Here is a 72089-nt window from a genome sequence, read left to right as displayed (position 1 = left end):
ATTCAAAACACAAATAGCAGGGAATTTATCATCTGTTGTTATTGTTCATTCAGGCGAAATGATGCTTAAAGTGATTGAAGTGCTAAATTTTTGATAATCTGCTTCTATAACTAACTTATTACATATATCATTGATTATATCATATACAGCTCTTCAAATTCTTTTTATATACAGTTGTTACATTTTAGCTACCTGTCCTGTTAAACTTATCTTTCTCTATTATTTTTTTTTACTACCTGATGTTTTTTACTACCTTACTACCTAAAATTTTTCCTTTTACTCTTCGTGGTTGCGGAGTCATGAAGAATGTTATTGTTTTAGGTGCGTTGATTTGGAGTACAATGGCTTTCAGTGACATTTTTGAACTGGAATAATAAAGTATGTAATAAGTGTGATTGTGAAATAAATTCAGTGGTTTTTATTACATGTATGGTATATGGTATATAGAACTTAGGTTTAGAAAAGGAAAGAAAGTGTGTGATGGTTGGCCTAACCGATCATTTTGACCCGAAACCTATTTGACCATAATTGACCTACACATTTACAGTACCCAACAAGTGGAAACATGTATCTTTACACTTTGGCTTTAAAAGTAAACAACCTCAATGGGGCACAAGTCATCCAAGTTTTTGACTCATGGGCATTTGTGCTTAGTCCAACTGATTTTGAAGAATTTTTCTCCCTTTTTTTTGTAGCAAATTGTGGAAACTGTAAATCAAACTCACCCGAATCTTCCTTTTCTACTTGATGCAAGCTAGTCGGATGAGTTCGTTTTAAGAGACTAGATTGGTAATGAACGTTGCTCAAACAACCGAACCTAAAAATACATAACGGTTAGCTAATTGTGTCAATACGTTGCATCTAAAAATGTCGTCTATCCCTGAATTGGGTAGTGAGTAGTGACAGGTATTTGCTTTTGTTAGATTGTAAGGCTGTGTTCTAGAGATTTTGTAGAGAAGAAATGAAATGAGAGGGAGGTGAATGAAGGGGAAGGATTGTGAATCATTCCAATTTGGAAGGATTGGATTGAAGGAAAATTACACTGTTCCTCCCTTCCCTTTCCTTCATATCCAAACTCAGGAACACATTCAATCTTTCCACTTCTCTCTAAACCCTTTCCTTTCCCTTAAATATCCAACTCGGGAACAGACCCTTAATAGTATATGATAGTTTATTAAAGCTGATATTGTTCAATTTGTGGTGCATTATTTGTGAACAATTTGTCACATACACGTTATTGTTGGTTATTTTAATGTTCATTTAAGTATCGTTTCGTTCGATAAACTTGATTTCTTCATCCATTGCCACTCTCCATTTTGTATCCTTAACAGTCTCTTCGAAACTTAAGGTATCAGAAGATACTAGCAACATCATATTTGCTTCTTTTTCTCCTTCGTTGTCTAGCTCTTGTCCCATAACATAGTGATGTGAAGCGAGGTGTATACAAAATAGCTTATATTTTACTAGGAAAAACTATTAAATACGATACAATTTTACACAAGATATTTATTTATTTATAGAATGGATATACTTAAACCTTGCTACAACACTTATAGGCAGTGTACCTAATCGTACAGTAGTGTAGTTTTTAGTAAGTCCGGTTCGTTCCACAGGGAAATCTTTAAACAAAGCTCAACGCTATATTAGTTTACTTTTATTAAAAATACAAATATATATAAGTAATATTATTATAAAGGGGGGTTTTTACCGTTTAATGACCGGTTTGTCGATTTTAAGACTTTAGTCGCAGTTAAAACCTAATGTAAAATATAAAATAAATACAAGACTTAAATTAAAGCGTAAAGTAAATAACGATAATGAAATTGCGAATAATAAAAATGCGATGAAATAAAATTGCGATAATTAAAAAGTACGATAATTAAAAGTGCGATTAAATAACAATAAATAAAAGTGCGATAATTAGAAGTGCAATTAAATATAAAATAAAGGAAATTAAATATGAAATAAAAGAATTATGCTTATTTAAACTTCCGTAATCATGATGTTTGACGTGTTGATTTTAGTTTTATGCCCATGGGTTAATTGTCCTTTGTCCTGGATTATTCAATATGTCCGTCTGGTTTTTGTCCATAACAGTCCATCAGTCATAAATATAAATTGCAAGTGTCCTTGTCAAATTATTATTATACCCGAAGTTAAATATTCCAACTAATTGGGGATTCGAATTGTAACAAGGTTTTAATACTTTGTTTAATGGATACACCAGGTTATCGACTGCGTGTAAACCAAGGTTTTACTACTTTGTTAACAATTACACCAATTACCCTTGAATGTAATTTCACCCCTGTTTTAATTATTCTAGTGGCTATTAATCCATTCCCGTGTCCGGTTAAATGAACGATTATTCGTACATATAAATACCCCGCCCATCGTGTCCGATCGAGTGTATATGGTAATTTATAGGGACGCCCAATTGTAAATCTTTATATTAACATTAACAAACTTTCATTTAGTTAAACAAATATAAAGCCCATTAATAGCCCATAGTCTAATTTCCACAAGTGTCGTTCTTTTGTCCAAACCCCAATTATGGTACAAAGCCCAATTACCCAATTTTAGTAATTAGCCCAACATCATGATTACTTCGTTTTAAATAAGCATAATAATAACTTAGCTACGAGACATTAATGTAAAAAGGTTGAACATAACTTACAATGATTAAAAATAGCGTAGCGTTACACGGACAGAATTTTGACTTACACCCTTACAACATTCGCTAACATACCCTTATTATTAGAATTATAATTAAAATTAAAATTAAAATATAAATTATATATATATATATATATATCGTATAGATAGAGAAGAGAGAAAATAGAATATGAAATTTGATCAGAATTCGGTTTGCTTTATAGCCAGAAGTGAAATTTGGGGCTCCGCGACTCGCGGCAAAAACCCCTTCAAACTCCGCGAGTCGCGGAGATAGTATTTACAGCTCACACCCTTGGAGTTTTCTCTGCCGACGGTTTTTATTATATATATATAATATATATATAATTAATATAATTAATTATATATTATATTATATTTATATACATAGTTAACTTGTAATTTTTAGTCCGTTGCGTCGAGCGTTAAGAGTTGACTCTGGTCCCGGTTCCGGATTTTCGAACGTCCTCGCGTATAATTTAATATCTTGTACTTTGCGTTTTGAATCTTGTACTCTTGTGATTTCGAGACGTTTCTTATCAATAATTGGAACCTCTTTGATTGTCTTTTGTACTTTTGAGCTTTTTGGTCGTTTGCGTCTTCAATTCGTCGAATCTGTCTTTTGTCTTCACCTTTTATTATTTAAACGAATATCACTTGTAAATAGAACAATTGCAACTAAAAGCTTGTCTTTCTTGAGGAATAATGCTATGAAATATATGTTCGTTTTTAGCATTATCAAATATTCTCACACTTGAGCGTTGCTTGTCCTCAAGCAATATTGTCTTGAAATACTAGAATCACTTCTTTATTCTTCACACTTTGTACATCAGTGATTTCTATACGGCGGTATAAACAATGGTAGTAACGATATGGTTTACAGTCCCACATGACTATAAAAATTTAGATCCATTAAGGAAATTGGATCTTTATGAAAACATTTGATCTTTTGAAATCTAGTTTTTACTCTAGATAAGTTTTCCGGAATAACCCTTTACCGGTGTTTGCAAAATATTTTTGTGGGTTTGGTGGGTTTCAGATTTGAAAATTTTAGCTCAAAACTTGTGGTTTTGTGTTACCCACTTGCTAACCTTGTATTTGGAAAGCAACACGTCCAGTTTACTTGTCCCGTATATTACCTTTCGGCAAACTACCGTCCGGTTGAAAGGAAAGCGTTGAACAAGCAACTGTTAAGGCAATGTCCCGTGACATGCTTTTGATTACGGTCTATAACGTGTCGGACGCAATTACTATCCTTGGTAGGAGCAATAGTAAAGCTCACCCTTATAATTTGTCGGTTTGACACAAGGTCCTGTCTTTGACCATGCTATGCAACCACCGTTCTTACGGTTGACGCCCGATTTAGTTCAGGTGACCTAATGAATTCCAGGTGAATTCCTAGGATTTAACGTTCAATGGTAATGAACGCATTGAAAATAGGGTTTTCAGAAAACAAATCGGTTTATAATTTTGATCAAAATATTTTCTCGTTTAAGCTCGAGTTTAGATATCATTGAATTCCATGAGTTTGAATTCTCAATCTTTAAGGTCAATCTCTAGGATTGAGTAATATCAGTCTTAAAAGCTGATTTTTAATCTTTAAGGAGATTATCCTTTCTGGGGATCTGATTCATTAGTCTTATCCAGCTAATTTGCATGGTGCCCCCCATTGTACGAGATAAATCCTTCTCATGGTTAGGATAAATCTGACCACTTGGCGACCCTGTTTAATGCTGAGGTCCGTGGATTTCCTGCTGATTTTAGTGATGACTTTTCTAGATTTTTCGTCAACCTACAGCTGGTCTGGACGACAACTTCATGACCTAAATCAAGAAGCGCGTGTCTTTTTCGGAAGACTTTACTTCCTTTTAATGATGGAATTGATTCATCGTGTAGATCCATCTCTTCTTTTCTTTCATCGGGTAAAACAGTTTAGTTTAGTCCAAAGCAAAAGTATTTTCAGTTATTTGTTACAGATATATGTGACATATGTTTAAAATAACTTGGTAAATTTTCCCACACTTGGCTTTTTATTTTTCTTTTTATCGTCCTCTATTCCATTTTAAATGAATTTTAACATTTTAATTTGTTTCTCAATTTATGTCCTTTCCGAGGTAACAATAATTTCGGTGTTAAAACCTAGTTTTATCGTTCATAAATACGTATAAACATGATTTTGAGTTCATTTAATTGAAAATTTTGAAAAATTTTACTAGAATTGGGTAGTCAGTATATAAGACTAGGGCTGTTCTTTATTATCAGAGAGCACTAGATTCTAATACAACTACTGCTTTACTAGTATTTTTTAATGGTAACCAAGTGTTTAATATAAAAATTTTAAAATCCGAAAGAATTTAACCCCTTCCCACACTTAAGATCTTGCAATGCCCTCATTTGCAAGAAATCAGTAACAATTTAAATTATTGAGGGTGATTTGTGTGAAAATGATTAAATTTTTACCAAAGTTTCCAAATATATTGGCGTTTGTTTGCTGAATGATAAATGGTGCACATCATTTGTTCATTCCGTCTTGTTGTTATTTCACATATATTTTGCATCTTGTCGTCAAAATTAGTTGCTTTTGCTGAACTTAATGCCAGTCTTTGAAAATGCGTTGTTTTACCCTGTTGTGTACATAAGATAAACTGCAAACATATATACATATTTTTGAAGTTTGGTATATTACCCCACATTCAAAAATTATTAAAATCTAAGAATAAAAGTTAGATAATTATAGAAATGATTACAATATTAACAAAAATATTAAATGTATCAATAATTACAAATTACAAAATAAAAAAAATAAGTATACTAAGGATGATATTGGTACCAATAGGGGTTCCAGGCATAACCATAAGTGCTATAGAATGCTTCGGCAGGGTCATACGTAGGATATGGTGGCTGCATCTCTATCGACCAAGGAGGGAAGACGGGTTTCGGTGTAGGAATATAGTTTCTACCTATATGTTGGCAATGCGCTATGATCTGGTTCTGATGAACTTGCCAATCTTCAAATGCTCTCTGTCTAGCATTTTCGTATTCCTGAGAAGCTATAAACCTATGCATTTCTTGCATCTCATTCCCCCCTCCTACATTACCTTGTTCCTGGTTTCTCTCCACCTGTGGATGTCTACCATGGTATCGTACTGCGGCGTTATTTCGCCGCTTCAAAACTTTCGCACCATGGTATACATTTAAACCTATAGTGTCGCGGGGTTCCGGCTCTTCTAGTAATAATCCCCCCCGACTTATATCCACACCGAGATATTCACCAATCAAAGTAATAAAAATACCACCTCCTATTATGCTATGTGGTCGCATCCCCCAAACCATAGCTGATAAATAATAACCCACACAATATGGTATACTTACAGCGCTCTGTGGGTCTCGAATACACATATGGTAAAACAAATCTTGTTCATTTACCTTTTCTTTGTTTTTACCCCTTTGTGTAATCGAATTAGCTAAAAACCTATGTATCACTCTTAATTCGGCTCTATCTATATCCAAATAAGAGTAGTTTCCCCCTTTGAAACGGTGATGGCTTGTCATTTGACTCCACACACCGTGTGTATCAAAATTCTCATCTATCTTTCTACCGTTTAGTATCAATCCTCTACAATCGGCAGACGCTAATTCCTCAGGCGTATATATACGTAAAGCCTGAGCCATGTCCAGTAAAGACATGTGGCGCATCGAACCGCCTAACAAAAATCTAATAAAAGAACGATCGGTTAAACTAGCTACCCGATCATTCAACTCTATACTACATAACAACTCTTCACACCATACTTTATATACAGGTCTGCGTATGGTGAATAAACATATCCAGTCATTAAAAGAAGAATTACCATACCTCTGTACAAGTAATTCCCTAATTGGCCCGGCCAATTCTACAGCTTCTAAGGGTCCCCATTCTATGACCCTCGGTACCTCAACAACCTTAGAGTGAAGAGTATGCAAACCCCGTTGATATTTTGGATAATCTATCCAAAGTCTGTCAAATCTCAGGTTCGGGTGCAACTCTTCCAAATGCATATCGGAAAAGGTCATGACTGGATGAGGTACATCCTGCTTGTAGTAGTTATCTACCTCCTGTTGTTCCAAATTCTCAGCAGGAGCATGGCGGGCTTGGGATGAAGATTCACCCCTTTCATTCATTTTTCTTGAGAAATTCTTAGATAGCATCCTTCTTAACATGATTTTAGCAAAAAATTTGGTGATTAACGGTTAAAAATTGGGATTTTTGGGGGTGATTTTCGGGTTTTTCGGGGTGTTTTTCGCTGTGAAATTCGCAGTGTTTTTGTTTGTGGGAGTGAACTGATCGTGCAGCTCTTTATATTTTTTTTCTGATTTTTGATCCCTCCGCGAGTCGCGGAGGTTTTGTACTTCAAACTCCGCGAGTCGCGGAGTTTACTCTTTTTTTTTTTTTTTTTTTTTTTTTTTTTTTATAATCTTTAACTTATAAAACAATTAAGAAATTAATTTTAAAATTTTGTTTCCCTTGTTATTTAGGACGAGGTTGTTTCGGATCGATGTCCTAGTCCGTCCTTCGACAAAATTTTAAAATTTGTCTTTTTGTAGCGATTGTTTTAAAAGCTAAGATTTTTGGGTTTTTTAATGTTTTTGGCATACTTTAAATTAATAAGATTAAAAATAATGATAATAAAAGTTCTCGTCCCTCCCTCGGGTAAAGCAATTTCGGTTCAAAGACCTAGTCTTCAACTTACGACGAATTTTAAAAATCATATTTTTAACTTAATGAGATAAAGTAAATTTTTGTTTTTAAATTCACACAACTTAAATATAAAATTCAAAATTAAAAATTAATAATTAAAAATTCACACCAAACTTAAAATTTGAAATGCATAAAATTAAAATTTCATATTTTTTTAAAAATTAAAAATTCACACCAAACTTAATTTTAAAAATTCATATTATAAATTCATACCAAACTTATATTAATTTTTCAAATATTTACAATTTTAAATATATTGTTTTACAAAGTTTACAATTTTAATTTAAGATTTAAATATTAATTTTAAAAACATGGTAAAAATAAAATTAAAAATCTTTTTGTCTTTTTATCCTACTTTAATCAATCAAATATTATCAAAAATATGCGCCCCTCTTTTCGGTAAAGTAATTTCGGTTCCAAGACCTAATTTAACTCATGACGAATTTTTGAAATATTTTGGGTTGATTGTTTAAAGATATTTATACCTTAAGAATAAACGTTAAATTTCGCAGTGATGTAATAAATTTTTGAATGATATCAATAATTTCGGTCGCCAAACCTAATTTTATTTAATACCAATTTAATACTTTTTAGCGAACAAATTAGCGTTTATTATCAAAAGGTTAAAAATAAAAAAAAATAAAAATAAAAACTGTACAGACATACCTGTGAAATAGATTTCTTAGTTATATGATCTATTCCATTCATAAGATAGTCGGTTTAATTGGTTTTCCATGGCTACATAGGCGTAACCTCGAGCATTCAGTGTCTTTTCTTCTAAACATATGAACGGTCCGTCTCTGCATAAAGCAACAAATTCGGTATTTGAATAGGTTTGATTATTTGAACATTTACCTCCATGTGACCATTTTCCGCATTTGTGACATCTTTCTAGGTGTCGTGCTCTTCTTTTCGCTGCGGATTTTGATTTTCCTTTACCAAATTGTAACTTATTATCTTCGCATCTGGATCCTTTTCTAACTCCGTCCATTCTTTCTCTGATTACTGATACTAATTCGCTCGGTAGTATGTCATTATTTCTTTTAGTGATCAAAGCGTGTAGCATTAGACCATGGTTTAGTTCACAGGCAGTCTTCATTTCGTAAAAACCTAAAAAAATAAAAATTCAGAATGGGGGGAGAAGACTAGTTCTTTAGGGTCTGCTAGGGAAAGACCATACGTGTTCCATTTTCGAGAACTACACGAAAACAGACAATCTAACTCTAACAGAAATACATATTATCCTTTAAAGACTTGATTCTCCCCACACTTAGTTAGCTGTGGTGTCGAAATTGTGATTAACTTCGTTGTCGACTTCCATCGGACCATGTATGTAATGTTTAACTCTGTGACCATTAACTTTAAATTCAATCCCATTTGAATTTATCAATTCTATCATTCCGCATGGGAAAACTCTTTTGACTATGAATGGTCCAGACCATCTTGATTTCAATTTTCCAGGAAATAGCTTGAATCGTGAATTGAAAAGAAGAACTCTGTCTCCTTCTTTAAATTCTTTTGAACTTCTGATTCTTTTATCATGCCATTTCTTCGTTCTTTCCTTATAGATTAACGAATTTTCGTATGCTTCATGTCTTAATTCTTCTAATTCGTTTAGTTGACTTAATCGTAGACGTCCGGCTTCATGTAAATCAAGATTACATGTCTTCAAAGCCCAAAATGCTTTGTGTTCAATTTCTACTGGAAGATGACATGCTTTTCCATAAACAAGTCTAAAAGGTGTGGTTCCAATCGGAGTTTTGTAGGCTGTTCTAAAAGCCCAGAGTGCATCCTCCAATTTAATGGACCATTCCTTCGGATTTGATCCTACGGTTTTCTCTAGAATACGTTTTAAAGCTCGGTTGGTATTTTCAACTTGTCCACTTGTTTGTGGATGATATGCGGTGGAGATTTTATGAGTTACTCCATATCTTTTAAGAACTTTCTCAAGTTGATTATTACAGAAATGAGTACCCCGATCACTTATTAAAGCTTTCGGTGTTCCAAACCTTGCAAAAAGACGTTTTAAAAAGTTGACTACAACTCGTGCATCGTTAGTTGGGAGAGCTTGTGCTTCCGCCCATTTAGATACATAATCAATGGCTACGAGTATATATAAATTATTATGAGATTTTGGAAATGGACCCATAAAGTCAATACCCCAAATGTCAAATACTTCACATACTTGGATGACATTTTGTGGCATTTCATCACGTTGACTTATTTTTCCGGCCCTTTGACATGCATCACAGGATTTGCAAAGAAGGTGTGCGTCTGTGTAAATTGTAGGCCAATAGAATCCAGCTTCATAAACTTTTCTTGCTGTTAGTTGAGGCCCATAATGCCCTGTTGGTCCTGTGTGACAATGGTTTAATATTTTACTAGCTTCATTTCCAAATACACATCGGCGTATTATTCCATCGGGACAACTTTTAAACAGATGTGGATCTTCCCAGAAATAGTGTTTTATATCACTGAAGAATTTCTTTCGTCTTTGGTACGATAATCCTTTTTCAAGGAATCCACAAACTAAGTAGTTTGCATAGTCTGCAAACCATGGGATTTCTTTATAATCTACCTTCAATAGATATTCATCAGGAAAGTTGTCTTGTATGGCTGATTCATTTAGAACTTCTAATCCGGGATTTTCAAGACGAGAAAGATGATCAGCGGCGAGATTTTCTGCTCCTCTTTTATCTCGGATTTCAATATCAAACTCTTGTAAGAGTAAGATCCAACGGATTAATCTTGGTTTAGCATCTTGTTTTGAAAATAGGTATCTAAGAGCAGAATGGTCGGTATAGACCACCGTTTTTGCTAGAACGAGATATGATCGAAATTTGTCAAAAGCAAAGACAATAGCAAGGAGTTCTTTTTCAGTAGTTGTATAGTTCGTTTGTGCTCCTTGTAACGTCTTACTAGCATAATATATAGGTTGAAATCGTTTTTCAATCCTTTGTCCTAAAACGGCTCCCATTGCAAAATCACTTGCATCGCACATTAGTTCAAATGGTAGATTCCAATTTGGTGTTATCATGATCGGCGCATTAGTGAGTTTCTCTTTAAGAATATTAAAAGATTTGATACATTCATCTGAAAAGATGAATGGCGCATCCTTTTCTAGGAGTTTATTCATAGGAGTGGCAATTTTAGAAAAATCTTTTATGAAACGTCGGTAAAAACCGGCATGCCCTAGAAAACTCCTAACTCCTCTAACATTGGTGGGATGTGGAAGTTTAGTAATTACATCTACTTTAGCTCTATCCACTTCAATTCCTTCTTTTGAAATTTTATGTCCAAGAAAGATGCCTTCTTTAACCATGAAATGGCATTTCTCCCAATTAAGTACTAGATTTGATTTTTCGCATCTAATTAGCATTCGTTCCAGATTAACTAGACATGATTTAAATGTATCACCGAAGACTGAAAAGTCATCCATGAATACTTCCATGCATTCTTCTATCATGTCATGAAAAATCGCCATCATACACCTTTGAAAGGTTGCAGGGGCGTTGCAAAGTCCAAATGGCATTCTTTTGTAAGCAAAAGTACCATAAGGGCACGTGAATGTGGTTTTCTCTTGATCTTCGGGTGCTATTGGAATTTGAAAATATCCGGAAAATCCATCTAGAAAACAATAGTAACTATTTCCGGCTAATCTTTCCAACATTTGATCTATGAAAGGTAAGGGAAAGTGATCTTTTCTGGTGGCGTCATTTAATTTTCTATAATCAATACATACACGCCATCCTGTTACAGTCCTATTAGGAATAAGCTCATTTTTCTCATTTGTAATGACAGTCATGCCACCCTTCTTAGGTACGCATTGAACTGGGCTTACCCATGGACTATCAGAGATTGGATATATCAAACCTGCATCTAGCAATTTAATAATCTCTTTCTTAACAACATCTTGCATATTAGGATTTAGTCTTCGTTGGCGTTGCACATACGTTTTATGACCTTCTTCCATAAGGATTTTATGTGTGCAATACGAAGGACTTATTCCTTTAATATCATGAATCTTCCATGCAATGGCTGGTTTATGAGCTTTCAACACAGAAATGAGTTGTGATTTTTCATTTTCAGTAAGAGAAGACGATATTATTACAGGTAATTCAGATTCACCATGTAAATAAGCGTATTCCAAATGGTTTGGAAGTGGCTTTAACTCTAATTTCGGAGGTTCTTCTATCGATGATTTATATCGATATCTGTCTTCCTCTTTTAGCATTTAAATTTCTTCTGTTGTTGGTTCATATCCATTAGCTATAAGTGTAGCTAACATTTCAGCTTCATCAATTGGTTCATTACCTTCTCCTAAAGAACATTCTCCTGTTCCTTGTAATTCTGGAAATTCTTCTAATAATTCTGCATGTGCATCTATAGTTTGAATATAATAACATGCATCATCTGCAGATTGCGGTTGTTGCATTGCTCTATCAACTGAAAAGGTAACACTCTCATCCTCTATACTTAGGGTTAGTTTCTTACCGAACACGTCTATCATTGCTTTAGCCGTGTTTAAGAATGGTCTTCCTAATATGAGAGGAACTTGAGAATCTTCTTCCATGTCCAAAACAACAAAATCTACTGGAAATACTAAAGTACCAACTTTAACTAGCATATTTTCCATTATCCCTCTAGGATATTTTACTGATCTATCGGCTAGTTGTATGCTTATTCTGGTTGGTTTCAATTCTCCAAGGTCTAGTTTAGCGTATAGTGAATGCGGCATTAGATTTATACTAGCACCTAAGTCTGCCAATGCTTCTATTGAACTAAGACTACCCAGAAAACATGGAATTGTGAAACTTCCTGGATCAGATAGTTTTTCTGGTATCTTATTCAACAGCACTGCTGAACAATTAGCATTCATAGTAACAGCCGAGAGTTCTTCCATTTTCTTTCTATTTGAGATTAGATCTTTCAAGAATTTAGCATATCTAGGCATTCCTGAAATCACATCAATGAAAGGAAGATTTACATTTATCTGTTTAAACATATCCAAGAATTTGGATTGCTCGGCTTCAAGTTTTTCTTTCTTCATTTTACTCGGGTAAGGAAGTGGTGGTTGGTATGGTTTAACATAAGGTTTATCCTTAACTGTGTTATCTTCATTAACCTTTTCAACTACCGGTTCTTTTTCCTTATCTTGATCGGGTTGTGGTTCTTGTGGAGTAGGAATGGTTTCATCAGAAGTTACAGGTATTTCAGGTGGTTTAAGTGTTGTACCACTTCTTGTGGTAATAGCTTTAGCTGTTTCATTCCGGGGGTTAGCATTAGTATCACTAGGTAGACTTCCCGGTTTTCTTTCACCTATTAACCTTGCTAGGTTACTTACTTCTTGTTCCAGATTTTGAATAGAAGCTTGTTGATTTCTAAATGCTTGAGCATTTTGTTCATTGGTTTGTTTTTGAGATGTGAAAAACTGCGTTTGAGTTTCAACTAGCTTCGTCATCATATCTTCTAAATTCGGCTTTTTATCATCGGTTTGTTGTGGTGGTTTGTTTTGAAAATTCGGTCTTTGCTGATTGTAAGTATTATTGGATACTTGTTGATTGCTAGGACCTTGTTGGTTGTTGTATGGAATATTTCGGTTATAATTCTGGTTTTGATTGTAAATCGGTCTTGGCGGTTGATAATTATTCTGATAATTATTTCCAGGCCTTTGGTTTATGTATGAAATATTCTCTCTTTGTTCCATTGTTAATTCAATACTGAGACAATCTTTTGTCAAATGTGGTCCTCCACACTGCTCACAACTAATTCGTATAGCATGAATATCTTTAGTCATCTTTTCCATTCGTCTCTCGAAAGCATCTATCTTTGCGGAAATGGAATCTAAGTCATGGCTAGAATCGGCTCTAGCTGCTTTAGATGATCTAATGATATCTTTTTCTTGGTGCCACTCATGTGAGTGGGAAGCAGTATTATCAATAATTTTGTAAGCATCAGTTTCGGTTTTCTTCATAATAGAACCACCAGCTGCTATATCTATGTCTTTTCTTGTAGTGATGTCGCATCCTTGGTAGAATATTTGTACTATTTGACAGGTGTCTAAACCATGTTGCGGACATCCTCTTAATAACTTTCCATATCTAGTCCACGCCTCATATAGAGTTTCATTTGGCTTCTGTGTGAACGTAACAATTTCTGCTTGAAGTCTTACGGCTTTAGATGCAGGAAAGAATTGTTTAAGAAATTTGTCAATTAAAACATCCCATGTATCGATCGCCCCTTCAGGTAACGATTCCAACCAATCTTTGGCTTCTCCCTTTAAAGTCCAGGGAAATAACATGAGATATATCTGTTCATCCTCCACTTCTCGTATTTTAAATAGTGTGCAGATCCTATTAAAGGTACGTAGATGTTCATTTGGATCTTCCATCGGCGCACCACTAAATTGGCATTGATTAGTCACCATGTGTAGAATTTGTCCTTTGATTTCATAATCTGGCGCATTAATGTCTGGATGAGTAATTGCGTGACCTTGGCCAGTGCGTTTAGCTCTCATTCGGTCTTCCATACTTAAAGGTTCCAGATTCTCCATAATTGAATTTGTTGAATCGGTATCACTAGATGATTCTGATTTAATGGTTCGTTCCTCAACAATCTCTGTTTGAATGATTGGTGGTTCCGGAGGAAAGTTTAGTGGTTCAGGATCTATGAACCGTTCCTGAATATTTTCTGGATTCTCAATTGTGAGGTTGGGTTCAAAAAATGGATTATCGGAAATTTGAACTGAAGTACTTGGTTGACTGGATGACGATTCTAAAGAAAAATTAACGGCGGTTATATTTGTTAAACGATGTCTTGATCGAGTTACAGGTGGTGAACGTACAAAAGGTGGTGATCGTCTTGCTCGGTGCATTCACTGAATATCCTATTAGTTTTAAAAAGGAAAGAAAAATTATAATAAGTTATCCAATCAATAGACTTTTCTGATTTTGCCCACGTTTCGAATAGCCAAAAGATGCAGCAGAGGGGCAGGATTCGTTTGGTCTCAATATAATTGAGGACTGTTTGGCTCCAATAACCCGGTCCACGTACAAATCCAACTATTACTACGAACCAGAAAATTTTGATGTCTATTAATTTAACCACTTAAAATAAATTTTCGTAATTTTAAGAAATTTAGATTAGAAGTAGAATAAAAATCTATGTCCTAAAACTAGAATAGCGAGAAATAAGAGAGAAAAAGAGTTCGTCGCAAAAGGTCGAAAAATAAAAAATGGTTTAAAAAATAAAAGGTGACGGAAAAATAAAAGAAACTTATAAAAACTTAAAAATACTTAACTAACCTAACCTTATTACTACAACTAACTTAAAATTATAATCGCAAATTGAAATTACTAATTGGAATGATAATTGGTACATAGTAAAAGGTGTCTAAAAATATTAAAGCTTACAAGGAAAAACTAAATCCCAAATGGAAATAACTTAAAAAAAAAAACTTAAAAAGGCGTCGCAAAATTCTAAAGCACCTAAATCTTAGTCTAAAGAAAAAGCACTTAAGGAATTCTACGGCAAAGCCTAAAAATCTAGGAGTAAAAATGACTATGGCAAAAACTAAGTTTAAAATTAAAAATGAGCTAAAAATACAAATATTACGTTACAATGATTAAAAAGGGACAAAATATAAAAATATACAAAAAGTTGTAAAAAGTACAATTTTTATAAAAATATTATTTTTATATTATTTATTTAATAAAACTACTAATTTTATAATTTAATTAAACTTATTTAAACTAAATACATAAATTAAATAAAAAGTAAAAATAAAACTAAAACTAATAATAATAATAATAATTAAGGTTAAATAATAATAATAATAAATTAAAACCCGTAATTAATGCAGTTTTAGGGTTTCTGTTCGCGTGTCAGAGTATCTCCGCGAGTCGCGGCAATTAAAGAAGAAAACCCCGCGAGTCGCGGGGTTCAGAAATTCTGTTGACAGCTTTCAATTTTTACGCGTTTTTCTTTATTTTTTTTTTTTTATTTTATGTTTTCTGTTTTTTAAATAAATAAAAGATTTTAAAATAAAACTTATATTTTTATAAACTAAAATACTTGATGTGAAGCGAGGTGTATACAAAATAGCTTATATTTTACTAGGAAAAACTATTAAATACGATACAATTTTACACAAGATATTTATTTATTTATAGAATGGATATACTTAAACCTTGCTACAACACTTATAGGCAGTGTACCTAATCGTACAGTAGTGTAGTTTTTAGTAAGTCCGGTTCGTTCCACAGGGAAATCTTTAAACAAAGCTCAACGCTATATTAGTTTACTTTTATTAAAAATACAAATATATATAAGTAATATTATTATAAAGGAGGGTTTTTACCGTTTAATGACCGGTTTGTCGATTTTAAGACTTTAGTCGCAGTTAAAACCTAATGTAAAATATAAAATAAATACAAGACTTAAATTAAAGCGTAAAGTAAATAACGATAATGAAATTGCGAATAATAAAAATGCGATGAAATAAAATTGCGATAATTAAAAAGTACGATAATTAAAAGTGCGATTAAATAACAATAAATAAAAGTGCGATAATTAGAAGTGCAATTAAATATAAAATAAAGGAAATTAAATATGAAATAAAAGAATTATGCTTATTTAAACTTCCGTAATCATGATGTTTGACGTGTTGATTTTAGTTTTATGCTCATGGGTTAATTGTCCTTTGTCCTGGATTATTCAATATGTCCGTCTGGTTTTTGTCCATAACAGTCCATCAGTCATAAATATAAATTGCAAGTGTCCTTGTCAAATTATTATTATACCCGAAGTTAAATATTCCAACTAATTGTGGATTCGAATTGTAACAAGGTTTTAATACTTTGTTTAATGGATACACCAGGTTATCGACTACGTGTAAACCAAGGTTTTACTACTTTGTTAACAATTACACCAATTACCCTTGAATGTAATTTCACCCCTGTTTTAATTATTCTAGTGGCTATTAATCCATTCCCGTGTCCGGTTAAATGAACGATTATTCGTACATATAAATACCCCGCCCATCGTGTCCGATCGAGTGTATATGGTAATTTATAGGGACGCCCAATTGTAAATCTTTATATTAACATTAACAAACTTTCATTTAGTTAAACAAATATAAAGCCCATTAATAGCCCATAGTCTAATTTCCACAAGTGTCGTTCTTTTGTCCAAACCCCAATTATGGTACAAAGCCCAATTACCCAATTTTAGTAATTAGCCCAACATCATGATTACTTCGTTTTAAATAAGCATAATAATAACTTAGCTACGAGACATTAATGTAAAAAGGTTGAACATAACTTACAATGATTAAAAATAGCGTAGCGTTACACGGACAGAATTTCGACTTACACCCTTACAACATTCGCTAACATACCCTTATTATTAGAATTATAATTAAAATTAAAATTAAAATATAAATTATATATATATATATATATCGTATAGATAGAGAAGAGAGAAAATAGAATATGAAATTTGATCAGAATTCGGTTTGCTTTATAGCCAGAAGTGAAATTTGGGGCTCCGCGACTCGCGGCAAAAACCCCTTCAAACTCCGCGAGTCGCGGAGATAGTATTTACAGCTCACACCCTTGGAGTTTTCTCTGCCGACGGTTTTTATTATATATTATATTATATTTATATACATAGTTAACTTGTAATTTTTAGTCCGTTGCGTCGAGCGTTAAGAGTTGACTCTGGTCCCGGTTCCGGATTTTCGAACGTCCTCGCGTATAATTTAATATCTTGTACTTTGCGTTTTGAATCTTGTACTCTTGTGATTTCGAGACGTTTCTTATCAATAATTGGAACCTCTTTGATTGTCTTTTGTACTTTTGAGCTTTTTGGTCGTTTGCGTCTTCAATTCGTCGAATCTGTCTTTTGTCTTCACCTTTTATTATTTAAACGAATATCACTTGTAAATAGAACAATTGCAACTAAAAGCTTGTCTTTCTTGAGGAATAATGCTATGAAATATATGTTCGTTTTTAGCATTATCACATAGTCTCTGGCCCATACAAGATCTCGTCTTGTTCTGCCCTCCCTTACTGTAACGTTCTCTTGGGTTTAATTGTTTTGGTCACCTTCATTCATGTATTCTGAATCACTGCTAATTTGGCCCTCATGATTTTCATCTCCCTTTGTTTCTTCTTCACAATCACCCCCTTCCAATTCTACCTTTTGATCACCTTCATAACTTTGATCCCATTCCCACACTTGAGTTTCATCAAAAACTACATCTTGACTAATAATAATTTTCTTCATAACTGGATCATACAACCCTTCGACTAGTCACTTAGACCCGATAAAACACATTTTTTTGCTTTTATTGTCAAGCTTTGTTCTTTTCTAATCAGGGATATGCACAATCCAATATACCCAAACACCCTAAAATATTCTACTCAAGGTTTCTTTCCACTCCTTGCTTTCTGTAGGCGTCATATATTTAACCACCAATGTTGGTGATCGATTTAGAACATACACTGTCCACCTTACAACTTCGGGCCAAAACGTGTTTGGCACATTCTTTTCTACAAAAATTGCTCGAACCAAGTTCATGACTGTGCGATTCTTTCACTCAGCCACTCCATTTTGTTGTGGAGTATACGTCATTGTGAGTAGTCGTTTTACTCCATTTACTTTTGCAAAAGTGAGTAAACTCAATTGAATTAAACTCTCCACCTCGGTTTGTTCTTAAACACTTTATCAACATACCAATTTCATTTTCTACATGAAATTTGAATTACCTAAAATAAATAAATGCATCAGACTGTTCTTAAAGGAAATATACCATGTTTTTCCTTTTCTACTTGATGCAAGCAAGTCGGATGGGTTCGTTTTAAGAGACTAGATTGGTAGTGAACGTTGCTCAAACAACCGAACCTGAAAAACATAACGGTTAGCTAAATGCGTCAATACGTTGCATCTAAAAATGTCGTCTATCCCTGAATTGGGTAGTGGGTAGTGACAGGTATTTGCTTTTGTTAGACTGTAATAGTATATGATAGTTTATTAAAGCTGATATTGTTCAATTTGTGGTGCATTATTTGTGAACAATTTGTCACATACACGTTAAATGTTAAAGTGAGTCGTGATACTCTTTGAAATTATGTACCAACTCATTTGCGAGTTATGTTTTTACCTTTGACGGTCTTTCTGAGTACATAGCCACATTTTAGAAGAACAGTGTAGCAATTGTCATTTACCATTAGATCTAAATCTAAATGGGCAAACTCCATTCTGTTAAAGTAATTACTCTATTTTATTTAATTCTTATTTTAGAATGAAAGCAAATTATGAAGACCTTACATAATTCTTAATAAGTATCAGAACGTGAGCTTAAAGCGTGCGAGGTAGGTAGCAGTTACTCAATTAATTTGATTGTTGTTTGAATGTTTGTTTGTATTTTCGTTTTGAACTTAATAATAAAAATATTGTTCTTACAATTTGGATAATTATTATTATAATTATTATAATAATAATTATTATAATTATTATAATAATAATAATAATTATTATTATTATTAATTATTATTATTATTATTATTATTATTATTATTATAATTATTATAATAATAATAATAATAATTATTATTATTATTATTATTTTATTATTATATCCAAATTCCCATACATTCACAGTTGACTCGTTTTTAATATATGCAAATAAATATCCAACACCCAACATATATTCTTTTTATTTAAAACAGTAAATAAAAACCATTACAGCATTTTATTTTAAACATTCAACCATCGAGCTCAACACAAACTCACGCTCAGATTCCAAAATCACTCTTCCTCCTCCCTCAGTCATTCCTCACCAGGAACTCCTTTTGCAACACATCCAAAATTTTCCTCAGAACATCATCCCTCCATTTCTTTTCTGCTTTCAACAGAGTAATTTGAGCAGTCAGGTCTTCAGCTTTTGAGGTGCTCTGCATCATTGCAGATCTAGAGTACGATTCCTTCAACTTCAAATCAATTTGTTCAGCTTGCTTTGTTATTTTTTCTTTCTCAAGCTGAGACTCAAGCTGAGCCTTATCATCTTTCAATGATTCGCGTTCCTTAGTTAAGTTGTTGCAGATTTCATTCAATCCTCGGACCAACTCGTTCATGTCATCAATGTGCTTTTTCAGGGATGAAACGGTAGTAGCATCAGCCATTCTTTTGTTTCTACAAAATTTTAAAACAAAAAATCAAATCAGTAACCTGATGAAATACTTAAGTAAATAAGTATTTAAAAAAAAAAAAAAAAATAGGAATTGATTAAATCTATCTCATCATCATCATCATCATCATCATCATCATCATCATCTAATCTACTGATATTTGAATAAATAGATATATGAACAAAAAAAAGGTTGGATTCTGATTAATGACAAACCATAATGGTGAATTAAACCAATTGAAAAATCAATCTCATCTAAGCTACTAATGCTTAAGTAAAAAAATAAAAATAAAAAATAGGAAAGATGAAAATCCATTACTTCCCAGAATTATGAATAGACTCAATTACTAGTATGTAGATAAAATATGGACAGAATCAATAACTTTCAAGTAAAATACGAAATAAAAACAAAATACGAAAAATGAAAACCCATAACTTTAGTAAAAACCAAACGGATGAATTAACTCTATTACTAGAATGTAATTAAAACAAATCTACAGAATCAATAACTTAAGTAGAAAACGAAATATAAAATCAATTTATGATGAACACGATCAGTAATTGAGTAAATCCATCAAACACGATCAGTTACTGGAATGGAAATAATCCAGCAAACAATGAAAATCCATCTTTATCCTTTAAAACACAAAATCGGCAATTAAAAAATAATTACGGAGTAATAAATAAATGAGTAAATTTCAAGACAAAAACAAACAAAATAACTAGATTCTTCTAAGCTACTGATACTTAAGTAAAAAAACAAAATAAAAATGAAATACGAAAGATGAAAATCCATATCTTAAGTAAAAAACCAGAATAATGAATAAACTCTATTACTTGAATGTAAATAAAAAAAATCAACAGAATCAATAACGTAAGTAAATAACGAAATATATAACCGATTCTTTACACACAAAGAATCAACAATCGGAAATGTAAAAATCAGAGATGATGAACAGAATCAGTTACTGGAATGGAAATAATCCAGCAAAAATTGAAAATTCATCTCATTCTTTAAAACAGTAAGCAATAAATAAATATTAAAAAATGAAAAACAATTACGGAGTAATAAATAAATGAGTAAATTTCATAACGAAAACAAACAAAATAACTAGATTCTTCCAGACATAATGATTGAATAACGGACAAAATTTATAATTATTAATAATTAATAAATTAATTAATTAAATGTAAACCTTAAAAAAGTGACTGTTGAATCGGATTTACTGTAATGAATAATGAAAGACGTTCAGCCTTCTATTTATAAGGCAAAATTGAAAAAACCCTAATCCATTATGATAGATGGGCTGGGCCTTTGGCGATACATATAGCCCATATCACAAAATATCTATAGTATTCTACAACAAACATCGGTTTGGATATTTTTATTATTTATTTATATATCTAGAATCTAGATATCTATTATCTATAGATAGATTATTATTATTATAGCTCAATATCTATTATTGAGTAGTTTTTTTTAACTCACGGTAATATTCCTTTTATTTCAGTAGTTACACCGCCCGATCATATTATTTATTATCCATGTTAAAAATATGATTTTATATATAATTTAATGTCCATTTGATTTATGCAAAATATAAAAAAATTACAACATGTACTCGGTTGTTAAAAGGAGTATACCTAAAAATTTGCACATCATTTGATTAAATAGTCCATATTTATTATTACTACCCAACTAAATAATTATTTGGTAAATAATTGAATGATCTCTCTAGCAAAACATTTGTATCAAGATTTGTATTATTATTATGTAAATATAACTCAATTAGTATGTTCATTTAACTTATATGATGCAAATTAGTTTTGATTAAAGTGATTGATTTCTAAAAAAAAAAAAAAACCCTCGAGAAAGCAAAAATCAAACATCATCATGTTTTGCTAAATTTGTTGTTTTATGACTTTTATATATATCATGTTATACTTATCAATATCATTATTCTCAACTAACCTAATACGTCTTCTTCAATAAATCTAAATCAATCACAAGTATATATAACAAATCCTCAAATTACGGGCTCATAAAATGATTGTTTCTTATAATTGATAAATTTTTTAGTTTTTACGTTTTCTTGCAACACACGAGCACATAAAACTATAGATCAATCGCATATAACATATCCTCAAATCATGGGCTCGTAAAACGATTGTTTCATATAATTGATAATATCTTTAATTTTTATGTTTCCTTACAACGCACGGGCTCATAAAACTAGTATACATATATAATAAGAAAAATTAACAAAAATATAGTAAAATACAGCGCTTTATATCAAATTATATTAACAGTCCTTATCTATTGGAAGATTATATTGATCATCCCTTAACTATAAGAAAACAAGAATTTTATTATACTCTGTATTTATCTTTTCTAAACTCATAAATTACATATTATTGACAAACATAAAAAATAACAAGCATTTTAATACAATTGTCCCTTACGATTTTATTTCGTTAAAAATGATTCATAACTACTTAATCGGTAACACTAATAAGTGTTTTTCTTTCTATTCTATCTATGACATCAAGAAAATAACCATTCAAAGATTCATCATTTATTCTATAGGAGGCTTAAAAGGATTATGAAAAAACATTTATATAGGAGTATGAAAGAAGAAAAAAAAATAAGCAAAATACAAATTACACATGATATAGTATGAGTATGAACATACCTTAGTAGATTGTAATATAGTGTTTGTGTAGTCTGTTACACAAATGATTATAAAATTTTAAAATTTGACACTATTTGTTTTAGTTAAGGACTTCATTTTACTATACATCTTTTTTTTTTTTTTTTTTTTTTTTTAAAAGTAACAAAAGTTATTGTTAATAATGGTATGTGTAGTTACATGGACTTATATAATCTATACATTGGATAATCGAAGTAACATGGACACTAATAATAAGGAGGCTAGCCAAATAGAACTATTCATTTGAATGAGAAAAAGTCGAACTTGAAAATCAAGCCGGAGGAAAGAGAATAATAGTGACGATCGAGCGCCAACAAAATTACCCAACTGACACTCCGTTTAATCGCCCCTCATAAGAAATAAATAGAACTATTGAGCATCAATTAACCAATACCCACACGATGATGGTGATCCACAACATATGATGATGGATTGATTAACTATTGGTGTCATTCGATTGGTTTCTTTTTTCTCGAGCGTTCAGATATCCAACTATAACTTTGGGATTGGATGTTGGATAGTATTGTTGCGGGGTTCCAATCTTTTTTTGAGAATACTTTTAGATTTCTATGTTTTCAAAGTGAGTAGCACACGGTCCATTTGGTTGCTTGTCACAAAAAAACGCCAATATTGTTACAAGTTAAAGATTGTTGGTTGATTATGGCGTCTTCGATATTAGAGATCATGGAGCTAGATTGGTTCCACCATTTTATTACAAGTGACCATATTTGTGTTGTTTTTGGACAAAGTACCATGGCATGATTAGTTGTTTCGGGGTCCATGTTGCAAAGTGGACAAAGAATGATGTCGAGATCGATGCTCGTTTTGTATAATTCAACTCTTACCGGTATTTTCTTTTGGACAACTCTTCAAGCGAATATGTTAACCTTTTGTGGAATGAATATGTTGCGTGTGACCGCGATAACGTTTCAAGTCAGATGCAGTTATAAGTTACTCAAATTCACATAATCACATGTGATTTAACTCAATCTAGACTATCCATCTTCTAATTGAACAGCCAAGATTGGTTCTCTCATCTTCAAATGAACCCAATAACATAATTCATAAAATCCATCATGCATAAGCATTCACCACAATAGAGGTCAATGGGATAAAAACAAATAAATTTAGTTAATCGGGATATTAGTCACATTACAATTTAGTCATATTACGATAAGAACTAAAAGGATTTTTGAAGATAAGTAGTTGGACCGACCTTGTGGAGCAAAGAGAGTAGCGGTCCAGTGATAAAGGCTATCGCCTTTGGGACCAGTTGAGTAGTCAGCATGTGGGTCAATGCCGAGTTCGGCCATCTCCTTCTGTATCCTTTTCCCTGACGACGTTAAAGAGGTTCGTGACAGGTGTTAGGTGGGTCAATAACATTTGTGGACGAAACTGCCCTCACGAGCTTGGCATGTGAGCGTACTTAACGTCCAAAACTAATGGGTGTTAGTGGTTGGGTCATCCATGTTGAAAAGTGATAGTTCATGGTCATCTAAGTCGAAAAAGAAGATAAAAGTTAACGATGCATTTTGATACATACATGATGGATCATCCGTACAATTTTGTCTTATTTTAATTTATCTTCTTTCAAAAAGTTGGTACTCAAGTATTTATTTTTTGAGAAATGCTAATGACAACTTTTAATTTTTTAAAGAGTTGTACATTTGTAAGTGAGAGAGTAGTTTTTTTCATAAAATAGGTAGTTATTGAAAATTTACAATTAAAACATACATGTCTAAATTTGTTAATTGACAACCCTTAAGGTTGTCATTAGCATTTCCCTTTTTTTTTAGATTTATATATCCGGTTACTTTTTGATAATATAACATACTCGTACTATTTTCATAAATTACTTCATGTATCTCTTTTTATATACGGAGTTTTAATTTTAGATATAAATAGTATAGTATGTGTAGTTCTGTTTCACAATTATTGACAACCTATAATTAATTAATCGTTAATATACAAGTAAATAAAACAAATAACACATTACTACTATTAACTACTAAATTAGACCATTATTATAATCATTCATGCAATATCAATCTAAGCTACAGTAGTATTCTAAAATAAAACAACTAGATAGTTTATGGCTATATATATTACACATTTACACACTGTATTTTGTACAACAGCTTCAATTATAATAAATTAATGGAAATAGTCATCGTATGCTATTTTCTTGGTTTCATCCAAAAAAGAAGGAAACATCATAGGCAAAGCTAATCTCTTGGTCGAGTCTAACAATGTGAATGTAATACAAGAACAATTACAGGGTCTGGAAATGTAATTTTCTTTATAGTTTACTTTTGTGTTAATCTTAACCTATATATATATATATATATATATATATATATATATATATATATATATATATATATATATATATATATATATATATATATATATGATATGACTGGAAATGTACTTTTACGAGACAACCATCATATGTATACCATGGCTATGGCTACTGATTCTTATTCTTTCTCGTCTGTTGACAAAGTTACTTCTTGCGACGATCTTCTGACTGAAATCCTATTACGTCTACCGGTAAAATCATTATTTCGGTTTATGTCTATATCCAAACACTGGAACTCTGTAATTACAAACCCTACGTTGAAACGTCGTCTATACCCTCACCCAGATCATCCTTCCGGTTTGTTTATCCCAACACTCGGCCGACAATTTATATTTGTCCCATTCAACGTGGATAATCCTATAAAAGCCCCTTTCATAACCATCGATATTGATCCAAGTTTCAAAAGTACTATTGTTATCAAGCAATCTTGTAATGGTTTATTGTTGTGTTGTAATGAATTGGCTTGTCATACAAGGAAATGTGTAATTACTAACAAGCATTACGTATACAATCCCACCATCAACGAAGTAACTACGTTTAATGGCCCCGGAATACCTAATTATGGCTTTAGTCATAGAGGTATCAACATAGCTTTTGATCCTTCAAAATCACCTCATTACAGAATTATATATATTTATTATCACCGTGGAAAGCATATGTATCAGATAAATATGTATTCTTCACAAACTGGCGTTTGCAAGCTTTCATTAAAAGTTGAAATGCTTAGATACTCAGATATTGAGTTTAATAGTGGTGTTTATTGGAACAACGCCGTTCATTGGATTGATTTTAGTGGATATATAGTGTATTTTAATTTGGATCAACAAATGATTTATCAAAAGCTAACCCCTTCTGCCCATCTTGATTCTGTTTTTAAAAACTTTATATTCGAGTCCCGAGATCACTTTCTACTTGTTGAAATCGGGTGTCCTCTCGTTCCCAAAATCAAAATATATGAATTGAAAAGAGATTATTCAGATTGGTTTGTGAAATACAATGTTGATCTTGAGCAATTTGGTGGACCGTTGGGTGAAATTGTTAATGTTAGATATGATGTTACAGTTGAGTTTGATGTATTGGCTCTTGTGTTGGGAGAAAAAGAAGATGATTCATTTTTGGTAGTTGAAATACCTGAAAAAATAGTGAGGTTAAATTTGGAATTGAAGACTTATTACAAGCTCCATGATATTACTTTTTCACGCATTGATGAACGAGTATGTCGTCGATTTTTTCAATGGCCCTATATGTATCAGTTTATGAGTCTATCTACAGCTAGATTTTGATGGTTAGCTACTTCTCTGTTTTTCTTTCCTTTTTTTTTTTTTTTTTTTATAATTCAGTTCATCGCTATTGTTTATTTTTGTTTCCTCGTAATGTGTGTTTGAAGTTCATATGATTAATTGCTGTTGATTTGTTTTTGTTATATGGTTACTTAATACCTCATTATGGATGGATATGAGTATTTTCGTCTCCTTATAGGTAGATATACTTGTTGTTTGCCACAACAGAGTACCAAAATTATTTGAAATTAGTGTTTGGGAAATTAGTATATAAAAACATCATGATTTTGTCACAAATTAGTGTTGTAATTGTTGCACACATTTTAAGTATTCGTTTATGTAATATACCAACATGAGCTTTCAATCCTGATCTTTCAAAGACAAGATGATCATAAATAGGATCTTGATCTTGACAACCACCGTGAATGTTACATTGTTAACGTTACAGGAGACTGCATATACTTAACATGTTGCTAGATGCTTGTTAGAGTTTTGGTTAGAAGAAATGGATATGGTTGCTTTGTATTTGTGAATAATGTTATCTCACATAGGTGGGAGGAGAAAGTTGGAGGTATGTGACTTGGTTATAAAAGGAGGGCTAAGTTTCATTCCAATTTGCACCAATCAATACACTTTAAGTATTTGATTCTTTCTTTCTTTCTTACCCTTGTTTGAGAGTTGTATTAGTTAAATATTTTGGAGAGTGTAGTTGGCTTAAGAGAGTCGTCTATATCATTGTAACAATTTGTGATATAGTGTATTTCTCTCTTTGTGGGCCGGTGGTTTTTCTCCTGTTTTGGAGTTTCCACGTTAAATCTTGTGTTGTGTATTGTTCTTATTTCTTTACTGTTATTGTTGGTCTGGGTGGTGGGAATTAGTGAGACCGTAATTTTCCAACACTAGCTATTATCAAATGTTTTATAATTTTTGACACTTTTATAAACATTAGTGATTTATGATTTATTATTAATTCACATGATTTTCTTGAATGTTGTTAGTGAAACTTTATCAAGCAAGTTGATCTATCTATCTATCGTTATACAAGAATATATATGGTTCTTTATCAAGTCACAACCTTATTTTCAACATGTCAAAAATTGTTACATAGTAGCTATGCTTAAAAGATCCCCAATTTGATACTCCTATATCATAAGAAAAATATATTGCCGTTAAACTCATTAACTCAACTTACAATTATTGTACGGAAGCAAAGAATATATGATTTTATTAATGGAATAATACAGATATAACAACTAAGATACATACATTTACTATCTAAAGACTCCTACTTAGCGATGACAATGGATCGGATATGTATCGAATGACATCATATCCATATCCTTATCCATTTAAATTTTCAATTCCATATCTTTATCCATATCCATTTAATTTCAATTCATCCATCCATATCCATATCCGTCGAGTTAAGCGGGCTAATGGATAATCATCCATATCCATATCAATTATTATATTTTGTACAATCGTGAGTGGTGTTTACTTTATCCGATCTAAAATAATAGTCATTAACAGTTTATACAATCGAAAGACACATTTGCTACTATTTGTAGCACCAAAAGACAATATATGACGTATTGACATTTCTAAAGTATCGATTGTATATTCATTTATCACTTTGTTGGTTACATGAAATTACACTAAAACCTATAAAATAACACTAATGTACTTAATTTAATGAACCAAACAAACTACTCCATACAAACTACTCCAGATGAAGGTAAGACATCGGGTTTGACTAATAGTTTTTTTGAGGAGGTGGCGAAAGATCTTGAAGGATGTATTAGGGTGGAAGGTAAACTGCTTAATTCGAAGGCGCTTCCGAAACGTATAGTGAGGAAGGGGTTCAAGGTTAAGAAAAAAGGTTCTATAAAAGGTTAACGTGTAGGTTTATAAAGTTTTTTGGTTTCTTAGTTCTTTAATGTTAGCATGTTAGGTTCTTGTAGTGGTTGTTTAGTCTTGTGCGGGCCTCGGTGCCTCGTTTTGTATCTTTGTTGCGGGTTTTCATCTTTTTGATGAAGCTCGAGTTTTATAAAGTTATAGTTTTTTGCCAAAAAAAAAAACTAAAAGTAGTTATATATATATATATATATATATATATATATATATATATATATATATATATATATATATTATCAATTCTGGTTATATATTAATATATCTTGTTATTTCGGGTCAAACGAGTTTATTCATAGATTACAAATTTTCCTCAATATCCGATCCACTAAACTTATCATCCATATCCGTATTCATCGGATCAGATGTTACGTAATCCATATCCACTCAACGTGGATCGGATCAGGTGGATATCCATCGGATCGGATGACCATTGTCATCCCTACTCCTACTCGATACTATTTAAAGGTGTAGAGGTTGTAACTGGAAGAGCTACACATTTGCGCATGAATTAGGACATCAGGTAACTTTCAGGGTTTGTTAATTGACCATATTAACCACCTGATCTATTTACATTTAACTCTTCTCGTAACCCAAGCAAAGGTTAGCGCTTGAATTTCATTTAGAGCTACTTGTCCATTCCACAATTTGTCTTTGAATACCGTTTGGTAACGGTTTTTCCAAATCAAATAGGCGCATGACCATTCCACATCTAGCCATGTCATTGATCCCAAATCGGAAACTACTCAATTACAAATGCCACTAGTTGCTTCATTGATGCTAAGATTAGTCATTCTACCAAGTCCCCACCAATGATACATGTTTACAAAGAGTTGGGGCATGATCAACAAATTCAAGGCTATCATCACATAGAGGAGCGCACTGAATGCAAGTCAACCCTCTTGTCTAGTTCAACACGAACAAGGATACGACCTTCATCAAGCGCGCCAAATGAATACCTCTACTTTTTGAAGGACTAAACGATTTCTAATTGTCTCGGTATAACAAATAGGTATCATCAGAATTTATTCATCAGTAAGTAAATTGAGTTTTTTAGTTGTGAACTAGTATTAGGGTAACCCGCGTGTTGCTCCGAACGGGATGTTGTACAAAATTATATGTTTATCGTTAAACTATTTACTCGTACTACACTTAAGAAAAAGAAAAAAAACATATTTAAATATACCAGTACACTTATTTTAATTTTATATAATTTAACCAATTAAACTCACATAATTGAGTTGTTTAATATGTTTGAATAAAAGAATAATTGTTAAATAACAATAATTAATACGAAGTAATCTTTATGTGTTAGAATAACAAAATCAAACTCAGTCTTTATTAATCAACATAGAAACAGTCACCAAGATTACATGTGAATACAAGAACCAAGATTAAGTAACAAAGATGTAAACTACAATCTTCAGAATAACATACGATAGAGATAATAAAGATGATAATAATGTTTAGTGAAGATAGATTAAGAAGAAGATCAAAGATAAGATCAACAGAGAGAAAGAGCTTTATAAGATTGAATGAAAAAAGAAGAGTATATAAAACTCTAAAAAGGACCAGAGATAAGAGATAAATATCGATCAATGAGTACGCGTGCTCTTCTGCTCAAGCTTTTAAGGACCAAGCAATCACTACTTTAATCTTTTTACTTTACATCACTTCTTTGCTATTTTTAAGTGATAAAAGTACTAGCCACCAACGGATATGACAAGATGAGTTGGACACCACAATAAAGATCAAATATTCTCCACCTACAACACACTAAGAGAAACATTAAAATATTCATGCTTAAGATTGAAATATAATTTAACACCCCCTCAATCTAAGCCTGAAATAAGTCCACGAGACCAAGTTTATCACATAAGAAAGAATGTTGACTAATGCCCAACCCTTTGGTAAAAATGGCAGCTATTTGATTTTCAGACTCAATGTTGATAATGTTAAGAACTTCATAGTTATATTTATTTCTTACAATATGTAAGTCAATTTCAAAGTGTTTCGTTCTTTCATGGAGAATAGGGTTGGCTGCTATTTGGATAGCAGACCTATTGTCACAATAAAGATCAATTGGTAAATGATTTTTGACTTTAAGATCATTTAGAATTTTTAAAATCCACAAAAGTTTACATGTAACAGAAGCCATAGCCCTGTATTCAGATTCTGTGGAGGATCTGGATACAGTGCTTTGTTTCTTGCTTTTCCAAGAAACTAAGGATCCACAAAAAAATACAGAGTAACCAATAATGGATTTTCTAGAGTTCAGACACTTACCCCAGTCAGCATCAACATAGGCAGAGAGAGAAGTAGTGTCAGATTTAGAAATGACAATACCTTTACCTGGAGAGCCTTTTAAGTATCTCAGAAGTCTCAATGCAATCTTGAGATGAGATTGTAAGGGGTCGTGAATGAACTGGCTGAGGCATTGAACAGAGAAAGATATGTCTAGCCTTGTCATGGTAAGATATATAAGTTTTCCAATTAATTGTTGGTATTTGGTAACATCAGTAAGCCTTTTGTCACCATTAGTGGGTTCAGAATTAATCACAGGGTTAGACTCAAGAGGAGCACCAACATGTTTACTTCCCACCAAGCCAAATTCATCAAGTAGTTCAACACAGTACATTCTTTGAGATAAGCATATACCATTTTCAGTTTTTAAAACTTCAATTCCAAAAAAATACTTTAATTCACCAAGGTCTTTAATTTGAAACTTAGTTTTCAAAAAATGTTTAACTTTACAAACCTCATTTTCATCATTTCCAGTCACAATTATGTCATCAACATACACTAACACAACCAAAAACACAGAATCAGACTCCTTAACATATAAAGAATAGTCACTCATACTTTGCACAAAACCATGTTCCTTTAGGGTCATAGACAATTTTTCATTCCATTGTCTAGGGGCTTGTTTTAGGCCATAAAGAGATTTAACCAACTTGCATACTTTGGTTTCATTAGCAGAGTAATAGCCTTGGGGTAATTCCATATAGACATCTTCAACAAGGTCACCGTATAAGAAGGCATTGTTAACATCTAGTTGGTATAATTTCCAGTCATTCTTAATAGCTAGGGTTAACAAGCGTCTCACAGTTACCATTTTAACCACAGGAGAAAAAGTATCATCATAGTCTAGACCCTCCCTTTGACTATACCCTTTGGCAACAAGTCTAGCCTTATACCTATCAATTTCACCTGTGGACTTATACTTTATCTTGTATATCCATTTACTTCCAACAGGTTCTCTGCCAGCAGGTAAGTCAGTAAGAACCCATGTTTTGTTTTCTAGTAAAGCTCTCATTTCATTATTCATAGCATTAACCCAATTAGGGTCTCTGATGGCTTGGTCATAAGAAGTGGGTTCTATACTTTTGTCTAGGCTGGACATAAAGCAATAGTTTTCTTTGCTAAGAGTGGAATAATTGATAACTTTTTCTAGCCCATATTTTGTAGTGACCCGAACTTTTCCATGTTTATATATATTAATTGAGATTGATATTTATATGATTAAATGTTTCCAACATGTTAAACAATCAAACTTGTTAAGACTTGATTAATTGAAATATGTTTCATATAGACAATTGACCACCCAAGTTGACCGGTGATTCGCGAACGTTAAAACTTGTAAAAACTATATGATGACATATATATGGTTATATATATAGTTAACATGATATTATGATAAGTAAACATATCATTAATTATATTAACAATGAACTACATATGTAAAAACAAGACTACTAACTTAATGATTTTGAAACGAGACATATATGTAACGATTATCGTTGTAACGACATTTAATGTATATATATCATATTAAGAGATATTCGTACATCATAATATCATGATAATATAATAATTTAAAATCTCTTTTGATATTATAAACATTGGGTTAACAACATTTAACAAGATCGTTAACCTAAAGGTTTCAAAACAACATTTACATGTAACGACTAACGATGACTTAACGACTCAGTTAAAATGTATATACATGTAGTGTTTTAATATGTATTCATACACTTTTGAAAGACTTTAAGACACTTATCAAAATACTTCTACTTAACAAAAATGCTTACAATTACATCCTCGTTCAGTTTCATCAACAATTCTACTCGTATGCACCCGTATTCGTACTCGTACAATACACAGCTTTTAGATGTATGTACTATTGGTATATACACTCCAATGATCAGCTCTTAGCATCCCATGTGAGTCACCTAACACATGTGGGAACCATCATTTGGCAACTAGCATGAAATATCTCATAAAATTACAAAAATATGAGTAATCATTCATGACTTATTTACATGAAAATAAAATAACATATCCTTTATATCTAATCCATACACCAACGACCAAAAACACCTACAAACACTTTCATTCTTCAATTTTCTTCATCTAATTGATCTCTCTCAAGTTCTATCTTCAAGTTCTAAGTGTTCTTCATAAATTCCAAAAGTTCTAGTTTCATAAAATCAAGAATACTTTCAAGTTTGCTAGCTCACTTCCAATCTTGTAAGGTGATCATCCAACCTCAAGAAATCTTTGTTTCTTACAGTAGGTTATCATTCTAATACAAGGTAATAATCATATTCAAACTTTGGTTCAATTTCTATAACTATAACAATCTTATTTTAAGTGATGATCTTACTTGAACTTGTTTTCGTGTCATGATTCTGCTTCAAGAACTTCGAGCCATCCAAGGATCCATTGAAGCTAGATCCATTTTTCTCTTTTCCAGTAGGTTTATCCAAGGAAATTAAGGTAGTAATGATGTTCATAACATCATTCGATTCATACATATAAAGCTATCTTATTCGAAGGTTTAAACTTGTAATCACTAGAACATAGTTTAGTAAATTCTAAACTTGTTCGCAAACAAAAGTTAATCCTTCTAACTTGACTTTTAAAATCAACTAAACACATGTTCTATATCTATATGATATGATAACTTAATGATTTAAAACCTGGAAACACGAAAAACACCGTAAAACCGGATTTACGCCGTCGTAGTAACACCGCGGGCTGTTTTGGGTTAGTTAATTAAAAACTATGATAAACTTTGATTTAAAAGTTGTTATTCTGAGAAAATGATTTTTATTATGAACATGAAACTATATCCAAAAATTATGGTTAAACTCAAAGTGGAAGTATGTTTTCTAAAATGGTCATCTAGACGTCGTTCTTTCGACTGAAATGACTACCTTTATAAAAACGACTTGTAACTTATTTTTCCGACTATAAACCTATACTTTTTCTGTTTAGATTCATAAAATAGAGTTCAATATGAAACCATAGCAATTTGATTCACTCAAAACGGATTTAAAATGAAGAAGTTATGGGTAAAACAAGATTGGATAATTTTTCTCATTTTAGCTACGTGAAAATTGGTAACAAATCTATTCCAACCATAACTTAATCAACTTGTATTGTATATTATGTAATCTTGAGATACCATAGACACGTATACAATGTTTCGACCTATCATGTCGACACATCTATATATATTTCGGAACAACCATAGACACTCTATATGTGAATGTTGGAGTTAGCTATACAGGGTTGAGGTTGATTCCAAAATATATATAGTTTGAGTTGTGATCAATACTGAGATACGTATACACTGGGTCGTGGATTGATTCAAGATAATATTTATCGATTTATTTCTGTACATCTAACTGTGGACAACTAGTTGTAGGTTACTAACGAGGACAGCTGACTTAATAAACTTAAAACATCAAAATATATTAAAAGTGTTGTAAATATATTTTGAACATACTTTGATATATATGTATATATTGTTATAGGTTCGTGAATCAACCAGTGGCCAAATCTTACTTTCCGACGAAGTAAAAATCTGTGAAAGTGAGTTATAGTCCCACTTTTAAAATCTAATATTTTTTGGGATGAGAATACATGCAGGTTTTATAAATGATTTACAAAATAGACACAAGTACGTGAAACTACATTCTATGGTTGAATTATCGAAATCGAATATGCCCTTTTTATTAAGTCTGGTAATCTAAGGGTGCGTTTGATAAAACTGAATGATTTAGCACTGAATGATTCAGAGTCCTGAATGGTTCAGAAGCTCTGAATCAATATGATTTTGAACGAAAAATCACCGTTTGATAATAGTTCTGAATCAACAATCTGAATGAGGTAAAATTACCATTGTAACCTTTTATATTTATAAAATTATATATTATAATATTATTACTCGTATTATTAGTCATTTATCATTTATGTCATTTAACCAATACTTTAATACCCAAAAAGTCCAAGCAATATATATCTAGATCTAGATATTTCAAGATCCGTATGAGAACATATCACTTTATTACATTCACATCTTCACACACCTACCAACCCATCTTCATCTTTTATTTTACAGTATTTTTTATTTTTTTGAGCAAACGAAGACCGATGATGTAGTGATGCCAAAAGTTGAGGTTTGATATCTTCATCTTCTACTCATCTTCATTTTCTTCAACAGTACAACCGCCGGGAGATGCCAGAGAATTGACGGTAGCGTTCGCCGGAAGTAGGTCGGAGACGACAACCATAATCGATTGAAAATATTTGTCTTTCCAGCAAATCGCACGAATTAAACATGAGTACTTTGTGCAATACAATCGAGAGGTGACCAATTGGACTCACCTATAGTGAAAGAAGATCTGAGATATAGTTATAATAAAGTTCTTTTGCCAATAAAAAAAAGATTCGAAATTTATGAAGCAGAGAGAAGAGATAGAGATGGGAAAAGAAAATGAGAAGAGATAGAGAAGGGTATAAGGGGATAACGTGTATCACTGAATGGTTTAGAGATATTCCAGAAGCGGAACCATTCAGCGTGTTTTTTCTTCTCGTTCAGCACCCACCTTCATTCAGAGATGCAAACCAAACACACTGAATGCTGAACGATTCAGCATTCAGTGCTGAATGATTTAGTTCAGATGTAAACAAACAGAGCCTAAGAATTAGGGAACAGACACCCTAATTGACGCGAATCCTAAAGATAGATCTATCGGGCCCAACAAGCCCCATCCAAAGTACCGGATGCTTTAGTACTTCGAAATTTATATCATATCCGAAGGGTGTTCCGGAATGATGGGGATATTCTTATATATGCATCTTGTTAATGTCGGTTACCAGGTGTTCACCATATGAATGATTTTTATCTCTATGTATGGGATGTGTATTGAAATATGAAATCTTGTGGTCTATTATTATGATTTGATATATATAGGTTAAACCTATAACTCACCAACATTTTTGTTGACATTTTAAGCATGTTTATTCTCAGGTGATTATTAAGAGCTTCCGCTGTCGCATACTTAAATAAGGACGAGATTTGGAGTCCATGCTTGTATGATATTGTGTAAAAACTGCATTCAAGAAACTTATTTTGTTGTAACATATTTGTATTGTAAACCATTATGTAATGGTCGTGTGTAAACAGGATATTTTAGATTATCATTATTTGATAATCAACGTAAAGCTTTTTAAACCTTTATTGATGAAATAAAGGTTATGGTTTGTTTTAAAATGAATGCAGTCTTTGAAAAACGTCTCATATAGAGGTCAAAACCTCGCAACGAAATCAATTAATATGAACGTTTTTAATCAATAAGAACGGGACATTTCATATTTAACCTTACCCTCAACCACATAGTCACTAAGTTTTCTGGGAAGGGTAGTTTGCCTACTTGACCTTCTAAGGATAGCATGCTCATCATTTGTTGGTTCAGAATGATTTTCATTTGTGTTGTTATTTGAGGTACCCTCAGGGAGGTCATTGACATGACCATCATCCTCATTAGGATTACTGTGACTACCTCCACTCCTTGTGAAGTCACAAGAAGTGTCTGCCATTACAGTAGGTCCTTCAGGATGAATTCTCCCTTCATCATAGGGATTTTCAGAAATATTGGTGTCATTTTGAACAGAAAATAGATCAAAGAACCTGAGTTGATCAACACACTCATTTTTAAGATTGATAGGTTTTGAATTTTTAAAGGGAAAAATATTTTCAAAAAAACTTGACATCTCTGGAAAATAGAATTCTTTTGTTTTCAAGACTCCACAATTTATAGCCCTTTTTGTTGGAGTCAAAACTAACTAAAATACATTTTTCAGACCTTGGTTTGAATTTGTCAGACTCATCTAAGATTTTTGAAAAAACAAGACATCCATAGTTTCTGATGTGGGAGAGAGATGGTTCTGAACCATATATTTTTTGAAAAGGAGACAAGCCTGCAAGCAACTTAGATGGAATCCTGTTGATCAAATAAGTGGCAGTTAAAATGCATTCAGTCCATAGATATAAGGGAATCCCCCCTTGAAACATAAGAGACCTAGCCACATTTAAGAGGTGTCTATGTTTCCTTTCTACCAACCCATTCTGTTGTGGTGTGTGGGCTATAGTGGTTTGATGAACAATACCTTTTTTATTTGTAAAGTTTTTCATTTGACTGTTTAAGAACTCAGTCCCATTATCAGTTCTAATCACTTTGATTCTTTTCTCAAATTGATTTAATAAAAGATTTGCATAGTTAACAAAGTTTTCAAAAACTTCATCTTTTGATTTAAGCAGATAAACCCACACAGCCCTTGTATAGTCATCAACAATGGTCAAGAAATATTTATACCCTTCCCTGCTGGTAACCCGATATGGGCCCCATAAATCCATGTGTATTAGTTCACCTAGTTCTTTTGTGATATGGTCACTTAAGGGAAAAGGTTCTCTAATTTTTTTGGCTTTTAGGCAGGTTTCACAAGGAAGGTCATCAACATTCATATCCAGGTTAAGTATGTGTTTAAGAATGTTAAGAACAGGACTAGAACGGTGCCCAAGTCTGTTATGCCATAAAAGAACAGATTCAAAATTGCAAGCATACATAGAATTGCACATAAGAGGATCACCTTTCAAGTAATCAAATACATATAAGCCACCATTCACACTACCAGTCCCCAGGGTAGTTCTTGTTTTCAAATCCTGAATATAGCAGTTAAAGGCATCAAAACCAACAAACATTTTATTTTCTTTAACCAGTTTATGTGTTGGAGGTTTTATTGAGATTTCGTGTAGGGTAAAATAATCGATAGCCGGATAAATCACTGAATCGTGGTATCACTTTCCGAAAGTAATTATTCGACCCTTATTGCCTGGGTTACACGAATATCACTTTGGGATAAGACAGAGATTAGTTCTTGTTATTGGCAGTAAACAAGAACTCTTTTGCATAAGAGTATTAAGGTGTTTTTCGTATATCTTATTCTCATAAATGATAGTCTCTATTTATAGGCACCCAAAAACAAGTATTATTCCACGATGGAGATGTTTCACTAACTAATTTCGTTTTCAAATCTAAAACAAATCCTTTACATAAAGTTGTTTGTTTTATTTCAAACATCCTAATCAAGGAAATCGTTTTCAAATCTAAAACAAATCATTTACATAAAGTTGTTTGTTTTATTTCAAACATCCAAATCAAGGAAATCGTTTTCAAATCTAAAACAAATCCTTTACATAAAGTTGTTTGTTTTATTTCAAACATCCAAATCAAGGAAATCGTTTTCAAATCTAAAACAAATCCTTTACATAAAGTTGTTTGTTTTATTTCAAACATCCAAATCAAGGAAATCGTTTTCAAATCTAAAACAAATCCTTTACATAAAGTTGTTTGTTTTATTTCCACCTAGTGCAAGAATAATACTTCCGTAATCACTCAAATTTGTGATAATGGAAAACCATTTTCGGGTCCGGGCAATCTATCACTTAATGGGTGTACACTCCGTACCTCCTAACCCATTTACAAGTATAGATTAAATCCCTCAATTACACTAAATTTCTAACAATCCTCCCCAATTTAGTGCAATTCGTTTCATGAGAATTAAACAAATTAAAACAAAAACTCATGCATAAATGAAAATATCTTGAAGATTGAATTTTCACCTTAGTACATTACACATTCCAAATATTCGAGAATCAGGGTGTTCTAAGAATTGAACCCTTCAACCCATTTTGAATAACTGAAAATAACATACACATAAGTTTTCAAATACTCTAAAGCTATCCTGACACTTTACAAGCCATGTGTCCATATCCTTTCATGAATGTATCCAAAGCTAAAAGTCCAAGCTTTGTTGAAGCGGCAAAACTTCACATTCACATAGGTAGTTCACTTCAGTCATGCACCTGCTCTTGCACTTTTTCAAATGAACTATTAAGAAGCTAGACTTCAACCTGACCTTCAGCAGGTCCGAGTACATACCTTACCTTGGGATGATATAAAATTTATGTACTCCAAATTTCTAAGTATAAGCCTTCCGCATTGAATTCAACTTCTAATTTTCATCAGAAGGGAATTGGGTATCTTATAATTAGAAATTTATGTGGACTTTAAACCCATCCCCACAGTAGACTTGTCAACCAAGTCTCTTGCCAATCCCTTCGTCAAGTGATCAGCTAAATTCTGTTGTGACCTTACGAACACTATAGAAATCACCCCATTCATGATGAGTTCACGAATCATACTATGTCTGACACCTAAGTGTCTAGACTTTCCATTGTACATCTGGCTATAAGCTTTTGCCAATGTCGCAGCACTATCACAATGGATAGACATGGGTGCTATAGGTTTAGGCCATAATGGTATCTCATGGATCAAGTTTCTAAGCCATTCTGCTTCTTTACCAGCAGCAGCTAAAGCAACAAACTCAGATTCCATCGTTGAGTTGGTAATACGTGTCTGCTTTTTAGAAGCCCATGAAATAGCACCTCCCCCAAGCAAGAACACCCAACCACTCGTTGAAGAATGATCTTCAATATTGGTTATCCAACTCGCATCAGAATATCCTTCTATTACAGAAGGAAATCCACTGTAAGATAAACTATATGCCATAGTTTTCTTTAAATACTTCAGTACCCGCCTAATTGCTTGCCAGTGATGAGTACTAGGATTACTAGTATATCTACTCAGTTTTCCCACAGCAAAAGCAATATCTGGCCTTGTACATGTCATGGCGTACATCAAACAGCCAATCACCTGAGAATACTCAAGTTGTGATACAGCTTTACCTTGGTTAGGCATAAGCTTCTCACTTGGATCAACAGGTGTACTCACAGGAGTACATTCAAAGCAATTAAACTTTCTCAACACCTTCTCAATATAATGAGATTGAGAAATTGAAATTCCTTTGCTTTCACGTTTGATCCTAATACCAAGGATAACGTCAGCCTCCCCCATATCTTTCATGGAGAACTTTGATGACAAAAATTCTTTTGTTAAATCAACTTGACTTTGGTCAGTCCCAAAGATTAACATGTCATCAACATATAGACAAATTATAACTCCTTTACCAGAATCATCAAATTTGCTATACACACATTTATCTGCTTGGTTCAATCTAAAACCACTAGATAAAACTACTTCATCAAACTTCTGATGCCATTGCTTAGGTGCTTGTTTCAAACCATATAAGGACTTCACAAGTTTGCACACCTTGCTTTCATTTCCTGGCATGACAAAGCCCTGAGGTTGGTTCATATAAACCTCCTCATCCAAATCACCATTCAAGAATGCTGTCTTCACATCCATCTGGTGAATAACCAGATTGTGAATTGTAGCCAAAGCAATCAGCAGTCTAATGGTAGTGATACGTGCCACAGGAGCATAAGTATCAAAATAGTCAATTCCAGACTTTTGTCTAAAGCCTTGAATGACTAACCTTGCCTTGAACTTTTCAATAGTTCCATCCACCTTCATCTTCTTTTTGAAGATCCATTTGCAACCCAAAGGTTTGCAACCGGGAGGTAGATCAGCTAACACCCAAGTGTTATTGCCCATGATGGAATCCATCTCATCATTAATTGCCTCTTTCCAGAATGCAACATCCTGAGACCTCATTGCTTCATCATATGTTTTAGGATCATCATCAACATTGAAACAATATGAATATTGGGTAGAAACATCATCCCTAGAACCTTCAACTAAGTATAGTTGAAAATCTGGTCCGAATGATTTAGGTTTCCTTTCTCTTTTGCTTTTCCGAAGCTCAAGTGACTGATCAACAGCCTTTTCAGAGACTTCATCATTACAATCCTTATTGATTCCATTGTTACTTGGAATCATATCCTTTGGTCTAGGTATAGATGAAAATCGATTTTCATCAAAGATTGCATCCCTTGAATCAATCACAGAATTGATTGAGACAAATTCATTAGGCTCTATTACATAGAACCTATATGCCTTGGAATGTTCAACATATCCAATAAAAATGCAATCTATACCTCTTTCACCTAAACTTTTCTTTTTGGGATCAGGCAGTCTTACAACCGCCCTACAACCCCATACACGAAGATAATTCAAGTTAGGTTTCCTTTTATTCCAAAGTTCATAAGGTGTAATCTTGTTTCTTTTGTTAGGAACTCTATTAAGCAAATAACAAGCTGTTAACATAGCTTCCCCCCAAAATCCTTCACTTAAACCCGAATAGGATAACATGGAATTAACCATTTCCTTAAGGACCCTATTCTTCCTTTCAGATATACCATTTTGTTGTGGAGTATAAGGAGCTGTGGTCTCATGGATAATACCAACGGATTGGAAATACGATTGGTCAATGTATTCACCTCCCCTATCTGTTCTAAGTCTTTTAATCAAAGCCTTTTGTTGTAATTCTACTTCAGTTTTAAATATTTTAAATTTATCTAATGCTTCATCCTTAGTATGTAACAAATAAACATAGCAAAATCTAGAAGCATCATCAATAAAAGTCACAAAATATTTCTTGTTTCCTAAAGTAGGAGTAGCATGCAAATCACATAAATCACTATGTATTAATTCCAAAATTTCAGTATCACGATGTACATTTTGAAATGGTTTCTTAGTGATCTTTGTTAACATACACGTTTTACACTTTTCATTGTTCATGTCAAAAACCGGTATTAATCCATCTTTAGACATATCTTGCATTCTTTTAAAGTGTATATGTCCTAGTCTAGCATGCCAAAGTGTAGAATTATTTATGCTAGAAGTAGATATAAAAGCAAAATTAACATTCAAGTGATTAATGTTAAGTCTAAACATTCTATTGCATAAATAACCAAAACCAACAAACATACCATGTTTTGACAAAACAAACTTATCAGATTCAATCACTTGTTTATAACCACAACAATTTAACACACTACTGGAAACTAAATTTTTTCTTATTTGTGGTACATGCAAAACATCAAACAAACAAATAGTTTTTCCAGAACTAAAACACAAATCCACACTTCCACGTCCATGAACAGAGGCTGTTGACTCATTTCCCATATGAAGAATTGATCCATCAGTCACGGACTCGTAAGTCTTGAACCAAAATCTATCCTTGCATACATGGGTGGTGGCTCCCGAGTCAACCCACCACGCGACATCATCATCCTGCACAAAATAAGCCTCAGATATATATGAAACATAATAATTCTTATTTGAATTATTAAATATATTCTGACCTTTCGAGTTGTGGTTGTTTAAACCATTTCCCGAACCGCTTGTGCTAGATCCTTTGGCATTATTATTACCAAAAATAACCTTGCAATCCTTTTTTATGTGTCCAGTTTTACCACACTTCCAACAAGTCAATTTAGACTTCTTGTTCGGATTAGCCTTGTTATAACCTCGATGTTTACGTTTGCCCTTTTTGTCATTATTACTAGTGAACTTTTTATGTTCCACCATATTGACAACAGACGTACCAGCAACTTCGTTGCTCTTTGGCTTGTCATTATCCTGCAACCTGAGGGATTCCTCAATACGCAGATGACTACCCAACTCAACAAGAGTTAACTCCTCCTTCTTATGTTTCAAAGAATGTTTAAATTCTTTCCAAGATGGAGGTAGTTTATCAATTATGCTTGAGACTTGAATAGACTCATCCATGTTCATCTTATGTTGTGTGAATTGACCAAGTATACGAATGAGCTCATTGTATTGTTCCAAGACCGGTCTAGAATCGACCATCTTGTAATTATTAAAATTACTAACAAGGAACTTTTTACTAGAAGCATCCTCAGACATATACTTGGTTTCTAAACAGTCCCATAGTTCTTTAGAAGATTCAACATTTAGGTAAATATCAAAAAGGGAATCAGCCATACCATTGAGGATTAAACCTCTAGCGATGTAGTCATCGTTCTCCCACTTGCACCTTTTCCGAATTTGTTCAATAGTGGCATCATCACCATGATCTTCAGGAATTGGTGTGCTGAGTACGTACACCACACTCATGCTGCTCAGAAAGAAGTGCATCTTCTTTTGCCATCTCCTAAAATCAATTCCCTCAAACTTATCAAGTTTGGAGAAATTCGCCGTCATGTGTTTCATCGTAGCCGCCATCGATTATAACGAATAATTACTTTCGATTGTTGGAGGTTTTATTGAGATTTCGTGTAGGGTAAAATAATCGATAGCCGGATAAATCACTGAATCGTGGTATCACTTTCCGAAAGTAATTATTCGACCCTTATTGCCTGGGTTACACGAATATCACTTTGGGATAAGACAGAGATTAGTTCTTGTTATTGGCAGTAAACAAGAACTCTTTTGCATAAGAGTATTAAGGTGTTTTTCGTATATCTTATTCTCATAAATGATAGTCTCTATTTATAGGCACCCAAAAACAAGTATTATTCCACGATGGAGATGTTTCACTAACTAATTTCGTTTTCAAATCTAAAACAAATCCTTTACATAAAGTTGTTTGTTTTATTTCAAACATCCTAATCAAGGAAATCGTTTTCAAATCTAAAACAAATCATTTACATAAAGTTGTTTGTTTTATTTCAAACATCCAAATCAAGGAAATCGTTTTCAAATCTAAAACAAATCCTTTACATAAAGTTGTTTGTTTTATTTCAAACATCCAAATCAAGGAAATCGTTTTCAAATCTAAAACAAATCCTTTACATAAAGTTGTTTGTTTTATTTCAAACATCCAAATCAAGGAAATCGTTTTCAAATCTAAAACAAATCCTTTACATAAAGTTGTTTGTTTTATTTCCACCTAGTGCAAGAATAATACTTCCGTAATCACTCAAATTTGTGATAATGGAAAACCATTTTCGGGTCCGGGCAATCTATCACTTAATGGGTGTACACTCCGTACCTCCTAACCCATTTACAAGTATAGATTAAATCCCTCAATTACACTAAATTTCTAACATTATGGATATATAAAAGACTCACACAATAACCAGGGACAATTAACACATCAGTTAACAAAATGTCTTTGTTTAATCTTAGGTTTCCAATTTTTTTTACTTTAGCTTTAGTACCATTGGGGTGAGACACTTGTAAATTTAAATCAGACACATCAACAATGTTGTCTAGACCATGTTCAGAAGCAGTCATGTGTTGACTAGCACCAGAGTCTATTATCCACCCTTGACTTCTGTTTAGCCCAGAATTAAAGTTAAAAAACTTGTGAAAGTTGTTATTGAAGAACACATTGTTATTCATTATAGTACCTGACATGTTTGAGACAGATTCTGTGGCTTGAGGATCTTTATCATTAAGCATGCTTAAAAGTTTCATCATTTTCTCATTACTTAAAGTCATAGGAACAAAATTAGAAGCATTAGTAGCACCAGAGTTGGAAGAGGAACTAGTGGAGCCAGATAATGAATCAGAAGCAGCACAACTAGACACATAGTGGTGGACTTATTTGTAGGTCCATTGACAGGTTTCTTATAATTAGTGGAGTATCAAACAATTTCATAACATCTATCAATGGTGTGCCCTAGTTTATTGCACTTTGTACATTTAAGATTTGGGTTAAGACCTCTATTAAAACCTCTTCCTCTTCCAGAACTACCAGTATTATTGTTTCTGTTTGACCAAGAATTATTATTAGTCTGAGCAACAAACGCAGAGTTTTGAGACTTAGATGTTCCAATCCCAGAAACCTCCCTATGTGATTCTTCCCTTGATAACATAGCAAAAGCAGACTTAACATCAGGTAAGGGGTCCCTAAGTAGCAAATTACTTCTGGTAGACATGTAAACATCATCTAATCCCATAAGAAATTGCATCAATTTTAAGACTTTGTTATGTTTTTGAAACTCAGGAGCAACATCACAAACATAAGCAGGTAATTTAACCATTTCATCATATTGTTTCCATAAAGTGTTAAGTTTGTGATAATATTCAGACAAGCTACTACCACTTTGTTTCAAGGAGCTAATTTTATGATGCAAATTGAAAATTATAGATCCATCTACTTTATCATAAGTTTCTTTTAATTCAGTCCAAACAACAGAAGCAATATTAGAAAAAATCTGTCCAGAATATAACTCCTCTGAAATAGAATTTAACAACCAAGACAACACAACAGAGTTACACCTATCGCATTGAGCACCAAGAACAACATTATCATTGTTTTTCAAATAAGTTCCATTTACAAACCCTACTTTAATTTTAGTACATAATGCTAATAACATAGCTCTGCTCCGGACATTATAATTTTCAGTTCCTTTCAGTTTAATGGATATTAAAGGTGTATTAGTTGTATCACTAGCATGCAGGTAAAGAGGGTCACCAAAGTCAATTTTGCTGATTAAAGTAATAGCATTTTCATCACCCATTATAATAAATAATTAGACAAACGGATCAAGCAATTCAGATAGCAAATAGAAAACAACCAAGAAAACAGAATAATAACAAGTAGTAACTAACACATTCTCAACATCAATCGCTGGCCAGACACCTGTATAGAGAAGGAACAACTTACTAGACTCCAATAAGCAATTGGCTACTAGCCAAGCATCCTGCAAATTAGATAAATACAGGAAATGCTAAAAATAATAGGTAAAGCAATGAATAAACACGAGACTCCCCTTCTAGGATGTAATCCTTAGCGAAGCAAAGATGGGCAGCGGAAGACAAAGGAGAAGCACATATTGTATCCACGAAGTAAAGCCCCAAATCTGAGCAAAACCTTAACCCTAATTCTTGAATTAGGATTTTTTTCCTCTAACACAGATAACAACAAACACAACCCACAATCGGATCTAACAGAACCCAATAGAACCAGAGATATTTCCAAAAGAACCTTGAGAAGACGTAGCCAACCAAGGAAAGACGAAACCCTAAATTCGGATTTCAATACACGATTAACAAGAGCCTAAGCTCTGATGCCATGTTAGAATAACAAAATCAAACCCAGTCTTTATTAATCAACATAGAAACAGTCACCAAGATTACATGTGAATACAAGAACCAAGATTAAGTAACAAAGATGTAAACTACAATCTTCAGAATAACATACGATAGAGATAATAAAGATGATAATAATGTTTAGTGAAGATAGATTAAGAAGAAGATCAAAGATAAGATCAACAGAGAGAAAGAGCTTTATAAGATTGAATGAAAAAAGAAGAGTATATAAAACTCTAAAAAGGACCAGAGATAAGAGATAAATATCGATCAATGACTACGCGTGCTCTTCTGCTCATGCTTTTAAGGACCAAGCAATCACTACTTTAATCTTTTTACTTTACATCACTTCTTTGCTATTTTTAAGTGATAAAAGTAGTAGCCACCAACGGATATGACAAAATGAGTTAGACACCACAATAAAGAACAAATATTCTTCACCTACAACACACTAAGAGAAACATTAAAATATTCATGCTTAAGATTGAAATATAATTTAACATTATGTACTGTTCATTCATGCACAATAAGTTTTTGTTAGCAAAGTCCAAAATAATATGAAATAAATTAGCATTTAAAAGAAAAAGATTAGCCAAAAAAAAGTTAACAATAACGTATATTTTTTGCTGGTGAAAATATACTACGTACACTCGATTTAATCAAAAGCATACATGTGTACTTAATGCAGCGATAATATGTGGAGAGATACTCCTATTACGTGTGTAAGTAACAAATGAAATTATTCAATGTAAAAATAACCGTTTAAAAGAAAACAATATTTTAAGAGAAATTTGGATATATCAATTTCAGCGAATATTCAAATTCCAGTTTGCAATCGAATCGGATCAATTTCCCTGGAAACCCGATCTGTTTCTTTTTGAAAATCGCGCGTCTTATTAATAAAACCCTAAACCCTTAACACTCTCAAAACCCCTAATTTTGCTCAGTCATCATCTATCCTATGTTCGTCACAAATATGCGTCCATTTTACTTCCTTTACTTCAAATACCCCCAAATTCACAAACTTTATCGAACAATTCACACAACCCGGTTCATCTCACAACCCTCCACAGTCTCCACTTTTTACGACCCGGTAACCGGACGTCTCGTAGCCCAACGAACGCCCGAATCCAAACACACTGAATCCGAACCCGAACCCGATCGAAACCCTAATCAGTCATCAAACTTCGATTACGCAGATGCCTTAAAAGACGACAGATCGTACGGTAGTACTACGAATTTGAATTCAAGTCAAGGGTTCGGGTCGGGTCGGTCTTCTTTTGGGGCTAGTAAAAAGAAGGGTAAAAGTAAGAGTAAGAGTACATGGGTTTGTTCTGAATGTGGGTATACGGACGGGCAATGGTGGGGTTATTGTCGTGAGTGTAAGAATGTGAATACGATGAAGGAGTTTAAGGAGTCTGATGATGGCGGAAAAACGAACGGGTTTTCGGCTTCGGAGAAGATTTTTAAGTCTTGGTTGCCCAAAGGGGTTGGTGCAGCTGTTCCGTTAAGGTTAACAGACGTTAATAGGGGAGTTAATCATTCGAATTGGCGGTTACCTTTGTAAGTTTGTTTAAGATTTTATTCAAGTTGAAACCTTTTTATGTTTTTATGTCGTGTATTGCATTATTAATTATTTCCATTCTATGTTTTGACCTGTTATGAGTTATAAACTGGTGATATGGCACCGGTTATTAGTATCTTTGTGACGAATTATGGTGTTTCATCTACTAAGTTTCAATTGTTGTTATTTATATTGGTTTGTTTGATGTTCATCAGATCAGGAGAATTTGGAAATGAAGTTTCTAGGGTTCTTGGTGGTGGTCTTGTACCAGGTACACTTTTTTCATTTCTTGCATTACAGCTGTATCTAGCAATTGGGTCAGATCGGGTTTGGGTCTAAAGTGGTCGGACCCAAATGGGTCAGCCTTTTTAAACGGGTCGAAACCGTTTTAAAGTATGGTTTACATTTTTCGGGTTGTTGTGATTATCCATTAAATTGGGTCGGGTTGGGTTTGGATCTAAACGGGTTGAACCCAAATGGGTCAGCTTTTTTTGAATCTGTATTTTGTGATGGAAATTTTCTTGTTTTGCAGGTTCTTTGGTCTTGGTTGGCGGTGATCCAGGTGTTGGGAAGAGTACATTGATGTTACAGGTAATTTGGAGCATGATACGGAGTACTATACTTTTTGTATAAACTTGTAATTTTTCTTACTTATCGAAAAGTTTCTATTTTTTATTTATTTTTTAATGAAAATATGGAAGATAGCAGCACTTATAGCAGAAGGAAAAGAAATTGGTAAAGCGGCTCCTGTACTTTATGTCTCAGGTGAAGAGGTAACAATATACTATAACGATTAATGTTGTATCCATTTGAAGTTGGATTTATTGTTTCAAATTGTATAAAACTTACACTTTGATAAAATGATCCCATTAAAGTTAAAACTGCAACTTCCGTCAACAATCTGTTGTTTTATGTAGAGCGTTGAGCAAATTGGAAACAGAGCAGACCGTATGGACATCAGCACAGATGAACTGTTTTTATATTCAAGTACTGACATTGAGGTACTTATTTTAATATGCACGGTCTGTATATATGTTTTATTATGAATATATATCGTTTGAGATATCTATATATATATATAGTTATATACACACTTTGTATATTAATTTCATCATTCTTATTAATTTCAGGATATTTTGAAACAAGCTCAGGCTCTGTCTCCGCGTGCTTTAATCATTGATTCTATTCAGACTGTTCATCTAGCTGGAGTTACCGGTAGCGCTGGTGGTATATATCAGGTTGGTTTTTTTTATTATTTTATATTTATTTATCAATTTTTTTTTATTAAGCAATACACTTGAAAGCATCTACTTGATATAAAAGAAACATGGTTGGATGTTTTATAGATCAAAGAATGCACAGCCGCCTTATTGCGTTTTGCTAAGCAAACAGACATACCTGTATTCTTGGTGAGTATAAACGTTAAAGTTTTAGCTTTTATAATGTTTTTATGTACTCGTGTCACCATTATTAGGTTTGTACACTACGGAAAATGTATCTGTAACTCTTTCCCATTTGTGTCAGATCGGTCATGTAACAAAATCAGGAGACATAGCTGGACCTCGTGTTTTGGAGCATATCGTAGATGCGGTTTTATATATGGAAGTTGGTACCCTTTTTCTTTATATTTGTTATGTAGCATGTGTTAATAAGCATTATCATAAACAATCAGTTATGTTATTATGATATCCCATGATGATTTGATTATACAGGGGGAACATTATTCATCTCATCGTCTTCTTCGTGCATTTAAGAATCGTTTTGGCTCCACTGATGAGGTGTGTGTGTGTGTATATATATACATATATATTGTATATTGATAAATTTTTAATGATGAAAATTGATTTTGTAACTTTATATATTTTCAGCTTGGAGTGTTTGAAATGTCACCATGTGGATTAAAAGCTTGTACGAATCCAAGTGAGATTTTTTTGAGTGAAGAACACTCGGATTCAGAATACTTGGCTGGTCTGGCAATTACTGTAGTTATGGATGGATCTCGACCGTTTCTCATTGAAATTCAGGTGCTTTTTAATTTAATTCAATCAGATTATTAAATATTAAATTAAAAAAGTTGATCAACACAAATGAGATGTTGCTTTGCCTGCAGGCTTTATGTGCAGCAGGGTCCTCGCTTTCCCGGCAAGTGAACGGGGTTCGAGTAGGAAGAGCTGATATGATTATTTCTGTGAGTAACCCATTCTTTTTTAAAATGTAGCTAAACACAAATTAAATAAAATTACAACAATTTTAAATGATATAGTCTTGTTACCTTACAAATCTTTATTATTATGCAGGTTCTCATAAAACAAGCTGGTCTCAAGCTCGAATCGAATGTAAGCCGCCTTTTTTTGGTCATGTACTTTAAAATATTTCTCCTCTAAGTACGTGTCAAGAGTTATGGATCAATTGTTTTATTATTATTTATCTTTTTCTTTTGTTTTAGCATCATTTTTAAACATTAGTAATTTATTAATATATCACAGGCGATCTTTTTGAACGTTGTTAGTGGGGCTACACTAACCGAAACTGCTGGAGATTTAGCAGTTGCTGCAGCAATATGTAGCAGGCATGTCATTATATTCTTTTTATTTTTTATACATATACATATACATATACATATACATATACATATACATATACATATATCATATATGTATATTACAAAATCATATGTTCAAAATCCAATTGTGTTACTTTTATATATCCAGTTTCCTCGAGTTCCCTATCCCTAATAATGTAGCATTCATTGGAGAAATTGGTCTTGGTGGCGAGCTTCGTAGTGTAAGAATTTTGCTTTTTCTTTTTTAATTCTTACTTTTTAGGTAAATATATGAATACATACATATGTGCATTGTGTTGGTAACTGTAGGTACGGAAAATGGAGAAGAGGGTGAGTACAGTGGCGAAACTGGGGTATAAAAAGTGCGTTGTGCCAACATCATCCGAGAATTCGTTGCGTGGGTTAGATTTTGGAGAATTGGAGATTATAGCATGTAGAAATTTGAAACAGGTTATCAACACCGTGTTTGTCCCAACCTCGGAGGTTGATTAATGGTCGTTTTCTGCAAGGGCAGACCTATATTGTCCAGATCGGTAGCACGTGCTATCATTGAAATACGCGATCTAGTGAATTTTTTTTGGGTGTTAATTAGTGACACTAGTGGATGGGATGTAAATTTTTTTGAGGGACCAATTTGGGATTTTAACTAGTGACACCGATAACTATTATTCATAGATCCGCCACTGATTTGTGCTCCATTTTTGTACAGTGTTACTTTATTAATCAACTTCTATTATCCATCGTTTTTAATTTATTTGTGTTATAGTTTGTTATTTTTAATTATTATTATGTTGTTTATTACAATTTTTAACGTTTTCACCTCGAAAAAACATCAGGATCGACCAATAATTGCAGGTCGAAGTTAAGTTTAAGTCATGTGGTAGTTCTTGTTTTCATCTCAAGTCAAGTATATATTAAATTTTTTGCCTTCTCGTATATAATTTGTAACGTGATTTTGGTATTTGGTTAGCTAAGTACACACTCATTTTTTTAATTTTTTAAGAAGGAAAATAACAAGATAATAATATGCATCTAAAACATGAAACAGAAATAGAATCCACATGTTTGAATGGATCTCATTTCATTAATTAATTTGCAGTTTCATTTATACATTCAAAACCCCCATTTCATAAACTGGCCTTTATTGGTCCACCACCTTACAACAATTCAAGAACAAGAAAACATTTAACCCTTCACCGGAAAGATACAAATCAAGGGTGTTGTTAAATTGTTTATTTTTTCAAATGGGTCATGCTTATAATTTGTTTTTAGGATGAATTTGTGGTTAATGATAATGATGATCCAATTTTTTCAAATGGCTCATGCTTATAATTTGTTGTTAGGATGAATTTATGGCTGTTGATAATGATGATCAAGAACATGACAATAATCACAATTGGCCATAATGATGAAATATAGCTACATTTTAATCAATAGGTTTTTTTAAGAAATAAGATATGGGGAACGAAAACATAGATATTTCGCCGGTGGTATTGAAATTTGGTGTGGCTGTAGCGTTGTCAATCGGAGGAGTTTTTTATGCTATGAGCATAAATAGAAGATCTAAAGTTGCAGGTTTGTGCTTTTATTTGTTAGTTTGTGATCTATTTAATTATTTTCATGTTTTTTAATGATGAATGTGTTTTTAGATTGCAACAAGCAGGCGAATTCAAGAAGCAATATTCATCAAGCATCACAAACATCACATAGTTCTCTTTGTTTCGATCCTTTGACGACAGATAAACATGTAAGATTATGTTAACCTTTTACCTTTGTCTTTGTCGATCCCATGGGAATTTGATTCTTGAAAACAAACTAGTTACATTTCTGGATGTCGAAAATTGGTAAATTAAGTTAGACACAATAGTGGCAAAATGCTTATGTTCAAAAGGTTGATATAATTTGGGTGAAGGAGGATGTCTTTTTCTAGTATGACCGATGATGTTTGATTTATCTATGTTGAGTCACGGTTTATGAACTTAGAAACTAATACCAGTTAGGGTCGTTTACTTTCCACTTAATGATCTGTTTTTGTACAGCTCTTACAGTAAAATTGTTGTTTCGGTCTGTTTATAGTTTATAGGGAGACATAGAGGCAAACACAGGCTAGCAATTAATACAACATAAAAGTAAAAAGCCCCTAATCAATTAATCACAAAGATTTAATCAGTTACAAATCAAGAATCTACATTTAATATCGATGTTAATAACTATCAAGTTATGCGGAATTAATGTAGGAGGATGTGCAACATTCACATGTCGAAAAGGATAATCACCAACAAGAGATTAGGAGCCTACGAAACACGATCAGAATACTAAAAGAACGAGAGAGTAATTTGGAGTTTGAGTTACTCGAATACTATGGTCTAAAAGAGCAAGAAACTGTTGTTATGGAGCTTCAAAACCGTCTTAAACTGAATAATATGGAAGCTAAAATATTCACTCTAAGGATTGAGTCTTTAAAAGCTGATAAGAAAAGGTTAGAAGCACAAATGACTGATTATAAGAAGAATGTAACGGATCTTGAAGCTGCACGTGCTAAAATTAAAGTTCTTAAGAAGAAGATTAAATTAGAAGCTGAACAAAACAGAAAACAAATATTGGATTTTCAGCAACGAGTTCAAAAAATGATGGAAGACGAACACAAACGTGAAGTCAGCCAACAGAAACTCAAAGGTTTGGAATCAGAAGTTGAAGAACTGAAAAAATCGAACACTGATTTGTTGCTTGAAAACGCGGATTTGGCTCGTAGATTAGACTCTGCTCAAATCCTTGCTACATCAGTCTTAGAAGATGCAGAGGTAACAATATTTCTTTTTTAGTTTATAAATCATTTACATGTAATAAAACGGATGGTGAACCGTTTAGCATGCAATGAATTTGTTTCTGACATCTGAATAACAAATTATAAGTTATGCTTAACCGTTCAACATTCAATGTTGAACCATTTATAATTGCAATATTCTCTTTACCATTCAATGCCTCAATATCATCTAGTATGTATTATATTCAAAACACTTATCAACCAACTATATATTTTTTATTTATTCATTTAAAAGGTTAACACGTTAATATTACATAAATCATAAAGTTCATTCAGAATGGTTGTCAAACAGGTTATTGTCGTTCAAAACCAAGTTCAATCAGAACAATTGAATTATTCAGATTTTGGATCATCGAATCATTCAGATTTTGAATCATTCAACACTTTATCATTATCTTTTATCAAATGAGGCATCTTTTGTCATTTTTGCAGACTGAAAAACTCAGAGAAGAAAATAAGAATTTAATGAAACAAAATGAAGATTTATCGAAGGAAATCGAGAGAATTCAAGCAGACAGATGTGCAGATGTTGAAGAAGTAGTGTATCTTAGATGGATCAACGCGTGTTTAAGATACGAGCTTAAAAACTATCAACCAGGACCAGGTAAAACAACAGCTAGAGACCTCAGTAAAACATTAAGCCCAAAATCAGAAGAAAAGGCCAAACATATGATTCTCGAATACGCCAACAAAGAAGGTGGTGGTGAAAAGATAATAAATATACATGAAATCGACTCAGGTCGTTGGTCAAATTCTCAAGCTTCTACAATAGCTGATTTTGGGGAGTATGAAGAATCTTTTAATGAAGACACACAACCTCAAAAAAACAACAACAATAAGTTTTTTGGAAAACTTATGAGAGTAATTAGAGGGAAAGATCAGAGTCCTAATCATCATCGGCGTCGTAATCATAGCAGAAGTTCATCATTAGGTGATGACATTCTTTCTTGTTTTTCATCTCAACAAGGACTAACTCATAGGCATAGTGATTCAAGTTTTTATAAGCGGATTGATTATGGTGTACAAGGTGGCGGCAGTGGTGGCAGTCGGCGGTCAAGTCCATCGTCTTATGGTGGTCAAAAATCCGAACTGGTAAAATATGCAGACGCCTTGAAAGACTCGCATGTTACACGTAACTTTAAGTCTCATAGAAGTACACCTTCACTTCCTTTGTTTTAATTCTTGTCCCATTTTTTTACAGCAAGCAAATGTATACAAGAAACTAGTGTAAAGACATGAAAGTTTACATGATTAATTACTATAGAAATCTTGAAGATCTTTTATATGTGACATGAATTTTACATAAACAGAAAAAAAACAAAAACAATAGTGGTAAATGGTACGTAATACAAAGTGGTAGAAACTCAAGTAGGCCTTTTATGAATATAGAACATTGTACATGACGTATACAAAGTTAAAAGAAGAAGTGTGATGAACGGTGGTGATTAACCGATGAGGGAGATTCCTTTGAGGATCAACGCATCAGCAAGAACTCGATTAGCAGCTTCAGATGGATGAACACTGTCCCAAAACACGAATTGAGTCGCATTGCTACATGTACCTACTGATTTTGGATTGCATAACAGAACTGTTGTTTCAACCTTTCCTGTTCCACAACACCCTCTTGTAGCCTCCACAAAACCTTAAAGAAATACACATAAAAACCAACTATCAATGTAAATAAATGTACTTTTGGCAAGAGATTCAAACCCATTTGTCAAAAAGTTTAACCTTTGGCTTGAAAAGTTCAGTCAAGTTACATCACAATTTATAAAAACACCAAACACCAATCTAGAATGTTAACCAAAAAAAAAAACAATACCAAAAAGATTCAACCGCATTAGTTAAAATTTTAAAAAGTTTCAATCTTTGGGTTGAAAAGTTCAATATAATTAGTAAATTATGATCAAAGAATATATCTACATATTGGTTAGAAAGGTTAATATAAACCCATTACTTTTTTGTCAAAAAATTTGAATCTTTAGTAAATTTCTTGTCAAAACTGTATTACCTTGTGAAGCAGGATCTTTTACAAGGTCGTAAAGTGGTTGAAATATGTCGAAAATAACAATCTTGAGACCAGGAAGCTGCTTTCCAAGATGGTTTGCAGCTGCATTAACCTTCTTGTTGAAAGCTTGAGCATCTGTGTTAATATTAGATACACATCCTTTTTCATGGTATCCAAATATAGTCCTGACCGCAGGCAAACACCCCAACGGTGGGAGTGATGTCACCCCAATTCTCCTTGCGCCTAACCCATACAAATCCTGTATTCAATTGTAAATTGTAAATTGATAATTTTTTTTATACCAAATATAATAGTTGTGGTTGGAAATTTTTCCTTGAATTGAGGGAAAAGATTAAACCTCATGTTTGGATGGATTCTGATAATGGTAAAGAAGAGTACAAGTGGTTGACTAATGATGGTAGTAAGGTGGCATTTTCTACCCATCAAGTGTGGGAGGATTTCAGAATTAATAAACCTAAAGTTAAGTGGCATCAGGTGGTTTGGTATAAGTTTTTTTATCCAAAGCATGATTTTATCTTGTGGCTTGCTATCCTAAACAGACTATCCACTCAAGATAGAATGCAAATCTGGATGCCTAATTCTGTTTTCAAATGTTCATTATGTGAGAAAGTTAGGGATTCTATTAATCATCTATATTTTGGATGCGAGTATAGTAAGAAAGTTTGGGAAGCTTTGAAACTGAAACTGATATTCAGAGGTTTGCCAAATAATCTTGGTTGTATTGTTGATACACTGGCTAAATATCCATATAAAAACAAGATTTGGTGTACGGTTAATCGGTTAGTTCTTGCAGCCTGTGTGTATTTTATATGGAATGAAAGGAATTGTAGGTTGTTTGTGCAGAGAAAGAGGTCTGTTGAGGTGTTATGTGGTGTGATTGAGGAATATATTCTCTTGAAATTGTTGACTCTTAAAGTCAAAGGTTCTGATCAAACTCTCAAGGTTGCTAGTATTTGGAAGCTGAAGTGGATTGATGATCGTTTTGAGTTGTGATGTTCTGTATTTTGCTTTGTATGTATAGCTACTGTTTGTTTTGATTTGTTTGTTTTTGGGCCTGGGCAGATCCAGCCCTTGTATGTTGGTTGAAAATTAATATATGTTTTGGTTTGCCGAAAAAAAAAAAAAAAATATATATATATATATATATATATATATATATATATATATATATATATATATATATATATATATATATATATATATATATTATATATATATATAATAGCATTAACATAATTCCAAAACATTGCAGATGGTTGTGAATATACCTTAACGAAACTTGTAAAGATTCCTACTAAGTATGAGCCATATTGGTCAGCAGTGTAGACTTTGTTAATAAAAGGATTAACATAATAATTCTGAACGAAATCGCTGTTTCCAGCACTGATTAAGTACAGAGCATCTTTAATTATGGAAGCTGATTTGCTACTTCCAGCAACTTTTGCTAGCTTGCTTTGATACTCTTTGTAGTATTGCAGTTGTGATGATAATGGGATTGCATGCTGCAAATTCCAAAATTTACTACGAAAATATAAGACAGAGTGAAAGTACATAACAACTATAAGTTATAAGCATTTAAGGTCTGTGCTCTCAAAAAAGTTAACAAGTTTATTCTTTTACACTATTAATGGCGGTTTTATCATCGTATCCGGATCCTGCAGACGCAAAATTAGCTCCGATCAGAAGATTTTTTCCTTTAGCCTCTGGGCTAAGATAAGCAGGTGGATAAGCTGTGAATCCCAGTGTATCAGCTGCATTTACATACCAAGAATTTAGTTCCATCAGTGATTCAATTTCAGACAATCGTTATGTTTTTGTGCAGACACGTGTGAGATTGAGTATTGTTGTTGTTGTTGTGTAATTACGTTTTTGTACACTAGTTTATAAGGCTAATAAAATGTGTAAATTACCAATGACTAAAAAAGGAATTATAATTTGTATTTAAAATTATAGCTTTAAAATAACTTAAAACCCAAACAGTTGACTTGCAGACTTGCCTAAGTGGTATCCCCACACCTTGTATGCGAGGATTGGGTTTAGGTCATGGGTTCGAGCTTCGCTCTGCCCATCTTATAATCAATCTGCCTGATGGATCCATTTATGATTCAAATCCGGTCCGCCTGCCCCTCGGGATGGTTTAAGGATCGGGTTCCTGCAATGAGATTCAGGTTTCCTCGCGAAAGCACGTGCGTGCGTGACATATGATCGTGAAGGTGATTAAGTCCCCACTGGGTGATACGACAACTTGTCTTTCAAAAAAAAAAAAAAAAAAAAAAAAAACTCTGCAAGTATGCAAAATTGTTCACTCTGTTTGTTTTTGTGTCTGCATCAGCAGTCTCCAGACTTGCAGACAAAAGAAGATATTATTTTACAAAAGAAGATATTATTTTATTTTATATCTTCAAAAAAACAAACAATGTTCATGCAGTAAGAACATCTGCGTGAAGACATAGACCTAATAAGGTCTACATAATGTAAAAACAAACAACACCTAAGCACCTAAGCTTAAGTAACGTACTACGTATTAAACAGGTCACTCGGTACATATATACACTGACAAAAATTTGACTACTCTGTCACTAATGTTCACTAAAATGAACTGTTTACTCGTATAAAGTTAAGTTCAGTTAAATAATAGCATAACAGAAAGAACTATATAAGAGAGTTAGTTAATCCAAAGTTTTGAGTACCAGTGATGTCAGTTGCAAGTTTCCCATTACAAAATCTTCCAGTCGGTTCATGGTTAGCGAAATCTCGACCATATGGCTGGTAGTTAGCTTTAAATATAGTTGGTAAGTAGTCGTTATTGCCAACATCAACCGCAGAGTCACCAAACGATATAATGGCCGGAACTAAAGCAGCCGAATCTTGAGCTTTACTAGCCGTAACAACAATGGCCAAAAGTACAACAAGTAACGCCCATGATGCAGTTCTCATTTTGGACATTATATGAGTTGGAAATAAATCAATAATTGATGTGTTTAGTGTGAATAAAGGTTTGGTTTATAAAGATGGTGCATTAAATGGATGCTGTAAATGTTGGTATAAAGATGAATTAATGATAAAGGGATATACAGATGGGCGATAATGGAACATGGTTTTGGGTCGACATAAATAATGTAGAGAACAACCGCTTGTAAGTTTGGGCGTGGTGTCAAGTAGTTACTATTATTAAAAACGGGATAGATACATTTTACTTATTCAAGGTAATAATAAATTGTAAAAGCTAGCAATGTACCTCTAAGGTACTCATATTTATTGTTACATATTAAACTACATTTAACTGCCCAATTCACAGAGAGAATGGGTTCTAGACTCTAGAATCCAGAGAGGGATTTCAATAGCGTCATACGCGGGACATTGTCATATATATGGGATTGATATTGCTCGAATCAGAGATACTTATCCTCGCAATATCCGTCTCCATTTGATTAAGTATTGAAGAGTTTGATGATTGAAAGTGATGATTTGTTGATAAGGAGATGATTCAAGGCATAAATAGTCTAAGAGTCCAAAATGGTGCAAAAGAACCAAGACTTGAACCTAAAGATTGGACAAAGTGAAGTTTTGTAGTGAAAATGATGAATTGGCACTAAGTGCAACGCACCAAAGGTCTATTGCGGCGCACCTCAAAGCTAACTTTATATTATAAGAGTAAATGTTAGAGAGTCAAGTAAGGATAATTGTGGAGTTCAATATTTAATTGTTATTTTTGTTATAAGTGCAGAATTTTTTTTTGAGAAATATAAATAGTAAGAGTAAAAAGATTCAGATCTAAAAATATCATTTTGTTATAAAATATCTAGATTGTGTTATAAAATATCTAGATTGGATGTTAATTTTATTATTATTATATTTCTTGCATAGTAATATTTTATACTATAAATAGACATGTATGGTAACCATTTAAGGCGCACCATTTCTCTTGAAATATCAATATCAATATTTCTTCTCTCCTTCTTCTCTCTTTTTCTCTCTTTGTTCTTATAACCATTAAAGGTAGTTATAAGCCTACTGAATTATAACACGTTATCAGCACGAAAAGCTTAGTGTAATTAAAAGATATCTCAAACGATCACGAATCACTAATCAAGGTATGAAATTATTAATAATTTTCAGACTCGAATATATCAAATTTTGGACTACTAACATTTATATTTATGTTATTTAAGTTATATATGGTCGGTTATACCACCTGAATTATATTTCTGTAATCTAACTTTTACTAACTTCACTAACATTTATATTTATGTTATTTAAGTTATATATGGTCGGTTATACCACCTGAATTATATTTCTGTAATCTAACTTTTACTAACTTCACTAACATTTATATTTATGTTATTTAAGTTATATATGGTCGGTTATACCACCTGAATTATATTTTCTGTAATCTAACTCTTATTAACTTCACTAACATTTATATTTATGTTAATAAGACCTCATGATTGTACGCAACACGTCATTTGACAACACGGTACTTTATGTACGCAACACGTCATTTGACAACACGGTACCATGGGTCGAGATTAATTCCGATCAATACGAATACGACGGGGTCTTTATATGTTATCTAACATTTATGATTACTTATGCAATTAATCATTATTTATTTCATGCATACTAATGTTTATTCTTAAATTTATAATTTTAAAAGTTAAAATAAAAAAATAGTTTGTATTTTTATTAAAAGTAAATCTTAAAAGTTAAAATAAGAAAAAATAGTTTGTACTTTTATTAAAAGTAAATCTTAAAAGTTAAAATACAAAAAGTAGTTTGTATTTTTATTAAAAGTAAATCTTAAAAGTTAAAATAAGAAAAAGTAGTTTGTATTTTTATTAAAAGTATATCTTAAAAGTTAAAGTAAGAAAAAAAAGGGGATGGTAAAATGGAATAGTTTTTTGTCAAAAATGAAGTATTGAAAATGAAGTGGTCTCCTTCTATAACTAAAAAAAAAATATATACTTTTATCAAATGAATTTTTTTGTGGCCGACAATTTCAAACACGAGTCCGTGTTTAGTTTATCAAGAATATCTCTTGCTTTGGTGAAAGGTCACGATCACGATATCAGGTGTTGTGAAAGAATTAAAAAATTGGTCAAGTGGCCTTTTAAAAACTAGAAAAAAAATTTAAACAAAAAGTTTTTTTTATATATTTATAATTTACGGGTAACGTAAAAAAAAGGAAGTTTTTTTTAAAAAAAAAAAAAAACAAAGAAAGTGTTTAAATGAGTTTTACAGAAAGGGGGAAAGCAAAGTAAAAAAAAAAACTTTTTTCCAAACAAAGGTAAATGAAAGTAGGACTTAATACAAGAAAAAAGTAAACATCTCCTAGACGTGATAAAATCTATCAATGATAAGTATTAGACTTGATGAGCTAAATGTGACAAAAATGTTTCAACATGTCTTATGTTAATTTTCTAAAATAAGTTATTATTATTCCGAGTTTAACACATATACATATGTTAATTAAAAACAACCTTTTTGTTCTTATGTAGTGTTGGGTTGCAATTTTGGTTGTATGCCATAATTCCATCCAGTAGAGTGACAATAGAAAACTTTTGATGATAATCAATAAAAAACTTTTTTCCAAACTTGTCAAATGTTTTGTTAAAAACGTGAACGTTGAAAAAAGGAGGTTGAATAATAAAACTTAAAAAACAAATTATTTTTTTAAGAGTGTGCATCAAAATGGTCCGTTTAATAATGGGGAGTAAAAATATAGTCAAATTGTTTCAACGAACAAGGGTTCAATTGGATGTCTCTTAAAAAAAATCCGCGAGTACGGGTGATGGATCCAATGGATCCGCATCCACGACCCGCGGGTGCTATCCCTAATTGTGACAAGTACAAATCAACTAAAAGTCTAAAAAATAAATGCTCTTATAGGGACCAAATGTTCACAATAATTGCCTAAGCTAGATATGAAACAAATAGTTCATAAAAAAAAAGGTCGTTGTGCGTTTTCGGGATGATAGCCGAAATACACTTACAAAAGTAGGTCAGCCGTCAATTCTTTATGGCCATATCAACGTAGATCAATAAAATTATTTATGGTTTTGATAAAAGATTAATTAAAAATTAATTGTTTTTTGGTCTTGGATTCTCGGTAACAAAAGCAAAGGTTGTTTTTGGTTGCCACAACAAACAAGACAGAGGTTGTTGACTTTTGTTGTTAAACATGGCACAAGTGAACAATAACAATAGATTATTGTTTTTGAAAAGAATAATGATGCGTTAATTTTATTGTATAAAATAAAATTAAAGAAAATGGTTTTCATTGATGACTATGAACAAACGCAAACAAAGTGTTTGTGGTATTTGGTGATTAAAAAAAAAAGTGCATCTAAAGCTTCTACTGAAAATAATATGCATCTAAAGCTTCTACTGAAAATTAATGTGCAAGGTACAACGTATAACTATATGGTCAAATTCATTTGAGCATTCGGAGTCACAAGTATATGATGTATATATATATATATTACTCAATTAACAAAATAGTAAATCTAAATTAATTCATATGAATAGTAAAACGAAATTAATTAATTTACTATTCACATAAAAAAGCGCATATGATAAAAAGCGCATCGCATATGATAAAAAACGAATATGATGAAAAGCACAACGCATATGATGAAAATCGCATATGATTAAAAGCGCATATGGTGAAAAACACAGCGCATATGATTAAAAGCGTATATGGTGAAAAGGATATATGATAAAAAAAAAACACATATGGTGATTTATAAAAAAAAAAAAAAACACATATGGTGATTAATGGAAAGCACATATGGTGATTAATGAAAAGTATATTGTGAAAAAGAATCACAAATGTTTCTTGAAAGAATTCAAGGTAAGATATATGAACCAATTCATCCATCATGTGAACCATTTTGATATTTCATGGTTCTAATAGACGCATCTAGCGGATGGTCTCATATTTGTATGTTATCAAGCCGTAATATGGCATTTGCAAAGTTTCTTGCACAAATTATTAAATTGAGAACACATTATTCTGATTACACCATTAAAAGGATGAGACTTGATAATGCTGGTGAGTTAACATCTCAAGCATTTAATGATCATTATATATCTACAGGGATTATTGTTGAACATCCAGTTGCTCATGTGCATACACAAAATTGGTTTAGCTGAATCAATAGATAAACGCTTACAGCTAATAACTAGACAATTGATAATGAGTACAAATCTCTCAATATTTATATGTGGACATGTAAATTTACATGCTGCGACATTAATTCGCATTATACCATGTGGAAGTCGTAAATATTTTCACTTAATACTTGATTTTGGCCAAGAGCCAAATATTTTCTACCTTAAAACATTGGTTGTGCAGTGTATGTTCCAATTGTATCACCACAACACAATAAAATGGTTCTTCAAAGAAAGATGATAATATATTTTGGATATAAAACATCTTCAATCATAAGATATATTGAACCCATGATGGGTGATGTTTTTACAGCACGTTTTGCTGATTGTCATTTTAATAAAACATTGTTCCCTAGATTAGGGGGAGAAATAAAAATAAAAAAATAAAATGATGCTTCATGATGTGAACATCAATTAAGGTATATTGAACTCGCACAAAAGAATGTGAAACGAAAGTTCAAAAATAATGCATATGCAAGAACTTGCAAATTAATTACTTTATGCATTTACAGATATAAAAAAGTGACTAAATCATATATACCAGCGATAAATGCTCCAGCTCGAACTGAAATTCCAAAAGCTGGCAATAATGTCACTGTTGAGTCTTTGCCACGCATCAAACATGGAAGATCAATTGGTTCCGAAGATAAAAATCCTCGAAAAAGAAAATCAGCTGATAATGAGGTAAGAGAAAGTGTTCAAGAAGAACCACAGATCAATATTCCTTCTGCAGAGGATATTGATAAATGTAAATACTAAAATTGCGATAAATTATGCAATATTATGGAACCGAAATGAAACTAAAATCTCTATGAGATATTTTCATATAATGTTACAATGACATCATGAATAAAGATGATGATCTGGAACTAAAATCTGTCATTGAATATACAAAATGGACATGATTGAGCTCAATGGAAAGGAGCAATAAGAGCTGAATTAGAATCGCTCGATAAAAGAAAAGTTTTCGGATCAATCGTTATCACTTTTAAAGATGTGAAACGTATGGGATACAAATGAATTTTTATCCGAAAAGAAATGTGCAAATGAAGTTACAAGGCAAAACTAGACTTGTAACTCAATATTTCCCACAAAGACCAGAAATGAATTAGGAGGAAAAATTATCCTCCTGTAATGGATACAATTACTTATTAGATACTTAATCAACCTGGTAGTTATTTAAATGCATCTCATGAATGTTGTTACTACTTATCTGTATGGATCACTTAATAGTGATATATATGAATATACCTAAAGGGTTAAGGTATCATAAGCATCTAATGTAAAACCCAAGGGAATATATTCCATTAAATCACAAAGATTTCTAAGTGGGTTTATACAAACGGGACGTATGTGGTATAACCGATTAAATGACTACTTGATAAAAAAAAAGGGTATAAATATAAACTTATTTTGCACGTATGTTTTATAAAAACAATGTTCGAATATGAGATCGTAGTTTTTTATGTCAATGTTCTTAACATCATATGAACAAATAAAGAGATCTATGAAGTCATTCAACTTCTAAAGAATTATTTTGAAATGAAAGATCTTGAAAAAACCAAGTATTACCTTGGATTGCAAATTGAGCATATGCCTAATGGTTTACTTGTACATCAAACAACTTATACCGAAAAGATTTTAAAACATTTTTTTTTAAAGACAAACTCATTGTTGTTAGATCACTCAATATTGACACTGATCTATTTCATCCCTGCGAAGATCATGAAAATTTTAACAGATCGGAAGTTCTATATTTTAGTGTAATTGAGGTTCTTATGTATCTTATAGATTATACAAGATCTGACATTTCTTTTGCAGTTAATTTGTTGACAAGGTTCAGCTCAGCCCCTACCAAAAGACATTGGAATGGGATCAAACAAATAGTTTGATACCTTCGGGGAACTACTGATTTATAATTATTTTATTCTAACAACTCGAAACAAGATTTGCTTGGTTATACAGATGCATATTATTTATCCGATCTACATAAAGCTAAATCTCAAACTGGATATGTATTCCTAAATGGAGGCACCGCAATATCATGACGTTCTCAAAACAAACACTTGTTGCAACATCATCAAATCATGCCGAAGTGATTGCATTACATGAAGCTACTCGGGAATGATTTTAGCTAAGATCAATGATACAAATCATTATTGATTCTTGTAGACTAGAACGCTATAAAAGCGTAACAACTATCTATGAAGATAATACAGCTTACATAATACAAATGAAAGAAGAGTATCAAAAATGACAGAACAAAACATAAATGCTGACGAGGCGCTAAAGCTATAAACGGTCTTAACGGTCATAAGTTTGATGGAAAAGAATGGTATATTGGTAAGGCTCAGAAAAAGACTGAAAGGGAATAGGAACTGAAACAACGGTTTGAACAAACCATGAAGGAGACTGTAGACAAATCACGAGGGCCAAACTTGTACATAAAAGATTTAGATGATACAGTTTCAGATGAAAACCTCAGATTTTTCTCATATACTCAAGATATCGTAAAAGACAACCAGATTAAAATGAGATACGTTCAATCAACAACTCTGCTGATCTTTATACCAAAGCACTGCTAACTGCTATTTTCAGAACACACATTCATAATATTGGCATGAGGCATGTTCAGACGATGTAACAACTCAGGCGTTGCCTACTTGAGGGGGAGTCAACTTTATGCTGCACTCTTTTTCCCTTAGCTAAAGTTTTATCCCAATGAGTTTTCTTTAGCAAGGTTTTTAACGAGGCAGTACTAGTTATTCTCTAATAAAATTGTCATCCAAGGGGGAGTGTTATAAAATATCTAGATTGTGTTATAAAATATCTAGATTGGATGTTAATTTTATTATTATTATATTTCTTGCATAGTAATATTTTATACTATAAATAGACATGTATGGTAACCATTTAAGGCGCACCATTTCTCTTGAAATATCAATATCAATATTTCTTCTCTCCTTCTTCTCTCTTTTTCTCTCTTTGTTCTTATAACCATTAAAGGTAGTTATAAGCCTACTGAATTATAACACATTTTACTCTATTCGTTCAGTAATAGTTCTCCTATTTTGACTTTTGAAAGTATTTTCTTTTTTCAACTTTGATTTTAAATATATATTTGATCAAATAGAGGTATGAATATAATAATTAATGAAATTTTTATGAATGAAATGAGTTTTAAACGTAATTATATTGATATAGTTTTTCATCAAGTATTATATAACAAAACTAAAATATTTAAAGTTGAAAAAAATAGAATTTTAAAAGTTAAAATGGAACAATTAGTGGAATGAATGGAGTGATACATAAAGAGCACGTAAACTTTCTAAATCAATTACATAGATCGTGACAGGAGGATTACGATGGTAACAAAAAGATGCATTGGGTGAGTCTTGATATTGGTGTAGGTTCGAGTCTTTCTTGAACCTGTCACATGGTTGGTTTCCTGGTGGAGGTAATAGCCTGGTATTAGCCCTTCGGGAGGTGGGTTGGTGGATTGTCAAAGGCAATACAGAGTCAACGTGTCCTTGCCGATCTACATGTTTTTTTGGATGATAAAGGAGTATTGGCTTGCAAATTGAAGAAAGTTCCAGAATATGAAGTGAAATGTCCCGTTCATATTGATTATAAACGTTCCATATTAATTGATTTCGTTGCGAGGTTTTGACCTCTATATGAGACGTTTTTCAAAGACTGCATTCATTTTTAAAACAACCATAACCTTTATTTTATCAATAAAGGTTTCAAAAGCATTACGTAGATTATCAAATAATGATAATCTAAAATATACTGATTACACCCGACCATTACATAATGGTTTACAATAGAAATATATTACATCAACATATGTTTCTTGATTGCAGTTTTTACACAATATCATACAAACATGGACTCCAAATCTTGTCCTTATTTTAGTATGCAACAGCGGAAGCTCTTAGTATTCACCTGAGAATAAACATACTTTAAACGTCAACAAAAATGTTGGTGAGTTATAGGTTTAACCTATATACATCAAATCGTAACAATAGACCACAAGATTTCATATTTCAATACACATCCCATACATAGAGATAAAAATCATTCATATGGTGAACACCTGGTAACCGACATTAACAAGATGCATATATAAGAATATCCCCATCATTCCGGGACACCCTTCGGATATGATATAAATTTCGAAGTACTAAAGCATCCGGTACTTTGGATGGGGTTTGTTAGGCCCAATAGATCTATCTTTAGGATTCGCGTCAATTATGGTGTCTGTTCCCTAATTCTTAGATTACCAGACTTAATAAAAAGGGGCATATTCGATTTCGATAATTCAACCATAGAATGTAGTTTCACGTACTTGTGTCTATTTTGTAAATCATTTATAAAACCTGCATGTATTCTCATCCCAAAAATATTAGATTTTAAAAGTGGGACTATAACTCACTTTCACAGATATTTCCTTCCTCGGAAATAAGACTTGGCCACGGATCGATTCACGAACCTATAACACATATGTACATATATATCAAAGTATGTTCAAAATATATTTACAACATTTTTAATACGTTTTACTGTTTTAAATTTATTAAGTTAGCTGTCCTCGTTAGTAACCTACAACTAGTTGTCCACAGTTAGATGTACAGAAATAAATCGATATATATATATATTATCTTGAATCAATCCACGACCCAGTATATACACGTCTTAGGCTAGATCACAACTCAAAGTATATATATTTTTGGAATCAACTCAACCCTGTATAGCTAACTACAACATTACTGCATATTGAGTGTCTATGGTTGTTCCAAATAATATATATACATGGGTCGATATGATATGTCAAAACATTTGCATACGTGTCTATGGTTTCCCAAGATTACATAATATATTAGAATACATGTATAATACAATATAAGTTAGCTAGGATATGATTTGTATAGATTTGTTAAACATTTCCCGTAGCTAAAATAATCAAAAAATATCCAATCTTGTTTTACCCATAACTTCTTCATTTTAAATCCGTTTTGAGTGAATCAAATTTAAGAATCTAAACAGAAAAAGTATAGGTTTCATATTGAACTCTAATTTAAGAATCTAAACAGAAAACGTATAGGTTTATAGTCGGAAATTTAAGTTACATGTCAATTACTAAAGAGGTAGTCATTTTCGTCGAAAAAACGATATCTTGATGACCATTTTGGAAAACATACTTTCACTTTGAGTTTAACCATAATTTTTGGATATAGTTTCATGTTCATAAGAAAAATTATTTTCCCAGAAGAACAACTTTTAAATCAAAGTTTATCATAGTTTTTAATTATCAAACCCAAAACAGCCCGTTGTGTTACTACGACGGCGTATATCCGGTTTTACGGTGTTTTTCGTGTTTTTCGGTTTTAAATCATTAAGTTAGCATATAATATAGATATAGAACATGTGTTTAGTTGATTTTAAAAGTCAAGTTAGAAGGATTAACTTTTGTTTGCGAACAAGTTTAGAATTAACTAAACTATGTTCTAGTGATTACAAGTTTAAACCTTCGAATAAGATAGCTTTATATGTATGAATCGAATGATGTTATAAACATCATTACTACCTCAAGTTTTCTGGATAAAGCTACTAGAAATGAGAAAAATGGATCTAGCTTCAAAGGATCCTTGGATGGCTTGAAAGTTCTTGAAGCAGAATCATAACACGAAAACAGTTCAAGTAAGATTTTCACTCGAAATAAGATTGTTATAGTTGTAGAAATTGAATCAAAGTTTGAATATGAATATTACCTTGAATTGGAAAGATAACCTACTTTAAATAACAAAGGTTCCTTGATCTTAGATGATTACTTGGAATGGATTAGAAAGCTTGGAAGTCGACTTGCAAACTTGGAAGTATTCTTGATTTTTATGAAACTATACTTATGGAATTTATGAAGAACACTTAGAACTTGAAGATGGAACTTGCGAGAGATTAATTAGATGAAGAAAATTGAAGAATGAATGTGTTTGTAGGTGTTTTTGGTCGTTGGTATATGAATTAGATATAAAGGATATGTAATTTTTTTTTCATGTAAATAAGTCATGAATGATTACTAATGTTTTTGTAATTTTATGAGATATTTCATGCTAATTGCCAAATGATGGTTCCCACATGTGTTAGAGGACTCACATGGGCTGCTAAGAGCTGATCATTGGAGTGTATATACCAATAGTACATACATCTAAAAGCTGTGTATTGTACGAGTACGAATACGGGTGCATACGAGTAGAATTGTTGATGAAACTGAACGAGGATGTAATTGTAAGCATTTTTGTTAAGTAGAAGTATTTTGATAAGTGTCTTGAAGTCTTTAAAAAGTGTATGAATACATATTAAAACACTACATGTATATACATTTTAACTGAGTCGTTAAGTCATCGTTAGTCGTTACATGTAAATGTTGTTTTGAAACCTTTAGCTTAACGATCTTGTTAAATGTTGTTAACCCATTGTTTATTATATCTAAAGAGATGTTAAATTATTACATTATCATAATATTATGATATTTTAATATATCTTAGTATGATATATATACAGTTAAATGTTGTTACAACGATAATCGTTACATATATGCCTCGTTTCAAAATCATTAAGTTAGTAGTCTTGTTTTTACATATGTAGTTCATTGTTAATACACTTAATGACATGTTTACTTATCATTTATCATGATTAAACATAGTGTAACAATATCTTAATATGATTCATATGTAATTAGTAAGACGTTGTTATAACGATAATCGTTATATATATCGTTTCGAGTTTCTTAATTCAATAAACACAATTTTGTACATAACTCATTGTTAAAATACCTAATGAGATACTTACTTATCATAATATCATGTTAACTATATATATAATCATATATATATATATATATATATATATATATATATATATATATATATATATATATATATATATATCATCATATAGTTTTTACAAGTTTTAACGTTCGTGAATCACCGGTCAACTTGGGTGGTCATTTGTCTATATGAAACCTATTCCAATTAATCAAGTCATAACAAGTTTGATTGCTTAACATGTTGGAAACACTTAATCATGTAAATATCAATTTCATTTAATATATATAAACATGGAAAAGTTCGGGTCACTACAGTACCTACCCGTTAAATAAATTTCGTCCCGAAATTTTAAGCTGTTGAAAGTGTTGACGAATCTTCTGGAAATAGATGCGGGTATTTCTTCTTCATCTGATCTTCACGCTCCCAGGTGAACGTGAGTCCTCTACGAGCATTCCACCGAACCTTAACAATCGGTATCTTGTTTTGTTTAAGTCTCTTAACCTCATGATCCATTATTTCGACGGGTTCTTCAATGAATTGAAGTTTTTCATTGATTTGGATTTCGTCCAACGGAATAGTGAGATATTCTTTAGCAAAACATTTCTTCAAATTAGAGACGTGGAAAGTGTTATGTACAGTCGCGAGTTATTGAGGTAGCTCCAGTTGGTAAGCTACTGGTCCGACACGATCTATAATCTTGAATGGTCCAATGTACCTTGGATTTAGTTTCCCCCGTTTACCAAATCGAACAACGCCTTTCTAAGGTGAAACCTTAAGCATGACCATTTCTCCAATTTCAAACTCTATATCTTTTCTTTTACTGTCCGCGTAGCTCTTTTGTCGACTCTGGGCGGTTTTCAATCGTTGTTGAATTTGGATGATTTTCTCGGTAGTTTCTTGTATTATCTCCGGACCCGTAATCTGTCTATCCCCCACTTCATTCTAACAAATCGGAGACCTGCACTTTCTACCATAAAGTGCCTCAAACGGCTCCATCTCAATACTAGAATGATAACTGTTGTTGCAGGAAAATTCTGCTAACGGTAGGTGTCGATCCCAACTGTTTCCGGAATCAATAACACATGCTCGTAGCATGTCTTCAAGCGTTTGTATCGTCCTTTTGCTCTGCCCATCAGTTTGTGGATGATAGGCAGTACTCATGTCTAGACGAGTCCCCAATGCTTGTTGCAACGTCTGCCAGAACCTTGAAACAAATCTACCATCCCTATCAGAGATAATAGAGACGGGTATTCCATGTCTGGAGACAACCTCTTTCAAATACAATCGCGAAAACTTCTCCATTTTGTCATCTTCTCTCATTGGCAGAAAGTGTGCTGACTTGGTGAGACGATCAACTATTACCCAAATAGTATCATAACCACTTGCAGTCCTTGGCAATTTTGTAATGAAATCTATGGTAATGTCTTCCCATTTTCATTCCGGGATTTCAGGTTGTTGTAGTAGACCTGATGGTTTCTGATGTTCAGCTTTGACCTTAGAACACGTCAAACATTCTCCTACATATTTAGCAATATTGGCTTTCATACCTGGCCACCAAAAATGTTTCTTGAGATCCTTGTACATCTTCTCCGTTCCAGGATGTATTGAGTATCTGGTTTTATGAGCTTCTCTAAGTACCATTTCTCTCGTATCTCTAAATTTTGGTACCCAAATTCTTTCAGCTCTATACCGGGTTCCGTCTTCCCGAATATTAAGATGCTTCTACGATCCTTTGGGTATTTCATCCTGATGTCAAAGCTAAGGGGTATAAAATACTATTAAATTTTTGCAGGAAATACTATTAAATACGATACAATTTTACACAAGATATTTATTTATTTATAGAATGGATATACTTAAACCTTGCTACAACACTTATAGGCAGTGTACCTAATCGTACAGTAGTGTAGTTTTTAGTAAGTCCGGTTCGTTCCACAGGGAATCTTTTTTAAACAAAGCTCAACGCTATATTAGTTTACTTTTATAAAAATACAAACATATATATAAGTAATATTATTATTATAAAGGGGGGTTTTTACCGTTTAATGACCGGTTTGTCGATTTTAAAACTTTAGTCGCAGTTAAAACCAAATGTAAAATAATAAATAAATACAAGACTTAATTTTAAGCGTAAAGTAAATAACGATAATGAAATTGCGAATAATAAAAGTGCGATAAAATAAACTTGCGATAATTAAAAAGGACGATAATTAAAAGTGCAATTAAATAACAATAAATAAAAGTGCGATAATTAGAAGTGCAATTAAATATAAAATAAAGGAAATTAAATATGAAATAAAAGAATTATGCTTATTTAAACTTCCGTAATCATGATGTTTGACGTGTTGATTTTAGTTTTATGCCCATGGGTTAATTGTCCTTTGTCCTGGATTATTTAATATGTCCGTCTGGTTTTTGTCCATAACAGTCCATCAGTCATAAATATAAAGTGCGAGTGTCCTCGTCAAATTATTCTTATACCCGAAGTTAAATATTCCAACTAATTGGGGATTTAAACTGTAACAAGATTTTAATACTTTGTTTAATAATTACACCAGGTTGTCGACTGAGTGTAACCCAAGGTTTTAATATTTTGTTATCAATTATACCAAGTGTCCTTTGTACATAATTTCACCCCTGTTTTAATTATTCTAGTGGCTATTAATCCATTCCCGTGTCCGGTTAAATGAACGATTATTCGTACATATAAATACCCCGCCCATCGTGTCCGATTGAGTGTATATGGTAATTTATAGGGACGCCCAATTGTAAATCTTTATATTAACATTAACAAACTATCATTTAGTTAAACAAATATAAAGCCCATTAGTAGCTCATAGTCTAATTTCCACAAGTGTCGTTCTTTTGTCCAAACCCCAATTATGGTACAAAGCCCAATTACCCAATTTTAGTAATTAGCCCAACATCATGATTACTTCGTTTTAAATAAGCATAATAATAACTTAGCTACGAGACATTAATATAAAAAGGTTGAACATAACTTACAATGATTAAAAATAGCGTAGCGTTACACGGACAGAATTTCGACTTACACCCTTACAACATTCGCTAACATACCCTTATTATTAGGATTAAAATTAAAATTAAAATATAAATTATAGATATATTTTACGTATGAATGAGGAAAAGAAAAAGATGGTTTTTGCGATCAGAATTCGGTTGCTTTTATAGGGATTTTTGAAACTTGGGGCTCCGCGACTCGCGGCCTTTTTGGCCTTCAAACTCCGCGAGTCGCGGAGTTTGCAATTACAGCTCACTCTGGTTTGGAGTCTTTCTTGCCGACGGTTTTTATTATTTATTATAATATATAAATAATTATAAGAATTATTTAAATATTATATTATATTTATGTGCATAGTTGACTTGTAATTTTTAGTCCGTTGCGTCGAGCGTTGAGAGTTGACTCTGGTCCCGGTTCCGGATTTTCGAACGTCCTTGCGTACAATTTTATATATTGTACTTTGCGTTTTGAATCTTGTACTCTTGTAATTTCGAGACGTTTCTTATCAATAATTGGAACCTCTTTGATTGTCTTTTGTACTTTTGAGCTTTTTGGTCGTTTGCGTCTTCAATTCGTCGAATCTGTCTTTTGTCTTCACCTTTTATTATTTAAACGAATATCACTTGTAAATAGAACAATTGCAACTAAAAGCTTGTCTTTCTTGAGGAATAATGCTATGAAATATATGTTCGTTTTTAGCATTATCAAATATTCCCACACTTGAGCGTTGCTTGTCCTCAAGCAATATCGTCTTGAAATACTAGAATCACTTCCTTATTCTTCACACTTTGTACATCAGTGATTTCTATACGGCGGTATAAACAATGGTAGTAACGATATGGTTTACAGTTCCACATGACTATAAAAATTTAGATCCATTAAGGAAATTGGATCTTTATGAAAACATTTGATCTTTTGAAAATTAAATCTAGTTTTTACCCTAGATAAGTTTTCCGGAATAACCCTTTACCGGTGTTTGCAAAATATTTTTGTGGGTTTGGTG

At 32.5% G+C, this 72089-nt stretch overlaps 6 protein-coding genes across 6 annotated transcripts; 3 read left to right on the top strand and 3 right to left on the bottom strand.

Moving 5' to 3' along the window:
• Nucleotides 1–19103: 19103 nt before the first annotated feature.
• On the bottom strand, nucleotides 19104–20813 carry LOC139865748 (uncharacterized). The gene is made up of 2 exons (XM_071853844.1): nucleotides 20795–20813; nucleotides 19104–19603 (listed from the first exon to the last, which is right to left on the bottom strand). The coding sequence occupies exon 2, from the start codon at nucleotides 19591–19593 to the stop codon at nucleotides 19237–19239; it is 357 nt and encodes a 118-aa protein (XP_071709945.1). The 5' UTR covers nucleotides 19594–19603; nucleotides 20795–20813; the 3' UTR covers nucleotides 19104–19236.
• A 3956-nt stretch (nucleotides 20814–24769) lies between these two features.
• Nucleotides 24770–26056, top strand: LOC139867731 (F-box protein At5g07610-like). The gene is made up of 2 exons (XM_071856091.1): nucleotides 24770–25885; nucleotides 26012–26056. Exons 1-2 carry the CDS (start codon nucleotides 24770–24772, stop codon nucleotides 26054–26056), a joined length of 1161 nt encoding a protein of 386 aa, XP_071712192.1.
• Nucleotides 26057–34347: 8291 nt separating this feature from the next.
• On the bottom strand, nucleotides 34348–44510 carry LOC139867729 (uncharacterized). The gene is made up of 6 exons (XM_071856090.1): nucleotides 43681–44510; nucleotides 43114–43567; nucleotides 36019–36875; nucleotides 35539–35843; nucleotides 34759–34815; nucleotides 34348–34463 (listed from the first exon to the last, which is right to left on the bottom strand). Exons 1-6 carry the CDS (start codon nucleotides 44508–44510, stop codon nucleotides 34348–34350), a joined length of 2619 nt encoding a protein of 872 aa, XP_071712191.1.
• Nucleotides 44511–46057: 1547 nt separating this feature from the next.
• Nucleotides 46058–49812, top strand: LOC139867728 (uncharacterized). Its single transcript, XM_071856089.1, has 15 exons — nucleotides 46058–46644; nucleotides 46861–46916; nucleotides 47178–47236; nucleotides 47347–47418; nucleotides 47563–47646; nucleotides 47776–47883; nucleotides 47992–48054; nucleotides 48170–48250; nucleotides 48358–48423; nucleotides 48514–48669; nucleotides 48756–48833; nucleotides 48943–48981; nucleotides 49132–49214; nucleotides 49357–49429; nucleotides 49518–49812. Exons 1-15 carry the CDS (start codon nucleotides 46058–46060, stop codon nucleotides 49698–49700), a joined length of 1788 nt encoding a protein of 595 aa, XP_071712190.1. The 3' UTR covers nucleotides 49701–49812.
• Nucleotides 49813–50665: 853 nt separating this feature from the next.
• LOC139867727 (protein CHUP1, chloroplastic-like) lies at nucleotides 50666–53211 on the top strand. The gene is made up of 4 exons (XM_071856088.1): nucleotides 50666–50783; nucleotides 50858–50955; nucleotides 51446–52009; nucleotides 52465–53211. Exons 1-4 carry the CDS (start codon nucleotides 50666–50668, stop codon nucleotides 53209–53211), a joined length of 1527 nt encoding a protein of 508 aa, XP_071712189.1.
• Nucleotides 53212–53322: 111 nt separating this feature from the next.
• Nucleotides 53323–57007, bottom strand: LOC139866852 (GDSL esterase/lipase APG-like). The gene is made up of 5 exons (XM_071855143.1): nucleotides 56752–57007; nucleotides 55682–55812; nucleotides 55330–55563; nucleotides 54044–54299; nucleotides 53323–53674 (listed from the first exon to the last, which is right to left on the bottom strand). The coding sequence occupies exons 1-5, from the start codon at nucleotides 57005–57007 to the stop codon at nucleotides 53478–53480; spliced, it is 1074 nt and encodes a 357-aa protein (XP_071711244.1). The 3' UTR covers nucleotides 53323–53477.
• Between the last annotated feature and the right edge of the window lie 15082 nt (nucleotides 57008–72089).

This window comes from Rutidosis leptorrhynchoides, chromosome 9, assembly GCF_046630445.1.
Source record: "Rutidosis leptorrhynchoides isolate AG116_Rl617_1_P2 chromosome 9, CSIRO_AGI_Rlap_v1, whole genome shotgun sequence".
Taxonomy (NCBI): Eukaryota; Viridiplantae; Streptophyta; class Magnoliopsida; order Asterales; family Asteraceae; genus Rutidosis; species Rutidosis leptorrhynchoides.
Note: the sequence above shows the minus strand (reverse complement) of the source record. Positions and strands in the feature narration are given on the sequence as shown.

Excerpts from the sequence above, each read along its gene's own strand:
- LOC139865748 (XM_071853844.1), bottom strand. The coding sequence starts at position 19,593 with ATGGCTGATGCTACTACCGTTTCATCCCTGAAAAAGCACATTGATGAC.
- LOC139867731 (XM_071856091.1), top strand. The coding sequence starts at position 24,770 with ATGGCTATGGCTACTGATTCTTATTCTTTCTCGTCTGTTGACAAAGTT. Across the intron at positions 25,886-26,011 it reads TTTCACGCATTGATGAACGA|TTCATCGCTATTGTTTATTT; the intron begins GTATGTCGTCGA and ends TTTATAATTCAG.
- LOC139867729 (XM_071856090.1), bottom strand. The coding sequence starts at position 44,510 with ATGGGTGATGAAAATGCTATTACTTTAATCAGCAAAATTGACTTTGGT. Across the intron at positions 35,844-36,018 it reads TCTGACAAATTCAAACCAAG|GTTCTTTGATCTATTTTCTG; the intron begins GTCTGAAAAATG and ends TGATCAACTCAG. Across the intron at positions 34,816-35,538 it reads TAGTGACTATGTGGTTGAGG|CACTGAATGCTGAATCGTTC; the intron begins GTAAGGTTAAAT and ends TAAATCATTCAG.
- LOC139867728 (XM_071856089.1), top strand. The coding sequence starts at position 46,058 with ATGCGTCCATTTTACTTCCTTTACTTCAAATACCCCCAAATTCACAAA. Across the intron at positions 49,215-49,356 it reads GCTGCAGCAATATGTAGCAG|TTTCCTCGAGTTCCCTATCC; the intron begins GCATGTCATTAT and ends TTATATATCCAG. Across the intron at positions 49,430-49,517 it reads TTGGTGGCGAGCTTCGTAGT|GTACGGAAAATGGAGAAGAG; the intron begins GTAAGAATTTTG and ends TGGTAACTGTAG.
- LOC139867727 (XM_071856088.1), top strand. The coding sequence starts at position 50,666 with ATGGGGAACGAAAACATAGATATTTCGCCGGTGGTATTGAAATTTGGT. Across the intron at positions 50,784-50,857 it reads TAGAAGATCTAAAGTTGCAG|ATTGCAACAAGCAGGCGAAT; the intron begins GTTTGTGCTTTT and ends ATGTGTTTTTAG. Across the intron at positions 50,956-51,445 it reads CTTTGACGACAGATAAACAT|GAGGATGTGCAACATTCACA; the intron begins GTAAGATTATGT and ends GAATTAATGTAG.
- LOC139866852 (XM_071855143.1), bottom strand. The coding sequence starts at position 57,007 with ATGTCCAAAATGAGAACTGCATCATGGGCGTTACTTGTTGTACTTTTG. Across the intron at positions 55,564-55,681 it reads ATAAAACCGCCATTAATAGT|CATGCAATCCCATTATCATC; the intron begins GTAAAAGAATAA and ends TGGAATTTGCAG. Across the intron at positions 53,675-54,043 it reads AAAAGATCCTGCTTCACAAG|GTTTTGTGGAGGCTACAAGA; the intron begins GTAATACAGTTT and ends TATTTCTTTAAG.